This window comes from Indicator indicator, chromosome 34 (genome assembly GCF_027791375.1).
Source record: "Indicator indicator isolate 239-I01 chromosome 34, UM_Iind_1.1, whole genome shotgun sequence".
In the NCBI taxonomy this organism is placed as follows: domain Eukaryota; kingdom Metazoa; phylum Chordata; class Aves; order Piciformes; family Indicatoridae; genus Indicator; species Indicator indicator.
Window position 1 is genome coordinate 7,789,897 of NC_072043.1, and position 65,669 is coordinate 7,855,565.

At 56.1% G+C, this 65,669-nt stretch overlaps 6 protein-coding genes across 10 annotated transcripts in view; 5 read left to right on the forward strand and 1 right to left on the reverse strand.

Annotated features, from left to right (window-relative positions):
* Window positions 1-8,321: 8,321 nt before the first annotated feature.
* FAM118B (family with sequence similarity 118 member B) lies at window positions 8,322-15,805 on the forward strand. The gene is made up of 7 exons (XM_054395665.1): window positions 8,322-8,392; window positions 10,163-10,415; window positions 10,698-10,925; window positions 12,651-12,779; window positions 13,953-14,238; window positions 15,628-15,693; window positions 15,773-15,805. The coding sequence occupies exons 1-7, from the start codon at window positions 8,322-8,324 to the stop codon at window positions 15,784-15,786; spliced, it is 1,047 nt and encodes a 348-aa protein (XP_054251640.1). The 3' UTR covers window positions 15,787-15,805.
* Window positions 15,806-16,946: 1,141 nt separating this feature from the next.
* SRPRA (SRP receptor subunit alpha) lies at window positions 16,947-26,854 on the reverse strand. 3 transcript variants are annotated; one of them, XM_054395635.1, is made up of 14 exons: window positions 26,729-26,854; window positions 25,679-25,762; window positions 23,353-23,516; window positions 23,095-23,255; window positions 22,794-22,947; window positions 21,700-21,853; window positions 21,461-21,567; window positions 21,192-21,313; window positions 20,796-20,882; window positions 20,535-20,707; window positions 19,445-19,658; window positions 18,880-19,043; window positions 18,130-18,228; window positions 16,947-17,902 (listed from the first exon to the last, which is right to left on the reverse strand). In XM_054395635.1, exons 1-14 carry the CDS (start codon window positions 26,852-26,854, stop codon window positions 17,774-17,776), a joined length of 1,938 nt encoding a protein of 645 aa, XP_054251610.1. In that variant the 3' UTR covers window positions 16,947-17,773. The 3 variants fall into 3 exon arrangements, with proteins under 3 accessions (XP_054251610.1, XP_054251612.1, XP_054251613.1); XM_054395637.1 differs by having other exon boundaries at window positions 21,461-21,543; window positions 21,688-21,853; XM_054395638.1 differs by lacking the exon at window positions 25,679-25,762 and having other exon boundaries at window positions 21,461-21,543; window positions 21,688-21,853.
* On the forward strand, window positions 26,853-36,089 carry FOXRED1 (FAD dependent oxidoreductase domain containing 1). Its single transcript, XM_054395579.1, has 11 exons — window positions 26,853-26,998; window positions 28,073-28,197; window positions 29,545-29,786; window positions 29,889-29,999; window positions 30,081-30,199; window positions 30,294-30,388; window positions 30,980-31,081; window positions 31,158-31,231; window positions 31,321-31,469; window positions 33,966-34,095; window positions 35,730-36,089. The coding sequence occupies exons 1-11, from the start codon at window positions 26,853-26,855 to the stop codon at window positions 36,087-36,089; spliced, it is 1,653 nt and encodes a 550-aa protein (XP_054251554.1).
* A 3,811-nt stretch (window positions 36,090-39,900) lies between these two features.
* Window positions 39,901-47,064, forward strand: EI24 (EI24 autophagy associated transmembrane protein). Of its 2 annotated transcripts, none has more exons than XM_054395617.1 (10): window positions 39,901-40,003; window positions 41,257-41,402; window positions 41,979-42,039; window positions 42,745-42,811; window positions 43,020-43,144; window positions 44,474-44,593; window positions 44,720-44,831; window positions 44,908-45,019; window positions 46,639-46,713; window positions 46,852-47,064. In XM_054395617.1, the coding sequence occupies exons 1-10, from the start codon at window positions 39,962-39,964 to the stop codon at window positions 47,033-47,035; spliced, it is 1,044 nt and encodes a 347-aa protein (XP_054251592.1). In that variant the 5' UTR covers window positions 39,901-39,961; the 3' UTR covers window positions 47,036-47,064. The 2 variants fall into 2 exon arrangements, with proteins under 2 accessions (XP_054251592.1, XP_054251591.1); XM_054395616.1 differs by having other exon boundaries at window positions 39,924-40,003; window positions 41,299-41,402.
* A 2,296-nt stretch (window positions 47,065-49,360) lies between these two features.
* On the forward strand, window positions 49,361-60,568 carry STT3A (STT3 oligosaccharyltransferase complex catalytic subunit A). The gene is made up of 17 exons (XM_054395520.1): window positions 49,361-49,448; window positions 49,748-49,808; window positions 50,206-50,327; window positions 50,734-50,879; window positions 50,980-51,070; window positions 53,302-53,408; window positions 54,730-54,894; window positions 55,144-55,324; window positions 56,159-56,314; window positions 56,497-56,588; window positions 57,592-57,747; window positions 57,841-58,029; window positions 58,107-58,223; window positions 58,301-58,403; window positions 59,158-59,346; window positions 60,282-60,397; window positions 60,481-60,568. The coding sequence occupies exons 1-17, from the start codon at window positions 49,361-49,363 to the stop codon at window positions 60,517-60,519; spliced, it is 2,118 nt and encodes a 705-aa protein (XP_054251495.1). The 3' UTR covers window positions 60,520-60,568.
* A 1,482-nt stretch (window positions 60,569-62,050) lies between these two features.
* CHEK1 (checkpoint kinase 1) overlaps window positions 62,051-65,669 on the forward strand; it is a 10,707-nt gene continuing 7,088 nt past the window's right edge. For both annotated transcript variants that reach the window (XM_054395687.1, XM_054395688.1), the window contains exons 1-4: window positions 62,051-62,115; window positions 63,509-63,732; window positions 63,831-63,895; window positions 64,926-64,995. In XM_054395687.1, the coding sequence (XP_054251662.1) occupies window positions 62,051-62,115; window positions 63,509-63,732; window positions 63,831-63,895; window positions 64,926-64,995 (424 nt within the window). The remainder of the gene's footprint in view (window positions 62,116-63,508; window positions 63,733-63,830; window positions 63,896-64,925; window positions 64,996-65,669) is intronic.

Sequence of the window (65,669 nt, forward strand, 5' to 3'; positions counted from 1 at the left end):
CAGCAACCTGATAATATCACTAATCGCCAGCTTGTCTTTTAATGTGTGTTAAACTATTAACCACAATACAACAGGTTGTGGGACACACACAGAAAGAAGAGTGAGCCTATGGTTTTGGATAGGATTATCTGAGGCACATGCCCAGTAACTACGCGTAATCATCGTTATATTAAGATAGTGATGTGCCAGGAAAAAAAGTTGGTATAATATTGTTTCATATTGGTGTGCATGTAAAGTATAATTTCAATAGTGTTGACAAACTCATCGTGGGGGGGTGTGTGTGGTGAGAAAGTGATCCAACATGTAGTATATTTTTGGGAAAAGGGTCTTTTTTATATTGAATTATTCGGCCAACACAAATGCATTTCCAGTCTTGCCGGTTTTTTACTAATGAAGGGGGAAAATTGTTTGTTTCCTAACAACGAAAGAGCTTAGAGACAATTAGCTCTTGGTCCTTATGGTGGGCACTTGCAAGGAAGACAAAAGAATGCAAGATTGAACTATCACCCACGCTCTCGCGGACCAAAACAATCTCGCTTAACATCCTTGCCAAACAGACACCACACTTGCCCCCGTATCATACAGTACAACAATTCAACCACCTAAACCCCCTAGTGACACCGTCTAACCAAAAACAAACCCGTACTCAGTACATCTGCACTTTTTCCCTCATCAGCCTACAAAAGATTGGTTAAATTGAATAGATTTTTATAACCTCGACAACAAGAAAGTATAAGGCTAAGCCCCAATTTAAAACCAATCAATCCAAAGGCTATCTAGTCCCAAGGTATATCAAAACATTAATATGTTCTCAGCTCACGTCCCCTCCATCCACTCTAAGTCTGAGTCATTTTTTCTCCGCCAATTTTTTAGCTCAATAAATTGTCATTCAACATGAGAAAGGCAATATGCTGTAGGCTTATGGCTTGCCACTGTGGAGTGTGCACGCTTTTCATGTGGTTTTCCACAATCGAAACCACATTTGTTTTGGCCCACTTAAAGAGGATGTTGTATTAATGATAAGGGATGACACCGGGGACTTAATGGCCAGTGTTTATTTGATTTCCACTCAGTGTCAGGAGAGCTGAAATAGTATTTTTAAAAACAAAAGTAAAAGAAATAGCAAACTAAATCCAAATTATGAAAGCTTTCTTATATGTTAGGCGGTAAGTTTAGACTCTGGCTGAAAAAGATATCTGTATCCAAGAGCCTAAGTTTAGTTAAAAACCACTCAGTTGCTTTGGTGGGCATCAACTACTGGGATGCCTGTAATTTTGGGTAAAATATCAGTTTTTCCCTTTCCATATGCGTTATATTTACTTGGCTGGAACTCTTTGGTAATATAAAACCGTGGTCAATCGCTCAGTGACCCCAGGTAACACACCCAACAACTTGTGGAGTCCCTAGCTCTAGGTGTACCCCACCACATCCTATCCCATAACGGTCAATACGTAAACCACAACAAACCCGCCCCAAGCATACTTCGTCCACGGTACCTGTCACCCAAACCCGGCCTGTGTATGTAATTATAAACAATACCACATTACAAGGCACATAAAAATACATTGCCATATAGACCTTATACAAAAGAAGTCAGCAAAAAAGCAGGGTTATAACAGTTACAGGGATTGAATCTGTGTATTAAGAGCAATGAAAACGTATCAAATTTTTCTTATCTGTGGCATCTAAATTCTACAAGTGAAAACCGAAGTCGACTCCTCACAAACACTTATTATGTAAAACGGGACGCAGGCACGTGAAAACGTTGTTAATGGAATTTCTGTATAGGGTTAAGGTTACATTTACTTTAAATGTGTGGAATGCCAATCCAACTCAGATCCTCATACACCAAATACCCATATTCCTCCGCTGCCCACGCTTGTCCATTGATCGTTTCCTTCTCAGTCACCTTACCTTAAATCACACCTTCAAAGTGCCCTCGATTGTCATTACCCATATATTCACCTATCACCCCCCTGTACAACCACAACACTCCCCCGATTTCCCCCATCCCCATTACAAAAAAAAAAATTTCCTCTAAAACATCCTCACCACCCCAACCTTTCAACCCCCGCTCCCCACATCCGTACGTTACCACAACTGCCCCCATACCTCCGATGCTTCCCCAACCACCCATATACCAAATAATAGCTCCGGAGGTGGTCCATGCCACGGAATAAACACGCAACATACACACAAAAATGATGAGAAAACAACAGTCGACTTGCTAGAGTACCTGTTGACAGGCCAAAAAGTAGCGTCTTTATACTATTGCAAGAATTTTCCACAGCCCCATTATCACATGGATGGCAAAAACAAAATATAGAGATCACAGTACATCCATGTGGAACTTACAGTTAGACTATGACCTGTCATAAAAAAATCTAGGAGACTGCTTGTCTGCTTTTTTAAGTCTGTGTTGTAAAAAATGAATTGTACATCAAACTGGAGTTTCAGAACTGACGGCACACGGGGGGCCAAGCGGAAGATACCCCTGTACTATATTTGCTTGAGTGAATTCCACTGTTAAACTCGGATAGGGGGGGAGGGAAAATACGGAGAAGAGGGAAAAAAGGAAAAAAGGAGCATGCCACTCCAGGCGACGAAGGAACTAGACGGCAATAATATGAAAAGAGCAAAATACCTTACTTCTGGTGTTGGGTATGACATGACTAGAGGAATGGGAGTGATGACAACACAAACAGGGACCATACGGAAACGCAGGCTGGAGAAGTAGGCTCTTCAGAGAGTAGGGGACACATCATCTGAGGGGAGGTCGAATACATTGCAAAGTGAAAGGTGTTCTGGAATTGGCTGGCATAATGAAAAATGAGATAGCCTCCTATAAAGCACTCGAGGATCACAATGACAGGGTGGTACGCGATGGACAAGAGAAATCCAGCCTAGGCAGACCCCCACAAGAACGAAGGACATTGATGGTTAATCCCGAATCACTATTGCTATAATTACAAAAGTTCGTCTGACAAGGCAGGAGGGGCTAAAGAAAAACTGGGGACGTCGACAACCACCAAAGGCTAGGCCCCAAACCCAACAAAGCTGGGCACATGCAAGGACCCCACGAATAGCTCACTCAAACATAAATGCCCTAGACTTGCCTCCATCAAAAAGCTATTTAGGCCAAGCAGAATGACGCGGGGGGGTTGTAATTTCTTCCCCACAGTAAAATTTTGTATCTGCCTCTGGATGTAAAAGGACCCTCAACCTGGAGTTTCTGTGTCCATCCTATGAAGTCCTCCAACTACGGGAAAAGGGACATGGAACCAGCTTGGCGGCGTGTACCATGAGGCAAAATGGGCCCAACAAAGATGATTAGTAAGGGTATATTTGGGAAGCACCCCCACTTTTCTACGAAGATGGGCCCTGGAAGAATTTGGGGTAAAGTGTCAGCCTGGAGAAAAGGAGAAGGCATTCCCAGGATCCCCCAACACGCCTGCCCCTTATGATCATATATAATCCAAGAAAGGTGAGCAACAGGAGGCCAGCTTAGGTACATTGGATATTAACCATGGCCCCCAGTAGCCATACGACCACATTAACAACGGTTTTAAATCCAAACAAAAGAAGGAGCAGGGGGCAGATATTATAGGTAATGGACTAACGGAGGAAGAACTTATAAAATGCTGTCCGGTAGGAAATAACAGGAACAAGTCCACTAGTGAGATAGATGAAAAGGCCCCCCCCCCACCCCTGAAAGATGTTCACTGCCAAAACTTGAAGTTTATCCCTGAATCAACCTGGATCTAATTGAAAAGTTGGTCCCCTGCTCCAACTGAGGGAAAGGGGTGGACAAGAAAACCACATATGAATTCCCCATCCAACCGGGGCATTCCCTAAAAGATTCTATGGATGGGAATTCATAATGAAGTAGAGGTAGATATAGTTGCATTTTTTACTTGCAATATATTGAGAGGCAATGCCACACCAGAATCCCCTAACCAGAGAGTATCTGGCAACCTACAAACTTTCCATCCTTGCTACTTGCCATATGAACCCTGTTTTTCCAAACCTCCCCTAATAATTCAGGAAACTACAAAAATGGGCCAAAAACTGTATAAACAAAGACTTTTGTCCATATAATGAAAAAGGAAAATCCTTGAGAAGATTGAAACCTTGATTCACTTGAAGAAGCCTTGAAGAAGCAGCAACTCGAAGGGTTTGGTGATATTTTTTTCCATGGACTTCAGCTGGATTTTTGAACGAGGCCCCCCAGCTTTCCATTCTAACCACAACAAAATGTAGGGCTGCAAAAGTCCCTTTGAAAGGATTCAGAGAATAAAATCTCAAGATTGCAAACCAGCCTGTGAGCAGCCGGTGAGACAAAAACTAAAGCCTCACATTTATTTGGGTCCCACAGATTTTTGAAACAGTTTGTGAGTCCCACAGTTGCACTCTGCAGATGGTCGGGGAGTCGCAGCAAGTGCTGAGTGGGGAAACACTGATGCAGAACCCCCCCCTGCTTAAATCAAAGGGAATTGAACTGTGCTTTCCTCATTGTGTCCCATTAGTCTTTGCACAAAGAGGAGGAAAAAATTCTGGGTCCTGGAGAAGAAACAGCCACCACTACCACCCAAAACGAAAACGTTAAGACGATCCTCCTATGTTTTTGTTTTTATCTGTCTTGAATTTTTTGCATGGAAAGCTGCTTACCTCCCTTGGTTTTAGGTAAGCCTGTTTATGCAACAAAACCCAGAAAGGGTCCCACCCACCTCCATCACTTTCGAAAACCATCTCCCTGAGCAACCCAATTTCTTTTTTCCGCTTCCCATTTCACAGCAAACACAGCCATTTATTAAGCAACATTTAAATAATACCCATAGATCCCCTATAAATGGAGGGGGGTCAAGCGGCAGCATCTTCTGCTGTCATTCGAGCTTGTGCCCACTTTGAGATTATGATTAAGAGAGGCTTAAGATTACTGTGCGATGACCGTCGAAGTAGTGGAGACGTAGGGAGGGGATTTATCCCCTCGTCTGTCCTGGTCCAGGTTGTTATTATTGTGTAGTTGTGTGTCCCTACTGGTCTAATGCCTCCTTCTCTCATGCCTGGACAGAAGAATTCACTCCACAGTGAGCCAGCGACAAAAGACTAACGTAATATTGCCCAGTGCGAGATCCCTGCGCCGCATTGGGCCTCTGCCGCCATCCGACATTGTCGCTAACAGCTGCGCCAGTCTCTGGGCCTAGAGCCCTTATACACCTACGCCAGCCAACCACTCTGGTTGAAGAGGCCAAATGTGGTACATAGAATCCTCGCTTCTGTCCTTGCGAGCGCTCCAAAATAGCGGCTTTAAAGGCCCGATAATTAAAGGCATATATTCTTCGCAACGATTTCGCAGCCCAGAACACGTGCTGCCTCTGGCAAAAACTAAATAAAAAGCAGAGTTCGCGCCAGCTGGACAAACACCCAGAATGACCTGCCAAATACCTGTCGCAGGGCGCACAAGCAGACATGATTGCCCATAGTATTCCCTAGTTCACCAGATTCCTACAGCCTCGAGGCATTCGGACCGGCCGACACGCAGTTTCGCCATAGACACTCAAGCCCGATGGAATCAAATGCCTGACTTTCTAGCCATCTCCTGACCCGCGCTTCCCTCGCACAGCCTTTTCAGTCCATATAGCAGCGTCAACACTCTTTGAAGAGCAAGAGACAACAGCCCCTGACCCCAACGGCAGCCAGGGTCCCCAAACGCCAATTTTCCTGTTTCATAGGCTACCACGCTCTAACTGAGTCATCACGTAGAAGCCCCTTTTTTGTCCCCACGCCCTCCCCAATCCGCCCCTCCACCGACAACTAACTAGCCATGCCCAATAAGCTAGTGGCGCTTGCTACCACCCATTATCAGATTCCCACGATTGCCCTCTCACCCCTCCCACTGCACACGAACCATTTGCCGCTACGTTACCATGCAGATACTCACCTGCACACCACGAGTTTTCCAACTAAACAACTTCCTGCAGCCGACTTCCTCTTAGTCTGACCCGCCAACAAACACAGGTAGCCTCCCCCCTGACACTTCTCTCTATTGCATCCAGCAACTATGAGGTTCTCCAGACGCGATCTCACCCACGAGACCGCAACAGCTTGGCCCTTGTCTCTTTATTTGACCTAGAACATCCGCCTCCAAATGTTGTCTTTGCCGGCAGTTGTTTCGTCCCACGATTGCCAGTAAACAGCGCCACAGACAGTGTCCGCCACGGAAGCGACACGCGGCGCATTCCTTTATGCCGCTGTGTTTCCTCCCATATGCTTCAATATCCTCTTCATGGACAACATGACATCTTTTTACTGCCCCTGGATGGGATCCTGATGGCCCCTGCGTCCGCAATCACAATAGAACCACTTGAATACATTGTGCCTCCCATAAACAGATCATTAATGTATTCTAATACGCTGCGCAAATTGGGCCCCTGTCTCCAAAACCTCAGAATTACCGACTAGCACACCGTGACATGAATGCCCCAACACCAGCCACACCAATACCCTGCATTCCCCACCCCTTCTCTTTGGAGCTAATTTTCAAGGCCCTAACAGTTTTCCCTATGCGGCTGTAGCGTTTCTAAAGTCATCCACCAAGCGAACATTCAGCAATCATCGTCTTTGCTTTTTCCACCTGTATCAAATCCATAAAATTCCCCCGCATAGTTATTGCTCTCAGAGGGTTATTGCTTTGTAGCTTAAACAGCGCACAGACCACATCAGAAATAATTCACTTCCTTCAGCCCTGTTCCCAGAGCGTTGTGGCCACATCGTAGCTTAGCATTCATGAAAGATACAACCACATAAAAGGTTTGCAAATAGTCGTAGCTCGGCAAACAGCAAAAGAAACCCTGAACAATGCGCTCTTTCCTGGCTGGCAAATGGAACCAAACAAACCACATGTGCAAGAATATAATCAACACAATTTTTCAACCCTAGGGGGCCTTATCATTCACACCAGGAATTGAAAAAAATAATAAATTAAAAATAAATAAATAAAAAATGTCCCCCCAAACATTAGGTGATTCAAATTATTTTTTATCTGCAGGGCCCTCCCTGAAAGGGAAAGTTCTTGATGCCTTCCTTCCCCTGAAGTACGAACAAGCTCTGCTGGCCCCTGTACTTTAAACGAATGTATGCACCGGCCCAACGTAACAATGCTCCCAATTGCGAGACGGCCTCCAGATCTACCTCCCTGCATTTGGGGGAGCATGCTTTTTTGCTCTCCATGAACCCCCTTATGTTCCATATTCTTATTTTTTCCTCTTATTTCCTTTTAAGTCCTCATGCGACTTTTGCGTTCCTCAACTCCTGAGCTTTTCCCAGTTAGTATTTTCATGTGCCAAATGACCCCAGCCACACACACCAGCAGAGCCTATTTAATTCCCCCCTAAAGGAGTACAAACTTTTTTTACACCCTCTTTTTTCTTTTTTTTTGATTTCCTCTCCTGTCGCCGGCTAAAGCTCTCACCACACAATTTCCTCAGTGTGGCACGCAAAACAGCCTTAGTCTTGCTCGGTACAATTTCTTAGAATTTTAAACTTGGTGTTAACAAAATTTTCTAATACCCCCAAAGTCCTTCTTTTGCTCACGTTTTGCCAAGTTTATTCTTCTAAACATCCATTTACATTGAATTACCCCTATGAAACTCAAAAATTTACAATAAAGTGGTCACCTTCCTGTTTTTTCCTCCACTCTACACCCCCCCCCCCACGCGTCCCACACCCTCACTTCCTCACTTCCTCTTTTACTAGCGTCCCCTTCCCCTCCCTTCTCCCCTTCCGCCCTAACCCTCCCTTCCCCATTTCCCCCAAATTTTTTTCCTGCCCCCCCACCTTTCTTCTCCCACGCCACCCACCCTCGTTCCCTACCAATCCCTTCATTCCTCCTTCCCCGACCCCTCCACCACCACCACCCCCTCTTCCAAACCCCCCCCCCCCCTCCCCCCCCTTTTTCCCCCCCCACCCTCACTCTTCCCCAACCGCAACCCCTGCTGCCCAGCCTCCTGGTGCCACTCTTGGGCACCCCACTCCCACGCAAGTCTCCCTGGCCCCCCTGGACCCCCCACTCTGCACTGTTGCTTTCCATCCCAGAAAGATAGTTTTTGCCTGAGATTTTTTATTTTAGGCCCTGGGCCCACAAAGATAATCCCAATTACCCCAAACACTCTATTAGGCCCCTTGGTTTTTCCCCCAGCCCAAAACAACAGGTGATCTTCTAAAGATAAGGAGCCCCACGGATAGGGTTGTATCCTGCTCCCCATCCTGCTGCACCTGTGCAGTGACTTTGCTTGTGGTGATTTGTCCCCTAGAGACCCTGGATGGCTTCCACAGTGAGCCAGCCCAGAGACACCTTGCTGGAAGATGGGATGCCCTCTGCCAAGAAGCCCAGGTAACGCCCACCCCTCTCAGGGAACTGCTTCCTTCTCTTTCCAGCACCTTGCATTGTTCTTGGGAGAGCAGGAGGCAGAGCACCCTGCCCCAGCAGCCTCTGTGCTTGCTGATCCAAGCAGAGCTGCCTCTGGCCATGGCCAGAACCTCCTCTGCTGCTGGTTTTTGTTCACCCCTTGGGCAGGATGTGCAGAGCTGGCTTCTCCCTGTGCTGTCTCCGTGGGTTTGATCTGTGCTAACCCCAGCTCAAGTCCTGCCCACGTGCAGGTCACTCAGACATGGTGCTGTGCTCCTTCCCTGGGTGTGGGTTCCCATCCCTGCTGCTCAAATTAAGATGATTTTGGTGTGTTTCAAGGCTAAGGAACTCCACCCTGCAGGCTTCCCATACCCACCTTGGGGCATACCTAGGCTTCCTGCCTCCTGTGGCAGCACAGGCTCAGCATTCAGGGCTCTGAGGGCCTTGTCTCCACTGCTCTGCTTTAGGTCTGACTTCTGGAGGGCTGGAGAGGAGCTGCTGGGTGGCAGTCCAGGACTCAGGGTTGGGTTGTGTCTGTGGAAGGAGAAGTGAAGAGGCTGGGAGATAATTTTTCCCTTGCTGAGGATTTCTGGGCAGAAGCAAGTTCTGTGTCAGGGTGGGAAGAGACTGTCCCTCCCAGACGTGTCACCAGGGAGCTGGGTCTGGGCTCTTTGGGCTTACTGCAGGTTCCAACCCCAGCTCTTCATCTGTCCTCTTTCTGTGGCTTTAATAAGCTCATTAGGCTCAACCCTCATTTATTGGGGGTAGGTGAGGCTTGCAGGCCCAAATCAAACCCATTCATCACCTCCTTAGGAGCTTCCCTCCTCTCGGGTGCTGAGGGAAGGCAAAGCTCCCTGTGTGGGGCTTGCTTCCTTCCCCTCCTGTTGGCAGAGATAAACCCAGGCCCTGCAAAAGGAGCTGCCCCCGGGCTGCTGCTCCCATCCTCTGCTTCAGAGGAGCAGCTTGGCACCAGGCAGGACGTGGTGAGCAGCTTGGCACCAGGCAGGGCATGGTGAGCAGAAGCTCAGCACCCAGTTAAAGGCACTGTGGGGGTCTAAGGATAGGAAAATGAGGAGGAGGAAGGAGAAAGCCACACAGCCCTTTCATGAGGCTCTTGTATCAGCTGGGCTTCCCAAAGATTGGCCTCCAGCATCCAGCCTGCATTGGAGGTGTAACAGGGATGAGATCTCTGCAACAGAACTGTCCTGCTGAGGGCCTTCTCAGCTCAGAGGAGCCTGGAGCTGGGAAAGGGCTTCTCCAGGGCAGGAGGAACCTTCTCTTCCTTCTTTTTGTGCTGGGATAACTGGGCTGCTGTCTTTGACACCTTCTTTGAACCAGGAGCAGTCACAGTTGGGTTTGCTGCCCATGCTGGGTCTGCACAGCCACTGCTGGTGTTCCCTGCTGCTCACCACACCTTCCCCACCATCTCCAGCCTCTCTGCTGGCTTCCTGGTAAGGAAGGTGAACAAAGCCTCCCTTATTCCATCTGTAACTGGAGGAGTTTTGCTCAGGAGTGCCCTGGGGTGGAGCTGACCCTTCCCAGGAACCATCTCCATCACCAAAGAGGTTCTAATTCCATCTCTTCTAATCATGGGCAGTTGGAATGTGGATGTGTGGAGCTTGAGGAGCACAGGGGACACCTCAATTCAGCATCTAGACAGAGGGTGCCTCCCTTGTCCTCAGTTTGCATCTCCCATGCCCCAAGACATCTCCCCACCTATGGAGGTACCATCTGTGCCTCTTTCTCCTCTCACAGGAAGCTGTTGCCAAGCCTCAAAACCAAGAAGCCTCAGGAACTCGTCCTGGTGATTGGGACAGGAATCAGCTCAGCAGTTGCTCCACAGGTCCCAGCTCTCAAGTCCTGGAAGGGCCTCATCCAGGCCCTCCTGGATGCTGCCATTGACTTTGATCTGCTGGAAGATGAGGAGAGCAAACGCTTCCAGAAGTGTCTCCATGAAGACAAGAACTTGGTTCACCTTGCCCACGACCTCATCCAGAAGCTGTCTCCGGTGAGTGCTGTAGGTCAGTACCAGGAACCCAGCCTGAGCCTGGGGCTTGGCTTGGGCAGAGCCACACTGGGGGCTCTGCTGGGCCTCCAGCTCCAACAGGCACTCTGCCTGCAAGGAACCAGGGGAACCTGGGCTCCTGAGGCCTAGCTGTGCTGTGGACAGCAGCTGTGGGGTCCTGCACTGTGGTTTGGGTGGAGAGCAGCTGTGGGGTGCTGGAGGAAGGTGTGGGTGGTCAGGAAGCACTGCACAAGCCCAGGCCCTGAAGCTGTCTCCTCTCCGCAGCGCACAAGCAACGTCCGCTCCACCTTCTTCAAGGACTGTCTGTATGAGGTCTTTGATGGCCTGGAGTCCAAGATGGAAGATGCTGGCAAGCAGCTGCTGCAGTCTGTGCTTCACTTGATGGAGAATGGGGCCCTGGTCCTAACCACCAACTTTGACAACCTGCTGGAGCTCTACGCCGCTCACCAGGGGAAGCACCTCGAGTCGCTCGACCTGACTGATGAGAAGAAGGTAGAGATGGGGATTTTGTAGGGAGGGCTGAGCTGGGACAAGGCAGGACACTGGTGGCTGTGGGAGGTGTCCTGCATAGGGGGATTGAGCTGCTCATGTTGGTGAAGGCCAGTGGGAGGAGGTTCAACAACGCCAAGGGCTGGGTCCTGCCCTTGGGGCACAGCAACCCCAGGAAGGCTCCAGGCTGGGGCAGAGGGGCTGGAAAGTGCCCAGCAAGAAAGGCCCTGGGAGTGCTGGGGGACAGCAGCTGGAGATGAGGCAGGGGGTGGCCAGGTGGGCAAGAAGGGCACCAGCAGCCTGGGCTGGAGCAGCAATGGTGTGGGCAGCAGGAGCAGGGCAGGGATTGTGTCCCTGGACTGGGCACTGCTGAGGCCACCCCTTGAGTGCTGGCTTCAGTTTGGGGCTTCTGACTGCCAGAAGGACATTGAGAGGCTGGAGCAGGAGCAGAGAAGGGCAAGGAAGCTGGGGAAGGGTCTGGAGAAGAGGGCTGGGGAGGAGCAGCTGAGGGAGCTGGGGGTGTTGAGCCTGGAGAAGAGGAGGCTGAGGGAGACCTCATTGCTCTCTGCAGCTCCCTGCAAGGAGGCTGGAGCCAGGTGGGGGTTGGGCTCTGCTCCCAAGGAGCAAGGGACAGGACAAGAGGAAATGGCCTCAGGTTGCTCCAGGGGAGGTTTAGGTTGGCCATGAGGAACAATTTCTTCCCCTTGAGGGTTGTCCAGGCCTGGCCCAGGCTGCCCAGAGAGGTCTTTGAATCCCCACCACTGGAGGTGTTTCAGAGCCCTGGAGCAGTGGTGCCCTGGCAATGGTTAGTGGTTGGACTTGATGACCTTAGAGCTCTCTTCCACCCAAAGCCATTTTGTGGCTCTCAGTGATGTCAGGCTCCCAGCAGAGGCTCTGAGGTTGGTGGCAGCCAAAGAGGAGTGCAGATGAAGGTTTGCTCCTCAAGCTCTGCACTCGGTGGCTGCCAGCCATGGCTCAGGAGGAGCCCTGGATCCCTGTCCTTGGAGCTTCTGGCCTGGCTCTGCTGAAGCACCTCAAGCCTCACTCCTACACAAGATGTTTCCAACCCATGCAGGAGGCTCTGTGTCAGACCCAAGGCTGCCCCTTGCATTTACACATCAGGCTGGGGGTGATTTCCTTCCTGGGGTTTCCAGGCTGCAGCCTTCAAAGCTTCCCTCTTGCCCCATGTCCTCCTGAGACATGTGGTGGCGCCTGCTGGGTTACTTCCATGCTGCTTCAGCCGTGCTCTTGGACTGCTGCTGCTCCCTTCACACAACTGCCCTCCTCCTGCCCCACTCAGGCACAAACCTTTCACCACTGCCCTCTCCAGCTCAGCAGCTCTGGTGGGGAGCAGCTCATCCTGTTTGCCTCTCAGCCTCTGCCCTGTGGCTCTTGGTCTCCTTCCATCCTGAGTCCTGTCTGCACTTCGTGATTCCTGCCTGACCTCTTAATCTCCATGGCTGGAGGTGCTTACAGGGTTACAAAAAAGGTTCTAATTCCTGCAAGCTTAAATGAGCTCAGGTCTCCAAAGAGGAAACTGAGACCTTTAGAAGTGGCTTTCCAAAGCGCAGGTCAGATGCTGACGTCCCTCAGGACTCCCCAGAGCCTCGAGGGGCCAAGGAATACAACTCTGTAGTCTTGACAAACAGGCTGAGTGATGTGGTGGTGCCATTTGGAAGCTGGCACCACGCTCCTGGTGACATTTGTGGAGGGGTTTGTGCGGTGCAGGTGCTGGAGTGGGCGCAGGAGAAGAGGCAGCTGAGTGTGCTGCACATCCACGGTGTGTACACCAACCCCAGCGGCATCGTGCTGCACCCCGCCGGATACCAGAACGTGCTGCGGAACACCCAGGTGATGGTGAGAGCTGTGCCCTGCAGGGCTGCTGCCAACAGGGGCACAAGGGGCAGGCTCTGCTGCCACCAGACACAGCTGCCAGGCTGGAGAGCTGGGGGACAGGAACCTCATGGAGTTCCAGCAGAGCAAGGGGCAGGGTCCTGCCCCCGGGGAGGAACAGCAGGGGAGAGGGGGACCTGCAGCAGGACAGGGCAGCTCCAAGGAGAAGGAGCTGGGAGTGCTAAGGGATAACAAGTTGCCCAGGAGCAGCAATGTGGGCTGGGGGCCAAGAAGGCCAAGGGTGTCCTGGGGGCATGGAGAAGAGTGTGGGCAGCAGGGCAAGGGAGGTTCTGCTGCCCCTCTGCTCTGCTCTGCCCTGCTGAGGCCACAGCTGCAGTCCTGGGGGCAGTTCTGTGCTCCCCAGTTGCAGAGGGACAGAGAAGTGCTGGAGAGAGTCCAGGGGAGGCTGGGAAGCTGCTGAGGGGCCTGGAGCAGCTGTGTGAGGAGCAAAGGCTGAGAGCCCTGGGGCTGAGAGCCTGCAGAAGAGCAGCCCCAGAGGGCATCTGAGCAATGCTCAGCAAGAGCTAAAGGGCCCCTGGGGGGCAAGAGGCTGTGGCCAGACTCTGCTGAGTGGTGCCCAGGGCCAGGCCAAGGGGCACTGGGCACAGAGTGGAGCCCAGGAGGTTGGAGGTGAAGAGGAGGAGAAAGTTGTTTGTTGTGAGGGTGCTGGAGGGCTGGAGCAGGCTGCCCAGAGAGGTTGTGGAGTGTCCTTGTGTGGAGAGCTTCCAACCCCCCCTGGGCAAGCTGCTGTGCCCTGCTTTAGGAGTGGGCTTGGACTGGATGATCCCCAGAGGTCCTTTCCCATCCCACCACGCTGGGATTCTGGAATGTCCTACTGCCCAGCAGGGCTGTGAGGTACCCAGGCACAGACTGAGCTGAGTTTAAAGACCAAGCCTCACACAGGGGTGTGGCAGTGTCCCAAGGCTCTCAGCCTTTTTTTCCTGAGAGAGGAGAGAGATGCTGGGAGAGAGGCTCCAAGTCCCTCAGCATCTTTGCAGCCTGCAGTGCCCCCTCTGCAGTGGTTCCTCACCTCCCTGGAGCAGGGAGCTGGGCAGGAGCAGCGTGGTGCAGAGGCAGCTGTGTGCTGAGCAGAGCTGCCCCTGGCCCTCACTAAGCAGCTCTTTCCCTCTCTTCAAGCGGGAGATTCAGAAGCTCTATGAGAATAAATCATTCCTGTTCTTGGGCTGTGGTTGGACTGTTGATGACACCACGTTTCAGGCCCTGTTTCTAGAGGCTGTCAAGCACAGGTCAGACCTGGAGCACTTCATGCTGGTGCGGAGGGGAGACGTGGAGGAGTTCAGGAAGCTGCGTGAGAACATGCTGGACAAGGGCATCAAGGTCATCTCCTACGGCGAGGCCTACGCAGACCTGCCGGAGTACCTGCAGCGCCTGGCGGCAGAGATCGCGCTGCGGGGACAGGCAGGTAGGGCCGGGGGGCCCTGGGCTGCCACAGCTCCACACAGCTCAGGCTCCTGCACTGCCTTTGGCTGCAGCCTCGCAGATCATGGCACTGCCAGGGCACCACCAAACCATGGCCCTCAGCACCACATCTCAGGTTAGCCTGGAGGAGAGGAGGCTCAGGGCAGACCTCATTGCTCTCTACAACTGCCTGAGGGGAGGTTGGAGCCAGGGGGGTCTTGGGCTCTGCTCCCAGGCAAGCAGCAGCAGAACAAGAGGACACAGTCTCAAGCTGTGCAGGGGGAGGTTTAGGCTGGATGTTAGGAGGAAGTTCTTCACAGAGAGAGATACTGCCCATTGGGATGTGCTGCCCAGGGAGGTGGTGGAGTCACCATCCCTGGAAACATTCAAGACAAGCCTGGATGAGGCACTTAGTGCCATGGTCTGGTTGATTGCTTAGGGCTGGGTGCTAGGTTGGACTGGATGAGCTTGGAGGTCTCTTCCAACCTGGTTGATTCTATGATTCTGTCATCTCCAGGGCTCTGAAACCCCTCCAGGGATGGAGACTCCACCACTGCCCTGGGCAGCCTGGGCCAGGCCTGGACAGCCCTCAAGGGGAAGAAATTGTTCCTCATGTCCAACCTGAACCTCCCCTGAGGCAGCTTAAGGACATTTCCTCCTGGCCTGTTTCTTGTTCCTTGGGAGCAGAGCCCAACCCCCACCTGGCTCCAACCTTGAAGGGAGCTGCAGAGAGAGCAATGAGGTCTCCCTCAGCCTCCTCTTCTCCAGGCTCAACACCCCCAGCTCCCTCAGCTGCTCCTCCCCAGCCCTCTTCTCCAGACCCTTTCCCAGCTTCCTTGCCCTTCTCTGCTCCTGCTCCAGCCTCTCAATGTCCTGCTGGGAGTCAGGAGCCCCAAACTGAAGCCAGCGCTCAAGGGGTGGCCTCAGCAGTGCCCAGTCCAGGGGCACAATCCCTGCCCTGCTCCTGCTGCCCACACCATTGCTGCTCCAGCCCAGGCTGGGTCCTCACTGTCACTACAGCCTTTGGAGCATGAGCAGTGTTCATGGAATCATTTTGGTTGGAAAACACCTTGAGGCTCCTCAGTGTCTTCCTTTTAGTGAGGACCCCAGAACTGAACTCAGCACTCAAGGTGTGCCCTCAGCAGTGCCCAGGACTCCTCCTGAGCTGCAGCATACCCAAGATCTCACTTATAAGCCACACCAGTGGGGCAAAGAATCCACTTTGCTCACCAGAGCTGACTTGCTCCTGGCCTGAGGGTCAAACCCAGCCAGGATGGCACTGTGGGAGATGAGTCACTGCAGGCTCTTGCTCCTCACCTGTGGTGTCCCCATGTCTGTGCTGTCACCTGGGGATGGTCTTTCCACCACCCCACCAGGTCTCTCCTCTCCCTAGGTGTGCCCAGGGGGGGCCAGCAGCTGAATGGCTCTGCCAGTGCCCAGGCCGAGCTGCAGATGGCAGGTAAGAGCCTCCTGAGCTGCCAGAGGAGTCAGGGCCCCACGGCCCTGCAGTGCTCCCCACAGCCTTTGCTTCCCCACAGGAGGCACCACCTGAGCGTGGCCTCAGCCCAGGACCTGTGCCAGCACCGTGGGGGACTCCCTGGCACAGATCTAACCCGGAGCAGGTTCCAGCCCAGTGTGGAAGCCCAGAGCCACAGGGAGCCAGGGTGCCAGAGGCCAGAGCCAGGAGCTCCTGGGATGGACACCTGGTGTCATGTAGCAATCTTCTTCTTCAGGAGGTGGCAGGGGGGGTGTCCCTCCGGGAGCTGCAGCCTCCTCTGCTCTCGTTCCTAGTGCTTGGATAACTTGGGACCAAACCCCCAAGCCTCCTGTTTTGTACTGAAGCTCTCCAGTTTTCTAGCCCTGTCTTTATACAGCTTTTGTATGGGAACCTGGCATTAAAGCCCTCTCACCTCTGCCTGCTGACTGACTCACCCCCTGCCCACCACCAGGACAGGGCAACCCCAGGCACCAGCACAGGGTGGGGAGTGATGTGTTGGACAACAGCTGCAAGGAGAAGGAGCTGGGAGTGCTGGGGGCCAAGAAGGTGCCCAGGAGCAGCAATGTGGGCTGGGGGCCAAGAAGGCCAAGGGTGTCCTGGGGGCATGGAGAAGAGTGTGGGCAGCAGGGCAAGGGAGGTTCTGCTGCCCCTCTGCTCTGCTCTGCCCTGCTGAGGCCACAGCTGCAGTCCTGGGGGCAGTTCTGTGCTCCCCAGTTGCAGAGGGACAGAGAAGTGCTGGAGAGAGTCCAGGGGAGGCTGGGAAGCTGCTGAGGGGCCTGGAGCAGCTGTGTGAGGAGCAAAGGCCTCATGAGAGCCCTGGGGCTGAGAGCCTGCAGAAGAGCAGCCCCAGAGGGCATCTGAGCACTGCTCAGCAAGAGCTAAAGGGCCCCTGGGGGGCAAGAGGCTGTGGCCAGACTCTGCTGAGTGGTGCCCAGGGCCAGGCCAAGGGGCACTGGGCACAAAGTGGAGCCCAGGAGGTTGGAGGCGAAGAGGAGGAGAAAGTTGTTTGTTGTGAGGGTGCTGGAGGGCTGGAGCAGGCTGCCCAGAGAGGTTGTGGAGTGTCCTTGTGTGGAGAGCTTCCAACCCCCCCTGGGCATTGTGCCCCTGGGCAAGCTGCTGTGGGTGCCCTGCAGGAGCAGGGCTTGGACTGGATGAGCTCCAGCGGCCCCTCCCCACCCCCATTCCAAGGCCACCTGCAGCACACGCAGCACAAATTCCCAGGTTTATTTGGGTATAAATTAGGTCTGGAGCAGACAGCAGGGGGGGGTTGGGGTTATTGCACTGCAGCACACAGCTACAAGCCAGGGCACAGAGCTTGGTTTTGTCCCATGGAGCACTTCAGGCTGGGCTCAAGAGGCACTCAAGAAGGTTGGTGGAGGGGGGAGAAAGGTTGCAGGAAAGCGCAAGCAGCCACCAGTATCTTCCAGTCTGAACTGGGGGGTTTGTCTCCTTTTTTTGCCAGTAGATAGAGCTGAGGCCAGCAGGCAGGATGCTGCCTTGCTTCAGAGCAGGCAGAGCTCTGCAGCTCCTGCCCAAACGCTGCTCCAAGAGTCCCAGTGATGACCAGCAGGGACCTTAAGGCAACAGAGCAGCTCCCAGGTTTGGTTTCTCAGCTTGGGTGGAGCTGCCCCCAGCAGCAGTTTACGCAGGCAGAGCCAAGGCTGCCGCCAAGCAGCGCTCCCCCTGCTCCCTTCTGACAAAAATCCCCCCCCTGCCCTGATCTAAAACCTTCAAAGCAGCTCAAAAATGCCTTCAAGCCCCCCTAGAAGGCCAGCAGGTCCCCTGCTCTGCCCACCCCACCCTGTGCAGCATGAACAACACAAAGCTCTGGCCTCAGTCTCCCCCGAGGGAGCCGGCATCACCTCAGCCAGGATGGAGGAACCCAGGGCAAGAGCTTTTTCCTGGAGAAAGGAATCTTATCCCCAAAAAGCCTCCTTGCTGCTGCTGTTCCCTCATCCTGCTCTGCACTACCCGGGAAGGACAAGGTGGGGCTGGGGTAAAGCAGCTTCTGCTGGGACACAGCCACTGGGTGGGGCTGGCTCTAGGCCTTCATGAGTGCTGCCACCACGGCCTTGGCGTTGAGGCTGCGCAGGTCGCAGTAGGTCTGCCCAGTGCCCACGAAGACGATTGGCTTGCTCGTGATGTAGGTCATAGAGATGGCAGCACCCACCTGCAGAGCACAGCACAGCTCCTCAGTGCCCAGCCCCTCAGTGCCCAGCCCCCCAGGAGCCTCCCCACAAACCTCCTCTGACCTCCCACCTGCTCCTGCTCTCAGGAGCTGCTCTGCTTTAAATGGCTTCCATCAGGAGGAAAGCAGCTGGGGTGGCACAGAAGTGCCCCAGGGTGGGCACTGCCCAGCTCAGTCCCCAGCAGGCCTCCTCCTGGGGCCCTCCTCACCTTGTCATCGATGGTATCGAACTTGGTGAGGACGATGCCGTCGATGAGCCGTGGAGTCTGGGCCATGGAGTGATCAGCCAGGGCCTTGTTGAACTTCACCTGAGGGGGACAATGGATCCCAGAAACATTTGTGGTGCTGCCACTGGTCAGAAGATAGAATCATGGAATGGGTTGGAAGGGACCTTAAAGATCATCCAATTCCAGCCTCCTGCCATGGGCAGGGACACCTCCCACCAGCCCAGGTTGCTCAAGGCCTCATCCAGCCTGGCCTTCATCACCTGCAGGCTTGGAGCCTCCACACCTTCTCTGGGCAAGCTGTTCCAGTGTCTCACCACCCTCGGGAAGAATTTCTTCCTAATGTTCAATCTCAATCCAGCTTCTTCCAGTCAGAAGCCATCATCCCTGTCCTGTCACTCCATGCCTTTGTCAAAAGTCCCTCCCCAGCTCTCCTGGAGGCCCCTTCAAGGCCTGCAAGGTCACCAGAAGGTGTCCCTGGAGCCTTCTCCTCTGCAAGCTGCCCAAGCCCAACTCTCTCAGCCTGGCTCCCAGCAGAGGCTTCCAGCCCTGCCAGCATTGCTGTGGCCTCCTCTGGCCCTGCTCCCCCAGCTCCCTGTCTGTGCTGTGCCGAGGGCTCCAGAGCTGCCCCAGCACTGCAGGGGGGGGGTCTCAGCAGCTGGAACCTCCCCACAAACCCAACAGAACTGAGGTTCCTCCTCCCAACCCAACCCTCCAGGCCCCCTGGGTGCTCACCAGCTGATCCACAGCCTCATTCCCCACCAGCGCTTCCCCAACAAAGAGCACCAGGTCCGGAGCATTGACGGCGATGAGCTTGGCCAGCGCGGCCATCAGGGGAGCGTTGTCCTGCATGCGGCCGGCAGTGTCCACCAGCACCACGTCGAAGCCCTGATTGCGAGCTAGGCAGGCACAGAATCACAGAGTGTCAGGGGCTGGAAGGGACCTCGAGAGATCATCCAGTCCAACCCCCTGCCAGAGCAGGGCCACGCAGGGCACACAGGAACTCATCCAGGTAGGTCATGAATACCTCCAAAGAGGGAGACTCCACAACCCCCCAGGGCAGCCTGCTCCAGGGCTCTCTCACCCTCACAGGGAAATTTTTCTTCCTCCTGTTTCCATGGAACTTCCTATGCCTCAACTTCCACCACTGCCCCTTGTGCTGGCATTGGGCATCACCCAGCAGAGCCTGGCTCCAGCCTCTGGGCACTCAGCCTTTAGGTATTTACACAGAGCAGCGTCAGGTGAGCAGCTCCCTGGGGCCAGCACAGGCTCCCCGCCGCCTGCCCAGCCTCCCACCCACCGTAGGCGATGGCCTCCATGGCGATGCCGGCAGCGTCCTTGCCGTAGCCTTTCTCGTAGAGCTGCACCATGGTCCTGCCGCCGTGGCTCTCGGGGGGGTGCAGGGCCAGCAGGCGCCGCGTGTGTGTGCGCAGCTGCTCCACGGCGCCGGCGCGGAAGGTGTCACAGGCAGCGATCAGCACACTGAAGCCATTCTCGATCAGCCAGAAGGAGATCTGCAAGCGCCAGGCAGAGCACAGAACTGCCAGGGCTGGAAGGGACCTCAAGGCTCAGCCAGTCCCAACCCCCCTGCCATGGGCAGGGACACCTCACACCACAGCAGGTTGCTCACAGCCACATCCAGCCTGGCTGCAAAACCCTCCAGGGATGAGGCTTCCACCACCTCCCTGGGCAACCTCTGCCAGTCTCTCACTACCCTCATGGGGAAGAACTTCATCCTAACATCCAATCTCCATCTCCCCACTTCTAGTTTTGCTCCATCCTGCCATGGAACATGTTTGCTGCCTTTGGGTTCTCCTGCAGATCACAGAATCACCTGCTAGGAAGACACCTCAAGATCTCTGAGTCCAGCCATCACCTAACATCTCCCTGCACACAACTCTTCAACCATTTGGCTTTGAAACACCTCCAGGGATGGGGACTCCACCACCTCCCCGGGCAGCCTGTTCCAATGTCTCACTATCCTCATAGGATCACAGAATCAGCCAAGCTAGAAGAGACCTCCAAGATCACCAATCACCCAACCCTAACTGATCAACCAGACCATGGCACCTAGTGCCTCATCCAGGCTTTGCTTAAACATCTTCAGGGATGCTGACCTCACCCCCTCCCTGGGCAGCCCATCCCAAGGACAATCTCTCTGAGAAGAACTTCTTGTTCAGGTCAAGTCTAAACCTCCCCCTGCACAGCCTGAGACTATGTCCTCTTGTTCTGGCACTGGTGGGGGAAGAACTTCTTCCTAACATCCAATCTGAGTCTCCCCACTTGTAGTCCTGCTCCATTCCCTCCCAGTCCTATCACCCAAGCCCACGGCAGCCCCTGCCCAGCCTCGGCAGCCTCGTCCCCAGAGTGCCAGGAGGAGGGTGCCCGACCTTGGCCAGGTTGGTGGACTTGCCGACGCCGTTGACGCCGCAGAAGGTGACGACGTACGGCCGGCGGTGCCGCTGGGCCTCCATCACGTCGCGCAGGACGTCCACGCGGCGCTGCGGCTGCAGGATCTGCACCAGCGCCTCCTGCAGGGCCTGCTTCACTGTCGAGGTCACGGCTGGGAAGGAGGAGATGGAAGGACTTCAGGCCCCTGGGGAGCACCCTGGAAGGCCAAGCCATGAGCAGGGGGCTGGGTGGGCACTCACTGGTGAAGGTTCCCATGACCTTCCCTTCCAGCTTCTTGGCCACCGACTCACAGAGCTGCACCGCGATCTCGGCTGCCACGTTCTTGGCTTCGGGAGATAGGAGGTGGAGGAGTTAGGGCTGCTGAGGAGGTTACACAGCAGCAGCAAGGGAAGGAGGGAGACACCATGGCAGGATCCCCACCAGGCCAGACCATATCCCCATGTGGATGGACAATCCCAGAGGTGAGACAGGAACCAACCACAGTTCCTCTGGGCAAGAACCAGAGGCTGCCACCCCATGCCACGACTGCCACCCCGAACCACGGCTGCCACCCCATGCCAGGGCTGCTACCCTATGCCAGGCCCTGCTCAAGGAACCACCTCAAGCCAAGCTGCTCACAGCAGACCCAGACATACCAATCAAGTGATCCTTCATCTTCTCCAGCACGGGGTCCATGTCCTCCCTAGTCAAGCTCTTGGAGCCCACCAAGCCTTTCAGCATGCCAAACATGCCCCCCAGGCCACCACCCTTCTTTGCACTGTGGAAAAACAGAGGAGCTACCTTCAGGAAGGAGAAGCCAGATGCAATTAGAGCCCACCATGACCCCAGTTTGTCCCAGCTATGTTACTGGTTGGACTGGAAGATGAGATCCAAGAGACATCAAGGAGCTGCAGGAGCCTCTAACCTGGGTTTGGAAGTGTTCTGAGTGACCTTCTCCTCCTCAGCTTCATCCTCACTCTCATACTCCAGGTCGTAGAGGCGGCCGGGCTCCCGATTGCGATCCCCCAGAGCCTGCGAGTGGGCAAAAAGTCACAGCCTGGGAGTCAGCTGCAGAAAAGATCCTGCACAGGCCACTGCCTGGCACCTTCTGAGCCTGCCCTGGAACCCAGGCCATGCCCAGGCGGCTGTGGCCTCCCCACTCACTGTGTCGCGGTCAAACTCCTCGGCCGGCACGGCCTCGGCGCTGCCATTGGTGGCAGAGTTGCTGTAATCCAGAACTTTGGCATTGGAGTTGCCCAGGTCCCACACCCTGGGCTTCTTTCCTTTCTCCTTCTGGGCCTCAGGCTTGGGAGATTTGCTGAAACAGAAGAGCAGGAGCAGGCTCTGGTCAGTGTGGGGATGCCACAGCCATGGCCACAGAGCCCTTGGGAGCTGGCAGTGACCAGCACCAATGAGAGCAGAAGGCAGAAACTGAGGTAAACAGAGCTGAGTCTGTCTGCAGGGTTCAATGATCTGAACTTGAAGGCCGTCCCTCAAGCCAGGGGTTGGTGTCCCTTGGCAGGCTGGAGAGCTGGGGACAACCTCATGGAGTTCCAGCAGGGCAAGGGCAGGGTCCTGCCCCTGTGGAGGAAAAACCTCCTGCAGCAGCACAGGGCAGGGGGGAGCTGCTGGGAAGCAGCTGCAAGGAGAAGGAGCTGGGAGTGCTGGGGGCCAAGAAGGTGCCCAGGAGCAGCAATGTGGGCTGGGGGCCAAGAAGGCCAAGGGTGTCCTGGGGGCATGGAGAAGAGTGTGGGCAGCAGGGCAAGGGAGGTTCTGCTGCCCCTCTGCTCTGCTCTGCCCTGCTGAGGCCACAGCTGCAGTCCAACAGTTGTTGTGAGGGTGCTGGAGAGCTGGAGCAGGCTGCCCAGAGAGGTTGTGGAGTGTCCTTGTGTGGAGAGCTTCCAACCCCCCCTGGGCATTGTGCCCCTGGGCAAGCTGCTGTGGGTGCCCTGCTGGAGCAGGGCTTGGACTGGATGATTTTCCAGCCCCCACCATGCAGGGATTCTGTCAAAAGCAGATCTGGACCTCTCCAAGGCCCAACCTGGGTTTCTGGGTCTCCCAGGGAAGGGATCAAGCTCTAGTACCCTTCCAGGACCCTCTTCCCAGTCTTCCCAGCACACAAAGAAATAAAAGGAAAATACAGCCCAGGTCTGACTCTCTCCAGGGGTCACCATAAGGAGAAACTCAGCCATGGCTGAGGGACAGGAGGAGGAGCTGGTTTGAAGCACAGGAGGAATGACCATGGCCTCCTCACCCACCTGGATTTCTCTGCAGCTTTCTTGTGTCTCCTGAAGAATTCCTCCCGGTTCTTCTGCAGGATTTCATCCTTGGTCAGCTCCTCCTTGTCCCCAGCTCCTGGGGGCTGCTTGTCACCTGCAGATGCTTTCCCAGGTGCTGTGACAGCTTCAGCTCCTGACGGAAAGAGGCCCCAGGTGAGCTCAGAGCAGGGTCTGGGTGCTAGGAGAGAACTGGGGATGCGCAGGCTGGGCCATGGAGCTCTGGGCCACTGAGCTGTGGGCCACCTCCTGTCCGTCCTTAGGATCCTCCCCACCCACTCACCCTCCTTTTTGGAACCTTTGCTCTTCTTGTTCTTGACTTTCTCCTTTGGTTTCTCCCCTCGGGTTTCTATCATACACTTGACAGTCTTCTGGGACTTCAGAGACTGCTCAAACGTCTTCATGACCGTGGGGGCTCGGACTCTGCTGCTCTCCTCTGCATCCCTGAGGAGAGGGCACCCCTTAGCCTCCCTTCCAGCTCTGCCCCTCAGCCCCCTCCCGGGCTGGGTGGCAGTGGGAGAGGTGAGGCAGGGCCAGGTACCGGAGGAGGCGCAGGAAGTCCTCTTTGAAGTCAAAGGTGCCGTTGAGGAGCCCCAGGGCTCCCTTCTGCTGGAACTCATTGCGGTACTTGTCCCGGAACTCCTTGTGCACGTCGTCTATCAACTTGTCCACGTAGGTTAGGGTCAGGATCTTCTGAAAGCCAACCTGCAAAGCAGCACAGGCTGGGGGGGCGCTCTGGGGGCCCACTGCTTTGCAGGAGCTGGCAGGAGAGGAAGGGAAAAGCTTCCCCTGGGGGCAGAGGAAAAGCTTCCTGGGGTGGGGGGGGAACAGAGGAAAAGCTTCCCCCGGAGGGAGGGGGGCAGAGGAAAAGCTTCCCCCGGAGGGAGGGGGACAGAGGAAAAGCTTCCCCCGGAGGGAGGGGGGCAGAGGAAAAGCTTCCCCCGGAGGGAGGGGGACAGAGGAAAAGCTTCCCCCGGAGGGAGGGGGACAGAGGAAAAGCTTCCCCCGGAGGGAGGGGGGCAGAGGAAAAGCTTCCCCCGGAGGGAGGGGGGCAGAGGAAAAGCTTCCCCCGGAGGGAGGGGGGCAGAGGAAAAGCTTCCCCCGGAGGGAGGGGGACAGAGGAAAAGCTTCCCCCGGAGGGAGGGGGACAGAGGAAAAGCTTCCCCTGGGCTCAGGACCTCCTCTCTAACCTGCAGCTCTCTACCTTCAGCAGCCCTCAGGCTGTTTCCATCCCCACTCCCCTTTAAAATGCTCTTCAAAAGGAGAACCAAACTTGTCCCAGCTGCAGCTGTGGCAGGTGGCAGCCAAGCCAGGTAGGGCCAGGACAGCTCTGCCCTAATCTCTAGGGTTGTGTGGATTTAGAGATAAGAGATGGGGAGGAAAATGGTCCCTGAAGGAACAGGGATGGAGGCTTTGCTGGGAGATAAAAAAACCACCTGCTGGGCAGGCCCAGAGAGTGGTGGGCAAAGGAGTTAGCTCCACTGAGGCTGCTCACAGAGGTTGTCCCCAGGGCTCAGTGCTGGGCTCAGGTCTCTTTAATGTATTTAACAATAGACAAGGAGATCAAGGCTCCCTCAGGCAGTTTGCAGCTGGCACCAAGCTGGGTGGGAGGTTGACCTGCTGGAGGGTTGGAGGTTCTGCAGAGGACCTGGCCAGGCTGCAGGGATGAGCCAAGGCCAATGGGAGGAGGTTCAACAAGGCCAAGGACTGGGTCCTGCCCTTGGGGCACAACCACCCCAGGAAGGCTCCAGGCTGGGGCAGAGGGGCTGGAAAGTGCCCAGCAGGAAAGGCCCTGGGGGTGCTGGGTGGGCAACAAGGGCACCAGCAGCCTGGCCTCGGGGCCAGCAGGAGCAGGGCAGGGACTGTGCCCCTGGACTGGGCACTGCTGAGGCCACCCCTTGAGTGCTGGCTTCAGTTCTGGGCTCCTGACTGCCAGAAGGACATTGAGAGGCTGGAGCAGGAGCAGAGAAGGGCAAGGAAGCTGGGGAAGGGTCTGGAGGGAGCTGGGGATATTCAGCCTGGAGAAAAGGAGGCTGAGGGGAGACCTTCTGCCTCTCTCCAACTCCCTGAGAAGAGCTTGGAGCCAGGTGGGAGTTGGTCTCCTCTCCCAAGGAACAAGGGACAGGCCAAAAACTAATGGTCTTGGGTTGCCCCAGAGGAGGTTTAGGTTGGACATGAGAAGAATATTTTTCACTGAAAGGGTTCTCAGGTCCAGGCTGCCCAGGGAGGTGTTTGAATCCTTAGCCCTGGAGACATTTAAAAGCCGTAGAGCTGTGGTGCTGTGGGAGATGGATTTGGTAGTTAGAGAAGGGTTGGACTGGACAGGCTTCAAGAGCTTTTCCAATCAACTTCAGGATTCTAATGAGATTTAATCTTGCCACAGATGACTAAGTAAGTCACTAGCACCACTGAGAGACACCAAGAGACACCCACCCACTACATCCCACCGGCCTGGCTGCACCAGGGTCAGCACTCAGCTACTGAGACCCTCTCAGCCCACCTCTGCCCTACCCTACCACCCCCACCAGGCCATTCCACAGCCACCACCAGCTCCTTGGTGAGGGCAGAGCCAGCCCCACCTCACCCACGCTGAGCGCTGCTGGCACAGGGAGGAAGAAACCAAGGTGCCAAGAAAAAGCCTCTCGAGGTCACAGAGGCTCTGCTGCTCCTCTGCCCAGCTGGAGTCACCAAAGCCTCTGTGCCATGGTGCCCGCCACTCCCCGTGCCAAACAGGGAGGCTGCCAACAGCCTCAGCCCCTCAGGAGGGCACCGGGCAGGCTCCTTGCCCCCAAGCACAGGTGCAGAGCCCATTTTTGGGGGGCAGCCCCCCCAGTCTGTGCCTGTGGGGGCTGGGGGACGTCACTCACCACAAACACCAGCTCAAACTGGTTGTCCAGCTTGTACTTGAGTGTGAGGGCCTCATGGGTGAAGGAGTTGTTGCCACCTCGCTCCTGAGGGAGAGGAGCCATCAGCAGGGGGGTGTCAGCAGCAAGAACCATTCCCCCCCCTGCCATCCAGGCACTCCCCTCTCCCCAAAAATTGGCCCAGCACCCCTTATAGGAGCTCAAGCCCACCCCGCAGGGCAGGTGGTCCCATCCTGTCTCTCCAAAACGGGTCAGCTCTTCCCCCTGTGTCTCCCTGCCCACCCCCCAAGCAGATGGTCCCCTCCATCCTCTGCCCCCCAGGCAGGTGGTCCCCTCCATCCTCTGCCCTCCAGGCAGGTGGTCCCCTCCATCCTCTGGCAGATGGTGCTGACTGCTCCCTCCTCAGCTAGATGGCTCTAACTGTCCCTCCCCCCGACAGACTGTCCCAGCCACTTACCCCCGCCAGGCAGATGGTTCCACAGCCCCCACCCATCCCACAGGGATGATCCCAACTGCTCCCCCCTACCTCAGCTACGTGGCCCAGCCTGTCAGCCCCGGCAGGCAGGATGTTCCCAGCTGCCTCTCCTACCTCAGGCAGATGGTCCTGCCTGTTGCCTCATCCTCAGACAGATGTTCCCAACTACCCTCGTTCCCAGACAGATGTTCCCAACTAGCCCCCCTCTCCACATGTTCCCAGCTGCCTCCTTTTCCAGACAGATGTTCCCAACCACTCCCTCTTCCCAGACAGATGTTCCCAAATATCCCCGTTCCCAATGTTTCCAACTACCTCCGTTCCCAGGCAGATGTTCCCAGCTGCTCCCCCCCCCGCCTCAGGTAGATGGTCCTGCCTGGATCCCCCCACCAGATGGTCCTGCCCGCTTCTCCCTCCCCAGGCAGACAGTTCCGACCGCCCCCCCTCCCCAATCAGACGTTCCCGGGCATCCTCACTTCCCAGACAGATGATTCCAGCTGCCCCCACCACCACCCCAAGCAGCCGCTCTGCCTGTGTCACCCCCTCTCTCTGGCCGCCGCTCCCAGCCGCCCCGCCCGGACCTGGAGGAGGACGGAGCGGATGAGGGCGTTGACGGGCGCGGTGGCGGCGGCAGCAGGCCCGCGGACGCCCTGGAAGCACCAGAGGACGAGGCCGCCCTTGCTGAAAATAGTGAAGAAGTCGAGCATGGCGGCGGCGGCGCCGGGCCCGGCTCCGCGCACACGTCGCACTGCCCCCAGCGCTTCCGCCGGAAGTCGCCGCCCATTGGCCGAGGGGGCGGAAAAGGGGAGGGGCGACGGCGGGCCAATCGGGAAGGGGGAAGGGGGATGTGGGTCCGGTTATTGGGGGGGAAGGGGGAAAGGACAGGACCGGCTGGAGGCTTGGATCCAGTAGAGTCTCTCAGGGGTCGATACTGGGTCCAGAGCTGTTCAATATCTTCTTCAGCGACCTGGCTGAGGGCATAGAGGGCACTGCCAGGCAGTTTGCTGGTGACACCAAACTGGGAGCAGTGGTGACAGCCCTCAGGCTGTGCTGCCATCCAGCCAGACCTGGACAGGCTGCAGAGCTGGGTGGGGAGAAAGGGAATGGAATCCAACAAGGGCAGGGGAGAGTATGGTGAAGGACAACCACATGGAGCAGGAGAAGTTGGGGACTGAGCTGTTGGAGAGCAGTGCAGGGGAAAGGGTCCTGGGGCTCCTGGTGGCCAGGATGATGCCCCTGAGCCAGTGATGTGCACAAGAAGGCCAAGGGCAGCCTGGGGTGAATCAGAAGAGCTGTGATGAGTAGGTCAGAGAGATTTTCCTGCCCCTCTGCTCTGCCCAGTTCTGGTCAAGAAGGTCAAGAAGGACCTCAGGGATCTGCTTGAGAGAATCCAGGCCAGAGGCACAGAGCTGCTGCAGGCAGTGGAAGATCTCCTGTGAGGACAGCTGAGGGAGCTGGGGCTTGGAGCTGGGAGCAGAGGAGCCTGAGGGCTGCCCTCATGGCTGGGGATAAAGCTGTGCAGGGCTGGAGCCAGGCTCTGCTCAGGGATGGCCAAGGACAGCACAAGGGGCACTGGGGGCAAGCTGGAGCAGAGGAGGTGCCCTGGGAACAGGAGGGGAAACTTTGTCCCTGTGAAGGTGCCAGAGGCTGGAGCAGGCTGCCCAGAGAGGTTGTGGAGTCTCCTGCTCTGAAGCCTTTCCAGCCGCCTCCGGATGTACTCCGTGTGCCCTGCCCTGCTCTGGCAGGGGGTTGGGCTGGGTGAGCTCCAGAGGTTCCCTTCCAACCCCTTCCACGCAGCGGTTCAGTGAGTGGGCGTGGCTACGGCTGTGCGGGTGGGCATCCGTCCGGGGGCGTGTCCGCGCCGCTGGGGGCGTGTCCAGCCGCGGCATGCTGCGCCCGGGGTGCGTGCGGTGCTTTCTCTGTAGGGCCGGAACCAGGGTCCTCCCGGAGGGCTCCCTATGGGGGTCTCTGCGGGGGTCTCCGGTCCCTCGGAGGGCTCCTGGCCGCGCCCTCCGCACCTCTGCCCCGCTCCGAACTGACATCATCCGGGGTGAGAGGCGGAGGGGGGTTCCTTGCAGCACCCGGGCGGGATTTGGGGGTCACAGGGCGAAGCGGGGGTCATTGGAGGACGGGAAGGATTTTGGGAGTACTGGGGGGGGGTCTGAATCTGGGGGTTACGGGGGACGTTGGAGGGTACTGGAAAGAATTGGGGGGGTGTCTGTGGGAATTTTGGGGGTCACGGGGGGGCGAGGGGACTGTTAGAGGATTCCCGGGAAGAATGGGGGTTCCGGAGGGATCTGGGGGATCACTTGGAAAATTGGGGATGATAAGGGGAATTGGAGGGTGGTCTGTGGGGATTTTATGAGGTTCTGTGGGAATCGGGAGGGGTCTGTGGGGATCTGGGGTCATGGGGGTTGTTGGAGGGCACTGGGGGGAATTGGGGAGGGGGTCACTGTGGGAATCTGGGGGGTCACTGCGGGAATTGGGGGGTCTTGAAGGGAATTGGAGTCTTGAGGGGAATTGGAGAGGGGTATGAGGGGATTTGGGGGTCACTGTGGGAACTGGGGTGTCTTGAGGGGAATTAGAGGGGGGTCTGTGGGGATTCAGGGGTTCCCAGGGTGAACTGGGGGATTCTGGAAGGAATTAGGGGGGCCTTGAGGGGGGTCATTGGGTGTTCTTGGGGTCCAATGGGGGGGGTCACAGGGGGCATTGGGAGGGCCCAAGGGGTTGTGTGGGGGGAGTTGTCTATGGGGATTAGGGGGAGTCACTGGGGAGTATTGAGGGAAGTCCCAGAGGGGGAATGAGGTTTTCTGTGGGGATTTGGGGGATCAGAGGGAACATTGGGGGTCACCGTGGGAAATGGGAGGGATGGCTGGAAATGAGAAGGGGGTATATGGATGGGGGGGGTCATAGAGGGTTCTAGAAGGGCTGGACTTGGGTCCCTGGGAAGTGGGGGAGTTCTCAGAGGGGAATGGGGGGTGGGGCAGAGGGGTGTCCTGGGGAGCCTTGGTGGGGGGCTGGGGGTCCTTGAGAGTACTGGGGAGGGTCCAGGGGAAACTGGAGCGGGGGTCAGGGGTGTCCAAGAAGGGACTGGGCAGCCCCACGGATATGGGGGGTTCCTGTCCCAGGGGCCAGAGGCAGATCTTGGGGCGACCCATGAGAGACTGGTGGTGACCCCAGAGGAGTCCCAGAGAGTCCTGGGGGGATTCCAGAGGACTTGGGGAGATCCTAGCACAGGGTCCCAGAGAGGCATGGGGAAGGCACTCAGAGAACTGCGGTGAAACCAGGGGTTGCAGAGGATGCTGGGTGGGGGCTGCCAGCTCTGCTCCCCCCCAAGCCTGCCGGCTTGGGGGGGAGCAGAGCTGGCAGCCCCCACCTCCCCTCAATGCATTACCAGAGCTGGGGCGGAGTCTGGAGCGCCTGGGTCAGACCCTGAAGGATCAGATGCCGGCGCTGAGGCCAGGGGGCTGGGGTAGCTGGACCCCCCCGGGGGGCCCCGCAGGCCCCCGTCCCCCCGAGGAAGCCGACGTGGTGGTGGTAGGGGGCGGCGTGCTGGGCTGGTCCGTGGCTTACTGGCTGAAGGCGCTGGAGGGGCAGCGGCACGGCATGAAGGTGCTGGTGGTGGAGAGAGACCCCACGGTGAGCCTGCCCCGGGCCGGGCTGCAGCCCTGGGGGCGGGGGGTGCCCCTCCTGCTGGCTTTGCAGCCTGCTTGATGCTGGGCAAGGGCTCTCCTCCTGCAGTACTCCCAAGCCTCCACGGTGCTGTCTGCGGGGGGGATCCGGCAGCAGTTCTCTCTGCTCGAGAACATTCGCATGTCTCGCTTCTCCGCCGCCTTCCTGCGCTCCATCAACGTCAGTGAGGGGGGGCTGAGGGGGCTGGGGGGGTTTGCTGGGGGTCCAGCCCCCTCACCAGAGTGCCCCTTCCCCTCCCAGGAGTACCTTGGGGTGCCCAACGAGCCCCCCATAGACATCCAGTTCCAGCCCTCGGGGTACCTCTTCCTCGCCCCCGCAGAAGCTGCTGCCAGGCTGGAGGCCACTGTCCAGCTCCAGAGGTGGGGGACACACAGAGCCCCCCACTCGGTGTGGGGTTTTTTGAGAGGGGGGAGGTCTCAACCTGACCCTCCCTCTGCATGCTGCTGTCCCCAGGGAGGAAGGGGCACAAGTGGCTCTGCTGTCCCCAACCCAGCTGAAGGAGAAGTTCCCCTGGATGGACACAGAGGGGGTGGCTGTGGCCTCCTATGGTATGGGGGTGGTGTGGGGAACCCCCCTCAGCACCCTTCCCCATCCCCTTCTCCATCCTCATCCCAATCCTCATCCCCATCCTCACCCTCACCCCTATCCTCTTCCTCATCCACATCCTCATCCTCCTCCCCATCATTATTTCTACCCTCATCTTCATCCCCATCCTCCTCCTCCTCTTCATCCCCATCCTCCTCCTCCTCTTCATCCCCATCCTCCTCCTCTTCATCCCCATCCTCATCTTCACCCCCACTTTCATCCCCATGCTTCTCCTCATCTCTGTTCTCATCTTCATTCCCATCTCCACCCCCATCCTCGTCCCTGTCCTCCTCCTCCTCCTCCCCATGCTCATCCTTCACCTTCATCCCCATCCCTGTACCCTTTTTCATCTTCTTCATTCCCATCTACATCTCCACCTTCCTCATCCTCCTCCTCACCCCCCATCTGCATCCTCATTCCCATTTTCATCCTCATGCCATTCCCATCTGCAGCTCCATCCCCAGTGGATGACTCCTTGCTCCCAGCTGTCTGTCTGGGAGGGAGGGTGCAGCCCCCCAAGGTTATTCTGGGGGTGACTCTGTGCTTGCCCCCAGGTCTGGAGGATGAAGGTTGGTTTGATCCCTGGACCCTCCTCAACGCCTTCCGCCGCAAAGCCACATCCCTGGGGGTCCACAGCTGCTCCGGGGAGGTGCGAGGTGAGGAAGGGGCAGGTACCCCCATGTGGCCCCCACCCCAAAACCCCCAGGACCCCCCAGCTCACCCCCCCTGAAGGCTTTGTCACCTCAGCTAGGGACCTGACGCAGGGGGGACCGTCGCCAGCATCTGCACGCATCAAATACATCCATGTGAGTGCTAGCCTGGCCCCCACCCCACCCTGGGGGGTCCCCACGAGTGTCCCTGACCCCCCCAGTGTCCCCTGTGTGTGTCCCCCCAGATCCACATGCAGGACAGCCTGGAGTACCAGCCTGTGGCTTGTGCCATCGTGGTCAATGCTGCAGGCGCCTGGGCCGGGAAGCTGCTGGAGGAGGCAGGGGTGCCTGAGGGGCTGCTGCAGCCCCCCCTGCCCATCCAGCCCAGGAAGAGGTGAGCAGGGCATTGGGGGTGTCACAGGGTGGGGGGCACATCCCAGTACCCACCATATGTCTTCAAGGTTAGGGGTCAACCCCTTGGTGCTGGATTCTGGGTGTCACAGTTTGGGAGGGCACATCCTGTAGCCACCATCCCTGTATCAAGCTGGGTGAAACCCTCAGTGGTGGTTTTGGGGTGTCACAATTTGGGGAGGCACATCCTGTAGCCACCATCCCTCCATCACGGTGGGTGAACCCCTCAGTGATGGTTTTGGGGTGTCACAATTTGGGGGGGCACATCCTGTAGCCACCATCCCTCCATCAAGCTGGGTGAGCCCCTCGGTGCTGGGGTTTGGGGTGTCACAGTGTGGAGGGTCACATCCTGGCATCCTCCAACCCTCCTTCAAGATTTCTGGGGGGACCTGTCAGTCAGTGTTGATTTTTGGGGTGCCATAGTTGGGGGGTCACATCCTAGCACCCATCCCTCATCTTAAGGGCAGGAGGGGTGAACCCCTTGGTGCTTTGTTTTAGCTGGGGGGACCCCAAAGCTTCCACCCAGTGCTCAGGAAATGGCAGGGTTCTGAGTGGGGAGGGGTCAGCAGAGCCACCTGGGCAGGAGGGTAAGCCTGGGTCTGCCTGGCAGCATGGTGGCCAAAGTCCCTTGCAGGCAACCTTGGAGGACCATAGAGTGCAGGGAGGTTGGACCTTGCTTGAGGGAAGTCCAAAAGGCACAGGGAGAGGCCCCATGTGCCTGGAGCTGAGCTGGCAGGAAAGGGCCTGCTGAGCTCTGGCGGTGCTTGGGGGGGCAAAGGACAGTTTGTGAGAGCAGCCTTGCAGGGAAGGACTTAGGGGTGCTGAGGGGGAGAAGCTGGCCAGGAGCCAGCAATGGGCACTGGCAGCACAGAAGGCCAAGGGCAGCCTGGGCTGCAGCCAAAGCAGTGTGGCCAGAGCTGGAGAGAGAGGATCCTGCCCCTCTGCTCTGGGGAGACCTCACCTGCAGGGCTGGGGCCAGATAGAGAATCACAGAACTGCCAGGGCTGGAAGGGACCTCAAGGCTCAGCCAGTCCCAACTCCCCTGCCATGGGCAGGGACACCTCACACCACAGCAGGTTGCTCACAGCCACATCCAGCCTGGCTGCAAAACCCTCCAGGGATGAGGCTTCCACCACCTCCCTGGGCAACCTCTGCCAGGCTCTCACCACCCTCATGGGGAAGAATTTCTTCCTAACATCCTATCTCAGTCTCCCCACTTCTAGTTTTGCTCCATCCCCCCAGTCCTATCACTCCCTGACACCCTCAAAAGTCCCTCCCCAGCTTTCTTGGAGCCCCCTTCAGATGCTGGAAGGCCACAAGAAGGTCTCCCTGGAGCCTTCTCTTCTCCAGACTGAACAACCCCAACTCTCTCAGGCTGTCCTTGTAGGAGAGGTGCTCCAGCCCTCTGCTCATTTTGATATGGAGCCCTCAACACAAGAGGGACATGGACCTGCTGGAGAGGGTCCAGAGGAGGCCACAAAGATGATCAATCAGAGGCTGGAGAACCTCCAGGGAGACCTTAGAGCAGTCTTCCAGTATCTGAAGGGGCTCCAGGAGAGCTGGGGAGGGAATGTTCAGAAGGGACACAATGGTTTGAAACTGGAGCAGGGCAGTGTTAGGTTGGACATCAGGAGGAAGTTCTGCACAGTGAGGGTGGGGAGACACTGGAACAGGCTGCCCAGGGATGTGGTTGAGGCTCCATCCCTGGAGATCTTGAAGGTCAGGCTCAACAAGGCTCTGAGCAGCCTGCTCCAGTTGGAGATGTCCCTGCTGCCTGCAGGGGTCTGGACAGGATGACCTTGGAGTTGACCTTGTCTGACAATGGCTGAAGATGAGCCAAGGGGTGCCCAGGTGGGCAAGAAGGGCACCAGCAGCCTGGCCTGGAGCAGCAATGGTGTGGGCAGCAGGAGCAGGGCAGGGATTGTGCCCCTGGACTGGGCACTGCTGAGGCCACCCCTTGAGTGCTGGCTTCAGTTCTGGGCTCCTGACTCCCAGAAGGACATTGAGAGGCTGGAGCAGGAGCAGAGAAGGGCAAGGAAGCTGGGGAAGGGTCTGGAGAAGAGGGCTGGGGAGGAGCAGCTGAGGGAGCTGGGGGTGTTGAGCCTGGAGAAGAGGAGGCTGAGGGAGACCTCATTGCTCTCTGCAGCTCCCTGCAAGGAGGCTGGAGCCAGGTGGGGGTTGGGCTCTGCTCCCTAGTCTCAGGTGGTAGGAGAGGAAATGTCCTGAGCTTGTGCCAGGGGAGGCCTAGGTAGGTAGGGGTGAACCCCCTGGTGCTTTATTTTGAGGGGGGTCATGGCTGGGGAGGTCACATCCCAGCACCCACCTCCCACCTTCAAGGCAATGCCCAACCCTTCAGTGCCATTTTTCAGTGGGCACAAACCCCCCCATCCCTATTCCCCTCCATTTAGCAGAGTCAGGGGAGGTGCACCCTGACCCTTCCCCTTATACATTTTGGGGGTGTCCCCCTGGAACCTCCCAGGTATTTGTTCTCCTGGCACTGCCCCGACGGCCCTGGCCTCTCCTGCCCCTTTGTCATTGACACCTCCGGAGCCTATTTCCGCCGGGATGGCATCGCTGGCAACTACATTGGTGGCATGAGCCCCCCTGAGGTGAGCCCCCAGGGGGGGTCCCCTAAATTACTTACCCCCCCCAATTGATTACTTAACCCCCCTCAATTTATTATCTCCCTCCTAATTCATTACTTAACGCTTCCAATTTGTCATTTACCCCCTCCTGGAGTTATTACTTAACCCCCAATTTATCACTTAACCCTTTCAGCTTATCACTTAACCCCTTAATTTATTAAGCCCCTTAATTATTTACCCCTGCAGTTATTATTTGACCCTTCCAGTTTATTATTTAACCTCTTTTTGCTTACCCCCCCAAAATCATCGACTCTTTCAGTTTAACCTCTTATTTAATCCCCTTAATTATTTAACCCTTTATTACTTAACCCCTTACTTACTCAACCCCCTCAATTACTATTTGACCCTTTCAGTTTATTTAACCCCTTAATTCATTTCTTAATTCCCCAATTATCTGATCCTTTCAGTTTATTATGAACCCCCCCATTAACCCTTGCAATTTATTATTTAACCCCTTATTAACTTTTATTAACCTCCCCACATCATTGTTTGACCTTTTCAGTTTATTTAACCCCTTAATTTATTATTTAACCCCCCACCAATTGCTATTCAACCCTTTCAGTTTATCACTTAACCCCTTAATTTATTACTTCACCCCTAAATTTATTACTTGACCCCTTATTATTTAACCCCTTATTATCACTTAATTTATTATTTACCACCCCAGAATCACTATTTGACCCTTTCAGTTTATTACTTGACCCCTTAATTTAGTACTTAATCCCTTTAGTACTTAACCCCTTGATTTAGTACTTAACCCCTTATTCATTTAACCCCTTATTATTTACCCCCCAAAATCATTATTTGACCCTTTCAGTTCATTACTTAACCCCTTAATTTATTACTTAATCCCTTGATTATTTTACTCATTATTTTACCCCGCAATTTATTATTTATCCCCCAAAATCATCATTTGACCACTTCAGTTTATTACTTAACCCCTTAATTTATTACCTTGATTTATTAACTCCTTGATTTGTTATTTAACTGCTTATTATTTAACCCCTTATCATTTTGCCCCTTAATTTATTCTTTATCCCCCCAAATCATTATTTGACCCTTTCAGTTTATTACTTGACCCCTTAATTTATTACTTGACCCTTTCAGTTTACTACTTGCCCCCTAATTTACTATTTAACCCCTTAATTATTATTTACCCCCCTGAAAAATCATTATCTGACCCTTTCAGTTTGTTACTTAACCCGCTGATTTATTACTTGACCCATTGATTTATTATTTAACATCATAACATTATTTAACCCCTTATTATTTACACCCCCAAAATCACTTTTTGACTCAGTTTATTACTTACTCCCTTCATTTATTACTTAATCTCTTGATTTATTATTTAACATCTTAAATTATTTAACCCCTTATTATTTTACCCCTTATCATTTACCCCTCCAAACCCACTATTTGACTGTTTATTCCTTAACCCCTTAATTTATTTCTTAACCCATTACTTAACCCCTTAATTTATTTCTTAACCCCTTATTACTTAACCCCTTGATTTATGACTTAACCCTTTAGTTTATCATTCAACACACATGCACACACCCAAATTCATCATCTGACTCCCCCCCAACGCTGTATCCCAGGATGAGGAACCAGACCCGAGCGACCTCTCCGTGGACCACGAGTTCTTTCCGGAGCGGCTGTGGCCGCTGCTGGCTCGCCGGGTCCCAGCCTTCGCCGCCCTGCGGCCCCGCGGCTCCTGGGCAGGCTACTACGACTACAACTGCTTCGACCAGAACGGGGTGCTGGGCCCTCACCCCCGGCTGGAGAACTTCTTCGTGGCGGCAGGGTTCAGCGGGCACGGCCTGCAGCACGCCCCCGCCGCCGGCCGGGCGCTGGCAGAGCTGCTGCTCAGGGGCCGCTACGAGAGCCTGGACCTGGCGCGGCTGGGCTGGCAGCGCCTGCTGGACGGCACCCGGCTGGAGGAGGACGGCGTGGTGTGAACGGGGGCCACCGCCGGCAGGAAGGGCTGGGACACGGTGCCGGGGGGCTGGGACAGGCTGATGAGGGGCTGGGACACTGCTGGGGAAGGGGGGACACAGTGCTGGGGGACTGGGACACACTACTGGGGGGGATTTCGATACGCTGCTGGGGAAGGTGGGACACAGTGCTGGGGGACTGGGACACGCTGCTGGGGAAGGTGAGACACAATGCTGGGGGACTGGGATATGCTGGGGGGCAGTGGGACAAGCTGCTGGGGGAACTGGGACACACTGCAGGGGACACCGCCGGGATGCAGGGGACTGGGACTGCTCGGGGGAGTGGGACACGCTGCTGGGGGCACTGCTGTGGGGCTGGGACACACTGCTGGGGGCACTGCTAAGCTGCTGTGGGGCTGGGACACGCTGCTGGGGACACCGCCGGGCGGATGAGGGGCTGGGGGGGCTGGAGCATGATGGTAGAAGAAATGGGGCATGGCCGTGGAGGAAATGGACATGGGAGCAGGACCTGTTCTGACTCCTCAACTACCTCCAGACCCCTTGCCGACTCCATCTCAACTGCTTCCCAACCCCTTCCTGGACTGGTGCTGTTGCCCTGCAGGAATAAATGGGACAGCTGCTGTGTTCTGGGGGTTATATGGGAGAGGTGGGGACCCTCCCAGTTCCCCCCCTACTCACCCAGCTCCAGTTAACTATGTCACAGTTATCCACCCACTGTCCCCTTTTCACCCCCAATATCTTTGTTATGCACACCCTCAGTGTACCCATTATTTCCTCATGGTCTCCTATTGCCCCCACACCCCCAGCCCCACTGTCCCCACTTCCAGTATCCCCACTGTCCCCTGCCCCAGTGCCCCCATTATCCCTGTCCATTGCACCCAGGCCCAATGTCCCCATTATCACCCCAGTGTTCCCCTTAATCCCCAGGGTCCCCACACTGCCCCCCAGACCCACTATCTCCAGTGTGCCCATTAGCCCTTATTCCCCCCACTGCCCCCATTATGTTTTGGTACCTCCAGTCCCATTGCCGCCATTATGTTCCAGTACCCCCAGTCCCACTGCCCCCATTATGTTCCAGTATCCCCAGTCCCACTGGCCCCATTATGTCTCCATTGCGTCCAGCCCCAGTGTCTTCATTATCCCCTGCTGACACTCCAGTGTCCCCATTACCCCCATTGCCTCCAGACCCAGTATCCCTATTGCCCCCAGTCCTAGTATTCCCATTATCCTCCAGTACCCACCAGTGTCTCCAGTCCCAGCAGCTCTATTACCCCCCATTACCCCCAGTATTCCCATTATCCTCCAGTACCCACCAGTGTCTCCAGTCCCAGCAGCTCTATTACCCCCTATTACCCTCAGTATCCCCATTACCCTCTCAGTATCCCCAGTATGCCATTTTCCACCCATTTCCCCAGTATCCCCACCATCCCCTATTACCCCACAGTGTCCCCCATTATCCCCATCACCCCACAGTGTCCCCACTGCCTCCCATTTATTCCCAGTATCTCCCATTAGCTCTCAATATTCCCATTACCCCTAGTATCCCCACTATGCCCCAGCATCCCCACTAGCCTCCTTTACCCCCCAGTATCCCCCGTTACCCTCTATCCCAGTATCCCCACTATCCTCCATTACCCCCCAGTATCCCCCATCACCTCCAGTCCAAGTCCCCAGGTATCCCCACTATCCTCCATTACCCCCCAGTATCCCCCATCACCTCCAGTCTCAGTCCCCAGGTATCCCCACTATCCTCCATTACCCTCCATTACCCCCTAGCCCAGTATCCCCACTCCCCGCACTCCCATTCCCACTATCCCCTATTACCCCCCAGTATCCCGTCTCATGCCGGTTACCCCTCAGAGCAGTTTGGCGACCCCTAGCGGTGCGGTGGTTCTCTATCAGCCAGTAGCAGCGTTTGCGCATGCGCATTGGAAGCCCGGTAGCAGCATTTGCGCATGCGCAGTGGTGTGCCGAGGTGGGCGCGCCTCAGCGCATGTGCAGTTGCCGGAAGTGGGGGGGCGGGTCGCTCACCGACAATGGCGGGAAGGGGGCAGGGTCGTGCCTGCGCGGTTGCGGCGCCCCGGCGCATGCGCGGTGCTGTGGCGGCCGGGCCGGCGGGAGCTGGGCCAGCCTGCCGCCCCCTGCGCCCCGGCCCGCAGCCGCCGGTGAGTGAGCGGGGGTGGAAGGGAAGGAGAGGCGTGGGGCCGGGGTGGGATCAGCCCAGAGGGAACGGTGCCGCCTTCCCCGAGGGAGATCGCTGGAGTCACTCCCAGGAGCCGTGAGGGTAGTCCTGAGGAAGCTGTGGGCCGTGGGGCACCTCTGAGGTAAATTTGGGTCAGAAGGTGTCCGCGTCGCAACGCTGAGGTAAATTTAGGTCCGGAATGATCTGGGTGACAGTTTTGGGTAGGAGGGGAAAGCCTGAGCTAATTTTGGGTTCGGAGCGATCCGTGGGGGCAACGCTGAGGCAAATTTGATTCGGAGGATATCCGTTGGGGGGTATCTGAGATAAATTTGGGTCTGGGGATATCCGTATGGTAACCCTGAGGTGATTTTGGGTCTGGAGAAGTCCATGGGGTAACGTTGAGGCGATTGTAAGCCACAGGGGAATCTGTGTGGCAAACCTGAGTTAAATTTGGGTCTGGAGGGGTCCATGAGGACAATCTGGAAGTAGTTCTTGTTATTGTAAGTGATTGTAAGCCACAGGAGATCTGTGTGGCAACCCTGAGGTAAATCTGGATCTAGGAGTATCTATGGAGCAACACTGTGGTAGTTTTACATCTAGAAGGATCTGTGAGGCAACCCTGAGGTAATTTTGGTTCTGGTGGGATCTGTGGGTAAACCTTGATTAAAAATTTGTGGAGTCTGGGGTTGTATGTGGGGCAACCATGTGGTAATTTTGGGTCCAGAGGGATCTGTGAGGCAATCTCGAGGTAAATTTGGATACGAGGGGCAGCCCTGAGGTACATTTGGGTGCAGAGGGATCCTCACCTTGCACAGTGACCCCTAGCCCTGGGTGGGGGATACCTCTGGGTGACAGTAAACCCAGCAGGGCTCAGCAGAAGCCAGCACCATATGGCAGCTGGGTGTAGCTGTGTTTAACAGGGATGTTTCCCAGCCTGAAGGATAGTGAGAAGCAGCTGCCTGGAACAAAGCTAAGACTCCTTTCTGCCTTTTGTTTCTGCTGGGGCTCTGCTTCCCAAGGCTTGGTTTTAGGGTTATTAAAGTCGGTGTTAACAAAGCTGGCTGAGCTTCTGCTTCCCTGCCTTTCCTCCAGCTTGGCATTCACTGCTCTGCAGGAGCCCAGTTCACACCCCAACAGGTTTTCTCTTAAAATAACCAAGCTAAAACCCCCTTTTTTCTTTATTTTTTTTTAACCATTCTTTTTAATTGTCTGTGCCCTGTGCAGTGGGTACAGAGCAGCAGCAACGCTGACATGTCAGGGCTTGTGGCAGCAGCCAGCTCCAGTCTCAGAGCAGTTGGAATCCTGCTGGAAAAGCCTCCAGGAGCTTTATTAGCTGCTGATTTATATTATTATATAAATATTTTTTAAATTATTATTATTTTTTATATTTCTGTGGCACTTTGCAAGTATCATTGTGGCAAAGGAGTTAGCAGGATGGCTCCCTTCTCTGACTGCTGGTTGCCTAATGGGAAGCAAAGGATGGTCAGGAAGCCACCTGAGAATCTCCAGGGTGTTGACTGAGGTTGTGCTCACAACAGACTGATGCTGTAATGGCTGCTGTGCTCCTGGTGTTTTCTCTCTCCACAGGCTCCATCCGTTTCCCATCTCTCCAGGATGAGAGAGGTTTGGGGTCGGCTTTTCCCCTCTCCCTGTAGTTGATAGTTTGGGAAGCAGAGGTGATGCTGGAGTTGAGATGGCAGACAGCGTGAAAACCTTCCTTCATGACCTTGTCAGGGTGAGTCTGCATGGCCCAGCTCCTCCTTTGCTTCCTGCTTGGGCCTTCCTGCTTCCTGGACAAAAATCAAAGCAGGAAAAGGGGCTCTGAGGATATTTTGTGAAGTAAAGGTAGCTGTAGACAAGCTTCTCGGTCACATTTGGTGTAGCTGTGTGGGGTGTGTTGCTCCCCAAGTATTCTGTGGGACAGTTTCACTCCCCTGAGCTGGCTGTTGTGTTTGTCACAAAGGGCTCAGCCTTCCTCTGGCATTTCAGATACTCTGGTGGCGTCAAAATTCCTCTATGGGAACAGGCTGAGAGAGTTGGGACTGCTCAGCCTGGAGAAGAGAAGGCTCCAGGCAGACCTCAGAGCAGCCTTCCAGTACCTGAAAAGGGGTACAGGAGAGCTGGGGAGGGACTTTTGAGAAGGGATTGTAGTGACAGAATGAAGAGCAATGGCTTTGAGCTGGAAGAGGGGAGATTGAGAATGGAGATTATGAAGAAATTCCTGACAGTGAGGGTGGTGAGACACTGAAACAGGCTGTACAAGGAGGTTGTGGAGGCTCTAAACCTGGAGGTGTTAAAGGTCAGGTTAGATGAGGCCTTGAGCAACCTGAGTTAGTGGGAGGTGTCCCTGCCCGTGGCAGGGAGTTGGATGATCTTTAGGGTCCCTCCCAATCCAAACCATTCTATGAATCTATGAAAATTGCTTCTGTTTGGTGAGGTAGAACTCCATATATTGGACCATCATGCAGGTCACCAAGGTGGTGACAATGTCCTGGCTTACACTTGGTGTCCTGTGATCAGCTGCAGACATCTGTTTGTGGAGTACTTTTATTTGAGGCTTTTAAACTGAGGAGTAAGGAAGAGGCTTCCAGGCACTTCCCTACTAAGAGGTTTGCAGGGGTGTGGTTTCTGGGCCACATCTGAGATACTTTGTAGAATTCCATGTTATTGGCCATAAAACTGCTGGCAGGGGATGGAGGGCATCCTGCCAGACAGGAAAAAGTTTGAGAGACTGTCTGGCGCTTGCCAGGGATATAATTAATGGAGATTGGCTGAGAAATCACAGTTCTACACTCAGAACATCCTGATGCGCCTCAAGGTGCTGGAAGGCCTGGTCCTATAGGTCAGTGGGCCATGGAAAATAGGTGGTGGTGCTGCTCCAGGCTTGGCTCTGGCATCCCTGTCTGGGGAGGGGAAGGTTTTGGTGGCCTGGGTTGACCACCTCCTCCTCTTCCTGCAGAGCATGATGGCTTCTCCTGGTTTCCACAGGGAATCAAGGACTCCATCTGGGGCATCTGCACCATCTCCAAGCTGGATGCCCGGATCCAGCAGAAGAGGGAAGAGCAGAGGCGAAGGAGAGCGAACAGCGCGCTGGCCCAGCGGAGGTTTCACATGGAAGAGAAGAAGCAAGAGAAGTGAGTGTCTTCCCCCTCCCCAGAGGTGCCTGCAGCTTTGCAGCTTCCCTTGAGGAAGAATTTATCTTCGGAGGGTCCACAGGGTTGTATTTTGATGGTTTTCCTTGGAGCCAAGTCCCTTTGGGAGCAGAAAACTGGGAAAATCCTACAGAGCTGCATGTCTGAAGATAGGCGGCAAAAAGAGAGAAGCCAAAGACCCCCTGAGCTGAAACAGCCTCTTCCAAGATCAAAAGGCAGCTAAAACCTCCTAAATTTATTGTGGAGGGAGTTTGAGGAGGACACAGCCCGAGATCTCCAATAAATCCTTAGAAGTTGGGATGAAAATTTGCTTTTCCTCCATTTCCATGCAAATAAGAGGAGTTAATAAAAGTTCAGAGTCTCCCTGGTGTAGAATCAGCTGGAGGCTTGCACTGACTGGCACCTGGTGCCAGTCTGGGAGGAGCTGCTTCCAGCATTCCTGTGCTTGGTTGCTGGTGAACTGCAACATTCCTAAAGTGTGGAACAGAGGCAGCTGGCACCCGTTAGGGGCCATTTGTCCAGGACCTTAATGTGTGTCTCTCCCACCTCCTATGGCAGCGAACCACGGATCGTGAGCAGGATCTTTCAGTGCTGTGCCTGGAACGGAGGTGTCTTCTGGGTGAGTGCCTGCTCTGCTTCTGTCCTCATTCCTGGGAAAGCTTCTGCCAGCAGCACTGGGGGCAGGCACTGAATTCCCAGTCCTGGGGCTGTACTGGGACCCAGTATGGGTGCAGACTTCCTGCTGTTGTGATGGCTTCTTGTGAAGGAACCTCATGGAGTTCAAGCAGGGCAAGGGCAGGGTCCTGCCCCTGGGGAGGAACAACCTCCTGCAGCAGGACAGGGCAGGGGGGAGCTGCTGGGAAGCAGCTGCAAGGAGAAGGAGCTGGGAGTGCTGGGGCCCAAGAAGGTGCCCAGGAGCAGCAATGTGGGCTGGGGGCCAAGAAGGCCAAGGGTGTCCTGGGGGCATGGAGAAGAGTGTGGGCAGCAGGGCAAGGGAGGTTCTGCTGCCCCTCTGCTCTGCTCTGCCCTGCTGACGCCACAGCTGCAGTCCAACAGTTGTTGTGAGGGTGCTGGAGGGCTGGAGCAGGCTGGCCAGAGAGGTTGTGGAGTCTCCTTGTGTGAAGAGCTTCCAACCCCCCCTGCATATTGCGACATAGCAGGAAGTGCTTGAGTGTAGATTTGTGCTTTAGAGATTCCTGGTCCTCTGTGGTTGTGAAGGAACCTGATGAAATTTAACCAGGGAGCTGCCTTCTGATGGGTGGTTCCAGGAGCAGCAAAACCAAGAACCCAACACCTCACCATCTCCTCACTGTCTTCCCCTCAGCTTAGTCTCTTCCTGTTTTACCGAGTGTTCATCCCAGTGCTCCAGTCGGTCACAGCACAGATTATTGGTGAGTACCTTCTGTTGGCATCTCTCAGAGCACTGCAGACTTCTTGGGGTGGGAATGTTCTTTGGAAGACCAAAGGTTGCCAGTGGGGGTTTCTCCTCAGCAGAAGCTCCATGTGGTGTGGAGAAGCCATGCTGGGAAGTGTTCGTGATGTGGAATGAGGACGTTCCTCCACCACTCCCTGACACTTCTCCCTGTTCATCATCCCCAGGTGACCCCTCCCTGCACGGCGACGTCTGGTCCTGGCTGGAGTTCATCCTCACCTCCATCTTCAGTGCCCTCTGGGTCCTTCCCCTCTTTGTGCTCAGCAAGGTTGTCAATGCCATCTGGTTTCAGGTAGGGATAGGATTTTTCTCTTCCCTTTCCTCTTTGGAATTGCCTTTCCCTCAAATCCCTGTTTCTCTTCAGGATTTCATTTCCTTCAGGCCCCATTTTCTCTTCAAGACTTCACCCCCATTTCTCCTTATTTCCTCTTTGGGATTTTCTTTACCTCTTTGGAAACTCCTTCCCCTCAGGCCCTTTTTTCTCTTTGGATTTTCAGCCCACACAAGCCCCATTTCTCTTGAATTTCATTTTCCTCTTCGGGATTTTCTTTTTCTCAAGTTCCTTTTCCTCCTTGGATGTTCAGCTCTCTGAAGCCCCCATTTTTCCTTGTTTCCTTTCCCTCAAGCCTCTCTTTGGAATTTTCCTTAAGCCCCCATTTTTCTGGAGTTCCCTTTCCCTCAACCCCTTTTCCTGCCTGGAATTCCCTTTCCCTTGAGCACGTTTTCATAGAATCATAGAATTGTTAAGGTTGGAGGGATCATCCAGTTCCAACCTTCCTGCCATGGGCAGGGACACTTCCCACTAGATCAGGTTGCTCAGAGCCCCATCCAGCCTGGCCTCCTCTCTGGAGTTCCTTTTCCATCAAGCCTCTTTCCCTCTCTGGAGTTCCCTTTTCCTCGAGCCCCTTTCCCTCTCTGGAGTCCCTTTTCCTCGAGCCCCTTTCCCTCTCTGGAGTTCCTTTTCCCTCAAGCCCCTTTCCCTCTCTGGAGTTCCTTTTCCCTCAAGCCCCTTTCCCTCTCTGGAGTTCCCTTTCCCTCAAGCCCCTTTCCCTCTCTGCAGTTCCCTTTCCCTCAAGCCCCTTTCCCTCTCTGCAGTTCCTTTTCCCTCAAGCCCCTTTCCCTCTCTGCAGTTCCTTTTCCCTCAAGCCCCTTTCCCTCTCTGCAGTTCCTTTTCCCTCAAGCCCCTTTCCCTCTCTGCAGTTCCTTTTCCCTCAAGCCCCTTTCCCTCTCTGCAGTTCCTTTTCCCTCAAGCCCCTTTCCCTCTCTGCAGTTCCTTTTCCCTCAAGCCCCTTTCCCTCTCTGCAGTTCCTTTTCCCTCAAGCCCCTTTCCCTCTCTGCAGTTCCTTTTCCCTCAAGCCCCTTTCCCTCTCTGCAGTTCCTTTTCCCTCAAGCCCCTTTCCCTCTCTGCAGTTCCTTTTCCCTCAAGCCCCTTTCCCTCTCTGCAGTTCCTTTTCCCTCAAGCCCCTTTCCCTCTCTGCAGTTCCTTTTCCCTCAAGCCCCTTTCCCTCTCTGCAGTTCCTTTTCCCTCAAGCCCCTTTCCCTCTCTGCAGTTCCTTTTCCCTCAAGCCCCTTTCCCTCCCTGCAGTTGCCTTACCCTCGAGCCCTTCCCATCTCTTCCCAGGACATTGCAGACCTGGCGTTCGAGGTGTCAGGCAGGAAGCCACATCCCTTCCCCAGCGTCAGCAAGATCATCGCCGACATGCTCTTCAACCTGCTGCTGCAGGCTCTCTTCCTCATCCAGGTGAGCTCCCAGCCTGCTCCTGCAGGCTCTCTTCTTCATTCTGGTGAGCTCTCACCCGTGCCAACCCAGGGGCCACAGGGCACCGCCTCCCCGGTCCCAGCACCTCTCCCTGCTTGGTATCTGCAGGGAATGATCGTCAGCCTCTTCCCCATCGACCTGGTGGGGCAGCTGGTGAGCCTGCTGCACATGTCGCTGCTCTACTCGCTCTACTGCTTCGAGTACCGCTGGTTCAACAAAGGTGAGCTGGGAGCGCCCCGGGCACAGGCTCCCGCGCTCCCTGGGCTCCTTCCCAATGGATTTTCCCTCCCCGCCAGGAATTGAGATGCACCAGCGGCTCTCCAACATCGAGAGGAACTGGCCCTACTACTTCGGCTTCGGCCTGCCACTGGCCTTCCTCACCGCCATGCAGTCCTCCTACATCATCAGGTGAGGCCACGGTCACCGTGGGCCTGAGCCCAGCCTGACCCCACCAGCGCCCAGGGTGGGCTCAGGGCTCTTCCCTTGGCTGCACGTGGGCTCAGTTGGGTTCATTCTCTTTGGCTTTGGGTTAGTTTGGGTTGCTTCATTTATTAATGGTATTTTGTGCCCTTCCTTGGCTCTTTCTGTTTGGGTTAGTTAGGGCTGGTTTATTATATTCATCATTGGTTCGATGGTATTTTGTGCCCCTCCTTGGCTCTCTCCATGCCCCTCCTTGGCTCTCTCCATGCCCCTCCTTGGCTCTCTCCATGCCCCTCCTTGGCTCTTTCTGTTTGGGTTAGTTAGGGTTGGTTCATCGTACCCATCATTGGTTCAATGGTATTTTGTGCCCCTCCTTGGTTCTCTCCGTGCCCCTCCTTGGCTCTCTCTGTTTGGGTTAGTTAGGGTTGGTTCATTGTACCCATCATTGGTTCAATGGTATTTTGTGTCCCTGCTTGGCTTTTTCTGTTTGGCTTAGTTAGGGTTGGTTCATTTATTAATGGCTTTTTTGTGCCCTTCCTTGGCTTCTTCAGTGCCCCTCCTTGGGTCTTTCTGTTTGGGTTAGTTTGGGTTGATTTATTTATTTACGGTATTTTGTGCCCCTCGTTGGCTCTCTTCATGCCCTTCTTTTGCTCTTTTAATCGTTTTGCTATTTTCTGTCATTACCTTGTTATTTTCATGAAGGGTTTCCTTTGTGTGTGTGTTACTTTGGTGAGATTTTTACGGTGTCACTTGGTTACTTTCATTTCTTTCATGCTCCTTAGGTTATTTTATTTTGTATTTTAATTGATGTCAGTCTGGTGGGATTTTATTTTGGGTTTTTTTAGTTTATTTTAAAAGTAGGCATTTTTTGGTTATAATTTGGTTATTTGAAATTAATTACTTCAATTATTTTAATTTTAAATAGGTCATTTAGGTTAATCTTTGTTTAGGTTGTTTTATGGGGGTTTTATTTTGTTATTATTTATGAGGTTTATTTTGTTTTATGGGGAAATTATGATAAACATAATCCATTTTTTCAATGTATTTTATGAGGGTTTATGTCACTTTATGGCATTTTATGTTGTTATTTGGTTAATTTCTGCTTGGCTTTGGTTAATTTCGTTATTTTTCTTAATTTATGTTAATTTGTGTTGCTACCTTCTTAATTTCATGTTTTGTTATTTTGTTTTGTCATCCATTTTACAGTGTTTTTCTTAATTTCTTAATTTATGTTGACTCTGGTATTTCAATTCATCTGAATTTTACATTGGGGTTTAAGTTACTTTCTGTTACTGACTTTTAATTTTATGTTAACTTTGTTTCATGGATTTTCATTTTTGTTAATTTAATTCACTTTATTTTATGGGACTTAATTTTCTTTTACAATTTCTTTTTTCTTTTATGGGGCTTTATGTTGCTTTATCTTACATTTGAATTTATCATATGGGGATTTACTGCTCTTTTGTGTTAGCTTGTTCTTTCCTTTTATGTTGTTATCTTACTTCCTGATGTTTCTTCTGTACTTTCACATTCCTTAGTGCTTTTGTGATACATTTTATGATATTTTATGGCATTTTCAGCTACTCTCTGTTACTTTCCCCCTCCAGCGGTTGTCTCTTTTCCATCCTTTTCCCTCTCTTCATCATCAGCGCCAACGAAGCAAGGACCCCTGGCAAGACCTAGTGAGTATCCACCCCTTCCCCCCATTAACCCAAAATCCCCCCGTTTTTTCCCAAAACTCCATCACCCTCACCCCATCACCCCACACGGTGATTCCCTGATTCCCGGCAGCAGGAGCTGACTGCTCTCTTCCCTTCCAGCCATTTCCAGCTCCGGCTCTTCTCCCTGGTGGTTTTCCTCAGCAACCGGCTCTTCCACAAGACCGTTTATCTGCAATCCGCCCTCGGCGGCTCTTCCTCCTCCTCCCCGCCTCCGGCCGAGCGCCTCCTCTCCCCGCAGCCCTCCCCTGCCAAACACACGGCAGCAGCTACTCCGGGCCATTGAGCCCCTGCCCAGCCCCGGGGAGAGGCGACACCCGCCCGGGCGTCGACGTCACTTCTGCCTCTCCCCACCCTCTCGCGGTGGAGATTTTGGGGGGAAACCTGGTGTTTTTGTCACCCGTCTGCCCGTCCCCAAGAGCCGGCTGCCCCTTTTCTAGCGGACTCTTTTCTACGATGCCCGCCCCGTGCCATCTCCCCCCTACCCCTCCCTCCGTGCATGTACCGTAGGGCCGATGACGTAACCGGTAACGCCCCCGGTGACGTCCCCACACGACCCTCCTTTGGATTTTTGGGCCGGTTTGTCAACTTTTCTCTAATATTTTCACACGGAAGCATTAAACGGAGAAGTCACGGTTCGCAGCTGTCCTGCGTCTGCCCTTGTCTTTGAGCATGGCCGGTGGGCACTCTGGTGCCTTTATGACGCCAAAACACCGCCGGTGTCTCGTCGGGGAGCGCCAACTCCTGCCCCACTCCTCGCGGCTGCTGCCTGCCCGGGGCGGTGCCCACGTGGCGCCACCCACGTGGCGGGGCCGGCCCCGCTTCCGCATCCGCTCACGTGACGCGGGTGTCCCCCAAGCCCGGACGGACACGTCACGGCTCGCTTGCGGCCGGTCTCGCCTTCCTGGCGCTCCGCCAATGGAAAGGCGCCGTGTGCAGTGCATCCCGCCCAGCTATCGGCTGAGCGTCGGGCGCCACGGCCAATGAGCACCGTCGCATCCGGAGTGGCGTTCATCTGAGCCAATGGCGAATGGGTGGGATGGGGCCACGGCGGCGGGCAAGGGCGGCTGCGCGGGGCGGATGGCCGGGGTGGCGGGGCCCAGAGCGGCGCCCGGGTGAGGGCCGCGTACCGGGGGGTGGTACCGGGCTGGGGGGCGGCTCTCTGGTGCTGAGGGGTCCCGGGCCTGAAAGGTGGGTCCTGTGGGCTCCTCAGGCCTATGGGGGGAGGGCGTTATGGAGTGCCCAGGCCTGTGAGGGAAGGGAGTTATGGGGTGCCAGGCCTCTGCATGGGGGCCTGTGGGGTGAGGGAACTGTGGGGCCCTGAGCCCTGTGGGGTTATAGACTGCCCGGGCCTGTAGGGTGAGGGGAGTGTTTGACTATGGAGTTCTTGGGCCTTGTGGAGTTGGGGAGCTGTGGTGGTGTGGGTTGTCTAGGTGTGTAGGATGATGGAGTTTGGGGTGACTGATGCAGTGGGGTGCCTGGGCTCGTGGGTGAGGCGCTGTTGCTTGCCAGGGGCTGGAGGAGCCTGGGGGGTGTGGACCTGTGGGGTGCCATGGCCTTGGGAGTGCTCGGGGTGTGGGGGGTGGTGAGGGGTTATGGAGTGGTGGGGTGCAGCACAGGGAGGGCACAGAGAAGCTCAGAGAGGCTGGTGGTGAGAGCGAGACCATGGACCACAGCCCTGGACAGCTCTTCCTCTCACCCCCAGTATTTGGGAACTGGGGATGTTGCTGTGGCATTGCTGGGTGGCCCCAGCTCCCCAGGAGGTGCCTGCCAGAGCTGTCTAAATGGGGATGCTGGTGGCACTTCTATCCCCAGGGGAACCAGGAGATAATTGCAGCCTGGGGTTGTTTCTGCACTGCTTGGCGCTGGACACGTGCAAGTCGGAATCAGTTTTAGGTCACAGAAAGGCTCTTCCCAGGCCTGTTTGGATTTGATCTCTAAATCTCAGCCTGGCCAGCTCTGCCCTCCCTGGGTGCTGGAGATCAGAGATGTGAGCTGTGGGTTCAGCCACTGCCTCTGGGGCTGAACCTGTGGGCTGTGGTGGAGAAATTAGGGTGTTGTCAGGAGTAGAAAGGTTTCATCTCATTCCTTGGTGTCCAACACCAGGATTTGGCTGTTTCTTGGTGTAGGGAGGTTTAGTTGAAGAGCCAAGGTGCAAGCAAAGCTGATTTACTACTGGTCCACATGAGCAAGCCATCTTTTAACATAATAACTCCCAAGTGGGAACAGCCATGAGCCATCCAACTCTTCTCTGTCTAAGAGAACAGCACTAATTCCTTCTGAGTTCTATGGGATCTTTTTTCCTGTATCACTTGGAGGTTTTGCTGGAAGCTGATGTTTGAGTTTTGGTTTGCAGTGGAACAGAGGCACCCACGGCCCTGCAGAAGTTGTGGTCCCTGTGAAGGAAAAACCTCAGCTGAGACCTGAGGCAGCTGTTCAGGTGAGGGTGGCCAAAGCAGCTGGCTGGGCGTGGAGGAAGGGAGTGTTCAAGGTCTGATGTCATGAAACACTTGGAGATGTGGTGGTGCTGGGAGCTGGCTCTCTCCCTGAGCATCCTCCCTGTTGGTTTCCAGGGGTTCCAGCATCCTCAGCCTCCCCCTTTGATGTGAAAATGACCAAGCTAGGCTTTCTGCGCCTCTCCTATGAGAAGCAGGACACCCTGCTCAAGCTGCTCATCCTCTCCATGGCAGCTGTGCTCTGTAAGTCCACATCCTGCTGTGTCAGCCTAGGGGACAGCTGCTGGCACCCTCAAAGGGGGACCTTAGGAGGGAGCCACTCTGCTCTTTCTCATTTTCTCTTCTAGCTTGTGAAGCTCTTGGCTGCTTTAGGTGACTGCTCCCATCCCTTCCCCTTGAAAACTTCCATTGTTAACCTTCCCAGTGACCAGTAGAAACCAGAAACAGTTTCAGTCCTCCCTCAGAGCATATGGCAAAGCTCATTTAAGGTGCAGCTGAGCGAGTGCTGTGGCTTCACTCTGCCCTTTTCTCCCTGCTCCCAGCTTTCTCCACGAGGCTTTTTTCCGTCTTGAGGTTCGAAAGCGTCATCCACGAGTTCGATCCGTAAGTGCCAGCTCTTCGTGCCCCTGGGGTGCTGGGGGCTGGGTTCAGGTCAGTCCCCACGGAGGGTGAGGGTGGCTTTCACTCAGTTTTTCTTCTTCCAAACCCCAAATCCACTTTTTACTCCCAGGACTGTTCTTGCAGCCTGGATCTAAGGAATCACCCAGCAGTTGCCTTCTGCTGGGACGTGTGGCACGGAGGGGAGAGGGCTCCTGGTCCCACTTGTTGCCCACATTGCAGGCTCAAGGGAGAACTCCACCTTTACAGTCCCACTTTTAAGCTCCCCAGGAGGAGGGAGGAGCTTGTGCAGCACCCCAAGGAAGCTGCTTGATTTGCCCAAGGCTTGTTGAGGACCCTGGTTGTGGCCTGAGGAGATGTTTAAAGCTGGTTGCTGTCACAGGTACTTCAACTATCGCACCACTCGCTTCCTGGCAGAGGAAGGCTTCTACAAGTTCCACAACTGGTTTGATGACCGAGCATGGTACCCCTTGGGCAGGATCATTGGTGGCACCATCTATCCAGGTAAGATGGAGGGCTTTTGCTGAGCCAAAACATGCCTCATGGAAGGGACAGCCAGGAGAGGGGTGGGTCTGGGAGCAGAGCTCTGAGTGCCAGCTGGGGGAGCAGATGTCCTTGAGGCATCCTGGGCTGCAGCTCTTCTCTAGAAAGACTTTCGGCTGGTAACTGGTGGAGAGATACTGGGACAGGTTTCCCAGGGAGGTTGTGGCTGCCCCCTCCCTGGAGGTGTTCAAGGCCTTGAGCAACCTGGGCTGGTGGGAAGTGTCCCTGCCCATGGCTGGGGGTTGGAACTGGATGATCTTCCAGGTTCCTTCCAACCTAAACCATTCTGTGAATCTATGAATCCCAGGCTGAAGAGCAGGAGCAGGCCAGGAGCACCCCAGTAACAGCTCTTGTTTGTGTCCTTCAGGCCTGATGATCACCTCAGCAGCCATCTACCACGTGCTGCACTTCTTCCACATCACCATCGACATCCGCAATGTCTGCGTCTTCCTGGCCCCCCTCTTCTCCTCCTTCACCACCATCGTCACTTACCACCTCACCAAGGAGCTCAAGGCAAGGCCCCCGTGGCACAGCAGCGCAGGCTGGGCCGGGCTCCATCCCCCTGCAGGGAGGCAGAAGGCTCCAGGCTGATGTCTTTCCCCATGTGCTGCAGGACGCGGGCGCAGGGCTGCTGGCGGCTGCCATGATCGCCGTGGTCCCAGGCTACATCTCGCGCTCCGTCGCCGGCTCCTACGACAACGAAGGTGAGCTGGGGGCAGGGCAGCCTCTTCTCACCAGGGGGAGGTCCAGGCTGCAGAGCAGGAGGAAGTTCTTCACACTGAGGGTGGCTCGGCTTGCCCAGAGAGGTGGCAGATGCCACCTTCCAGGTCAGGTTGTGCAACCTGCTCACATTGCAGATGTCTCTGCTGACTTCATGGCCTCCAAAGGTTCCTTCCCACCCAGCACAGCCAGGAGAGGAGAAGGCTCCAGGGGCACCTCAGAGCTGCCTGCCAAGGACCTGAAGGGGTCCTACTGGAAGGCTGCAGAGGGACTTTTCATGAGGGTATCTGGAGCCAGGCCAAGGGGGAATGGTTTAAAGCTGAAGCAGAGCAGGATTAGATTGGAGCTGAGGAAGAAGTTCTTCACTACAAGGGAGGTGAGACTCTGGCACAGGCTGTCCTGGGAGGCTGTGGCTGCCTCCTGCCTGGGGGTGTTCCAGGCCAGGCTGGATGAGGCCTTGAGCAGCTGAGTCTAGCTGACAGATGTCCCTGCCCAAGAAGGTGGAGTTGGAAGAGATGATCTCTGAAGTGCCTTCCAACCTGAGCCATTCCATGGTTCTATGATTTTAAGGCTGTTGGATGCTGGGAAATGCTGGCAGGGACTTGGCAGGGCATGGAGAAGGACCTGCTGCTTGCAAACCCAACTGCTTGGAGGCTGCTGTCACCTCCATGGTCAAGAGGAAGGAGTTTCCCAGCTCCAGCCCTCAGTGTCCTTGTTTCCAAATCAGAAAGGGCTTTGCCACCTCCACAGACTCTGCTTTGTATCAGAGCTGCTGTACCTCTCCCCTACACTTTTATCTACAGCCTGGGACTGGCAAGGGCAGGTCACTGCCCCCCAGCATTCTCCTTTAGAAGCTCCTGGCACAGGGCTTGGCTCAGTGCGCTCTGCACTGGGTAAAAAAGTGGCTGATGGCTGGGCCCAGGGAGTGGTGGGGTGTGGAGCTGAACCTGGCTGGCACCCAGTCACCAGTGGTGTCCCCAAGGGCTCAGCACTGGGCTCTGTCCTCTTTAATGTCCTTATCCATGATCTGGGTGAGGGCATTGAGGCTGCAGATGGCACCAAGCTGGGTGGCTGTGTCCATCTGCTAGAGGCTAGGGAAGCTTTACAGCAGGACCTGGGCAGCTGAGAGCCATGGACCAAGGCTCTTTGGGTGAAGTTCAACAAGGCCAAGGGCCAGGGCCTGCACCTGGGTCACAGCAACCCCATGGGGAGCCCCAGGGGACCTGGGGATGTGTGGTTGCAACCTGGAGAGGGACCTGGGGGTGTTGGTTGGCAGTCACTACCCATCACCCAGCAGTGCCCAGGTGCCAAGCAGGGCAATGGCCTCCTGGCTTGGGTCAGAAGCAGGGTGGGCAGCAGGGACAGGAGGTGACCATTCCCCTGTGCTCAGCACTGGGGAGACCACAGCTCGAGTGCTGTGCTCAGCTCTGGGCCCTCCCTGCAGGAAGGACATTGAGGGGCTGGAGCCTGTCCAGAGAAGGGAATGAGACTGGAGAAGGGCCTGGAGCCCCTGGGCTAGAGGAGGGGCTGAGGGAGCTGGGGGGGTTGAGGCTGGAGAAGAGGAGGCTGAGGGAGACCTCCTTGCTCTCTGCAGCTCCCTGCAGGGAGGTTGGAGTGAGGAGGGGACAGCCTCTGCTGCTTGGTGGCAAGGGACAGGAGCAGAGGCAATGGTTCCAAGCTGCAGGCTCAGGATGGATCTCAGGAAATAGTCCTGCCCTGGAAGAGTTCCCAAAGCTTGGAATGGTCTGGCCAGGGCAGTGCTGGAGTCACCCTCCCTGGGGGTGTTGCAGCCCCGTGTGGAGCTGGTGCTTAGGGACATGGTTTGGTGCTGAGCCTTCAGTGCTGGCTTGAGGCTTGGGCTGGGGGAGCTTGCAGGGCTCTGCCCACTCCATGGATTCTGGGAATCATCTTCTTGGTGCCCAGAAGATGATTCAGGTTCCTCTCCCACAGCTGGGCTTTTGGGGGCTGTGCAGACAGATGAGGAGCTCTGGCTAGAGGAAGCCACATGAGGTTCTACCTGCAGCAAGACACCAAGACAGTGCTGGTTACATCTAGGAGCCCTTGTCCCAGGCTTGATTCTTTGTTCCATCTTCTGATGGAGCCACAAAAGCTCCTCTGTAGCCATTTTGGATACAGCTGAGTGCTCTGGTGCACCCCAGAGGTGATCTTACTGAGGTTTGGGGCCTTGCTTTGACCTCTCTCTCCTTCCACCCAGGCATTGCCATATTCTGCATGCTGCTGACCTACTACATGTGGATCAAAGCTGTCAAAACTGGCTCCATCTACTGGGCTGCCATGTGTGCCCTTGCCTACTTCTACATGGTGAGTGCTGCTCCTGCCACTCAGGGCTTTAGGGACCAGAGCTCTGCATATGGTGACTAGAAATTTGTGGTGTGACCTTCCCATGTCCTGCAGTTCTGGGAGGTAGAACCTCAGCAAAGTGCTTGGTGTGGAAAGGGAGCAGGTGTGGGATTTGTTTTAGTGGTGGTTTGTATTCAGCTGCCATCGAGGGAGCCCTGGGCAGGCTGCAGAGCTGGAGAAGAGGAAGCTCCTGAAGGTCAAGCAGGGCAAGGGCAGGGTCCTGCCCCTGGGGAGCAACAACCTCCTGCAGCAGCACAGGGCAGGGGGGAGCTGCTGGGAAGCAGCTGCAAGGAGAAGGAGCTGGGAGTGCCCCTGGGGTACAGGAAGGTGCCCAGGAGCAGCAATGTGGGCTGGGGGCCAAGAAGGCCAAGGGTGTCCTGGGGGCATGGAGAAGAGTGTGGGCAGCAGGGCAAGGGAGGTTCTGCTGCCCCTCTGCTCTGCCCTGCCCTGCTGAGGCCACAGCTGCAGTCCTGGGGGCAGTTCTGTGCTCCCCAGTTGCAGAGGGACAGAGAAGTGCTGGAGAGAGTCCAGGGGAGGCTGGGAAGCTGCTGAGGGGCCTGGAGCAGCTGTGTGAGGAGCAAAGGCTGAGAGCCCTGGGGCTGAGAGCCTGCAGAAGAGCAGCCCCAGAGGGCATCTGAGCAATGCTCAGCAAGAGCTAAAGGGCCCCTGGGGGGCAAGAGGCTGTGGCCAGACTCTGCTGAGTGGTGCCCAGGCCCAGGCCAAGGGGCACTGGGCACAGACAGAACCCTAGGAGGTGCCACCTGACCATGAGCAGAAAGTTGTTTGTTGTGAGGGTGCTGGAGGGCTGGAGCAGGCTGCCCAGAGAGGTTGTGGAGTGTCCTTGTGTGGAGAGCTTCCAACCCCCCCTGGCCATTGTGCCAGGTCTCCTCTCAGCTTCCTTTTCTGTAGGCTGAACACACCCAAGCTGCTGTGGGTGGACTGCTGGAGCAGGGCTTGGACTGGATGAGCTCCAGAGGTCTCTTCCCACCCACACCATGCTGGGTTCTGGGATCCAGCTTCACCCTTCCCCAGCTCTCTGCCTTTGCAAACTCAGACCTCCACAGACATTGTGAAGGGTGCAGCCTTCATCCCTGTGTCCTCTCCTCTCAGGGCAGGCAGGGACAGCTTCCAACCCCTCCTGGGCGTTGTGCCCCTGCGCAAGCTGCTGTGGGTTGGACTGGATGAGCTCCAGAGATCTCCTCCAACCTGCTTGTGGTCCCAGGAAAAATCCAACCTGCCCCCTGTGCAGCCCTGGCACTGGTGGTCTCCTCTCTCCTGGCAGGTCTCCTCCTGGGGGGGCTATGTCTTCCTGATCAACCTCATCCCCCTGCACGTCCTCGTCCTGATGCTCACCGGCCGCTTCTCCCACCGCATCTACGTCGCCTACTGCACTGTCTACTGCCTGGGCACCATCCTCTCCATGCAGATCTCCTTTGTGGGCTTCCAGGTGGGGACCAGAAGGATTTGCAGCCTCAGGGGTGGGCATTTCATGGGTGACAGCCACTTGGCTCCTGGTTTCTTTTCTTGCCTTCACCACTGCTGTGATAAGTGGTGACTTCAAGGTCTAGCTCTGGTTTGTTGCCACCTCTGGCTTTTGGAGGTGCTGCAGGAGTTTGAAAGCTGCTGATAACCTTCACCACTGTCAGGCCTAATGCAGTTCTTGATCTCCTCCATCTCTGCTCTCCCCTGCCTGCAGCCTGTCCTCTCCTCAGAGCACATGGCCGCCCTGGGAGTCTTTGGCCTGTGTCAGATCCATGCCTTTGTTGACTACCTCCGGAGCAAGCTGAACCCCCAGCAGTTCGAGGTCCTCTTCAGGAGTGTCATCTCCCTGGTTGGCTTCCTCCTCCTCACCATTGGGGCTGTGCTGATGCTCACAGGTAGGCCAAGGTGGTGGTGAGGAGGAGTATGTTTCACTTTGCCTGGTTCCATTGCTTTGAGGAGCTCCTTACTTGTCCAGCCCTGTTCTTGCCTGTGCTGTGAGCAAGAAAGTATTGAAGCAGCAGTAAGAGTTGGGTTTGGGGTGAGGGGACTGCAATCTGTTACCTCCTAGGGTATTCAAGGGTTTCAGGCTGCACCTCAAATCCTGGGTTCAGTTTTGTCCCCTGACTCCCAGCAGGACATTGAGAGGCTGGAGCAGGTCCAGAGAAGGGCAAGGAAGCTGAGGAAGGGTCTGAAGAAGAGGACTGGGGAGGAGCAGCTGAGGGAGCTGGGGGTGTTCAGCCTACAGAAAAAGAAGCTGAGAGAAGACCTCATGGCTCTCTACAGCTCCCTGCAAGGAGGCTGGAGCCAGGTGGGGGTTGGGCTCTGCTCCCAAGGAACAAGGGATAGGATAAGAGGAAATGGCCTCAAGTTGTCCCAGGGGAAGTTCAGGTTGGACATGAGGAAGAATTTCTTCCCTGAAAGGGTTGTCCAGACCTGGCCCAGGCTGCCCAGGGCAATGGTGGAGTCCTCATTCCTGTAGATGTGGTCCTGAGGGCCATGGATTGGTGGTGCCTTGGCAGTGCTGGGTTCATGGTTGGCCTCTGAGATCTTCAAGGTCTCCCAACGAAAACCATTCCATGACAGAAGGTGCTGGAAGAAAGCCACCTGCTGGGGCTGCTGAGCTGAGGCTGCAGAAGCTGCGGCAAGGAGATGTGAGAACCTCTGACCCCCCTGGCTGCTCTCTGGTGGACCCTAACCTGCTGTTTGGTTTTTTTTCTCCTCTTCCCTAGGGAAGATCTCCCCATGGACAGGACGTTTCTACTCCCTGCTGGATCCTTCCTATGCCAAGAACAACATCCCCATCATTGCCTCCGTCTCCGAGCACCAACCCACCACCTGGTCCTCCTACTACTTTGACCTGCAGCTCCTGGTTTTCATGTTCCCAGGTGAGCCCAGTGCCCACAGCACTCTCTTGCCCCCATTTATTAACCTCCCAGTCTCACACCAGCAGGGGTTTATTCAACCACCACCTCCCATCTCCTCATGGTTCTGAGCTCCACCAGCTGGTTTTAGCTGGAGGAGAAGGTTGCTGAGGTGCCCCTGACCCATTTCTCTCTGCTCCCCACAGTTGGTCTCTACTACTGCTTCAGCAACCTCTCGGACGCTCGCATCTTCATCATCATGTATGGTGTCACCAGCATGTACTTCTCTGCTGTCATGGTGAGGGCCACCAGAAGCATCTCCTCCTGAACCCAGGCTCCCCAGAGAGTTTGTGGAGTCTCCTTCTCTGGAGACTTTCCAACCCTGTCTTGGTGTGTTCCTGTGCTACCTGTGCTGGATTCTATGGTCTTGGTCTGGCAGGGGGTTGGACTCGATGATCTCCAGAGATGCCTTCCAACCCCTAACGTCCTGTGGTCCTGTGAACCCCTGAATGATTTTCTTCAGCCTTGAGTTGTTTGAAACATCCACAAGGCTTCTCTCCCTGCCCTCAAGCTGGCCCTTCATGAGGCTGGGGGAGTGTGGCAGTGCAGAGCTCCTTGGCTGTGGTATCACTTGCTACTTGCTTCCTTCTGGCCACCACTGGGGCCCTTCCAAGTCTCCTGTAGCTCCCAAACAAACTCTCCATGACCCATCCTCAATCAGCTGCTGCTGAGCCCCTTTCCACTCTTGCTCCACCACCCCAAGCCCAAAATGTGTGCTGATTTCTGGTGTGGAGGCACTGACTGACTCTTGGCTTTGCCCAGGGCTGTTAAATCATAAGGACACTTCTGCCCCTTGGGCCAGCCTTGAGGTCTTCAAGAGCTTCCCTCAGAGGAAATTCCAATGGGGGTCCAGAAGAAAACTTTTCCCTGTGAGAATAGTGAGGATGTTGGAATCATCTCCCAAGGGAAGCAGTGGATTGGTCAGTTTGAAGACTCAGCTTGACATGGTGCTGGGCCAGCTCACTGCAGCTCCATCACTGCCTAGAAAGGTTGGACCAGGTGACCCTTGGGGTCCCTTCCAGCCTGGCATTCTGTGGGTAGTGGCACCCACCAGAACCCCCTCAGCCATGGGTTTGTCTGGAGGCTGGCTTTGAGGGCCTGAGTTAGGGATAGGATTCCATTGCCCTTTCCTTGGGTTTCTGTGCAGGTTTCTCCCGCGGGGGCTCTGAGCTGCCTCCCTCCCGCGGGGGCTCTGAGCTGCCTCCCTCCCGCGGGGGCTCTGAGCTGCCTCCCTCCTGCAGGTGCGGCTGATGCTGGTGCTGGCACCGGTGATGTGCATCCTGTCTGGCATCGGCGTCTCCCAGGTGCTCTCCACCTACATGAGGAACCTGGACATCAGCCGCCCAGACAAGAAGAGCAAGAAGCAGCAGGACTCTACCTACCCCATCAAGAACGAAGTGAGTGCTGGGCTGGCCTGGCAAGGAGCAAAGGCCTCCTCGTCCTGCTGGCCGTGAGGGCTGCAGTTTGATGTCCTCTGTTTGTTCCCCCAGGTTGCCAGTGGCATGATCCTGGTCATGGCTTTTTTCCTGATCACCTACACCTTCCACTCCACCTGGGTGACCAGCGAGGCCTACTCCTCCCCTTCCATTGTGCTGTCTGCCCGAGGGGGTGACGGCAGCAGGATCATCTTCGATGACTTCAGGGAAGCTTACTACTGGCTGCGCCACAACACGCCAGAGGTGAGCGATCGGCAGGGTGCTGGGCACAAGGCAGTGCCCACTGAGGAGCTGATGGCACATCTGATGTTTGGGTGCAGGATGCCAAGGTGATGTCCTGGTGGGACTATGGGTACCAGATAACCGCCATGGCCAACAGAACCATCCTGGTGGACAACAACACTTGGAACAACACACACATCTCCCGCGTTGGGCAGGTAGGGCCTGCCCTCCCCCACCCCTTGCCCAGCCCTGCTGGGGCACCACCTGGTGTGCCTGACACTGTCTTCTCCAGGCAATGGCGTCAACAGAGGAGAAAGCCTATGAGATCATGAGGGAGCTGGATGTCAGCTACGTGCTGGTGATCTTTGGAGGCCTCACCGGGTACTCATCTGATGGTAAGAGCTCACTCTGAGCTGGGCAGAGCCACCCGTCAGGGGTTGGTGCAGGCACCTCCAGGACAGCTCTTAGAGGAGCAAAATCCACCTTCAGCTAAGGTGGTAGTGAAGGAATGGTACCAAAATTCTCCTCTCTGGAAGCTGCACAGACTTTTTGTGGTCTCCCCCAGCTCAGCTCCTTCCTTGTGGGCCCCCAACTCAATTCCTCCTTGTTGAGATCCCAATTCAATTCCTCCTTGTTGAGCCCCCACCTCAACTCAGTCTCTTTCTATTGGTGCCTCAAGTCAAATCCTTGCTCTTGGCTCTCAGCTTACCCTCTTGCTCTTTGTCTACCCTCTTGTTCTTTGTCCTCCGACTCAACTCAGCCTTTTGCTCTTGACCCCTCAGTTCAATCCTTGCTCTTATCACTCAACTCAGCTCCTTGTTCTTGGGCCCCCAATTCAACCCAAGCCCTCACTCTTGGCCCCTCAATTCAACCCCTGCTCTTGGACTCTGAACTCAACACCAGGCTCTGTGCCCCCAGGTCAACTTCTTGCTCCTTGGCTCCCAGCCCAACCTAACCCCTTGCTCTTGGCCCCGAAATCAACCGCTCACTCTTTGCTCTTCATCTCCTTGTTCCTGGCCCCCCCAACTAAACTCAGTCTGGTTTGGTGCCTCAACTCCTTGCTCTTTGGTCCCCACTTGCACTCCGTGCTCTTTGGCCCCCACCTCAGACCCTGGCTGTTGTCCCAGCTCTTTGCTCTCCCCCTTCCAGACATCAACAAGTTCCTGTGGATGGTTCGGATCGGGGGCAGCACGGACACTGGGCGCCACATCAAGGAGCACGACTACTACACCCCCACGGGCGAGTTCCGCGTCGACCGCGAGGGCTCACCGGTGCTGCTCAACTGCCTCATGTACAAGATGTGCTACTACCGCTTCGGCCAGGTCTACACCGAGGCCAGTACGTCCCCAGAACTCTGCTCTGGGCTGCAGTCACACCCATGCTGAGGTCACCTTGTGTGGCTGGGAGGCTTGGCTGAGACACCTGAAGGCTGTGAGGCCATTCAGTGAGACCTGGACAGACTGAGAGCTGGGCAGGGAGGAACCTACCGAGGGTCAGCAAGGATGAGAGCAGACTCCTGCAGCTGGGCAGGAAGAATAAACTGCAGCAGGACAGGTTGGGAGGGGATCTGCTGGAGAGCAGCCCCAAAGGAGAAGGACCTGGGTATGCTGGTGGGCAGCAAGTTCTTGCCCTGGGGGCCAAGAAGGCCAATGGGGTCCTGGGGGGCATTCAGAGGAGTGTGGCCAGCAGAGCCAGGGAGGTTCTCCTCCTCCTCTACTGTGCCCTCCTGGGGCTCCACCTGGAATATTTCATCCAGCTCTGGGCTCCCCAGGTCAGCAGGGACAGGGATCTGCTGGAGAGAGGCCAAGGGAGGGCTCCAAGGATGCTGAAGGGACTGCAGCACTGCCTGGGGAGGAGAGGCTGAGAGCCCTGGGGGTGTTCAGTGTGGAGAGGAGAAGGCTGAGAGGGATCTGATCAATGTCTATCAAGAGCTGAGGGCTGGGGTTCAGGAGGGAAGGGACAGGGACAGGCTCTGCTCACTTGCACCCTGGGACAGGCCAAGGGGCAGTGGATGGAAACTGCGGCACAGGAGGTTCCAACTCAACAGGAGGAGGAACTTCTGCACTGGGAGGGTGCCAGAGCCCTGGAGCAGGCTGCCCAGAGAGGTTGTGGAGTCTCCTGCTCTGGAGTTGTTCCAGCCCTGTCTGGATTCTATGGTCCTGCTCTGGCAGGGGCTTGGACTGGAAGATCTCCAGAGGTCCCTTCCAACCCCTAAGACCCTGTGAGCTGTGATCCTGTGTCTCCACCATCTTCTGTCCTTTGTCCCCTCCTAGAGCGACCACCGGGTTACGACCGGGTGCGGAACGCCGAGATCGGCAACAAGGACTTTGAGCTGGACGTGCTGGAGGAGGCCTACACCACAGAGCACTGGCTGGTCCGAATATACAAGGTAGGGCCCCGCAAAACCCTCCCAGTTTTGGGGGAAGAAAAACCTTCCCCCTTCCCTAACCTGCCTGGTGTTTGCCCCCCCAGGTGAAGGACCTGGACAACCGTGGCCTGTCCAGGACGTAGAGGAGGCTCCGGCCGCGCCCGCACTGACGCCTTAGCCTGTGAAGCAGAAATCTGGGGGGGGCTGGGGGGTTTTGGGGGGGTGAAGAATGTTGGGGGTTGGTTTGTTTTGTACTGTTTCTAAGTGCAGGCAGCAAGGGCCTGTCCCTGCCCGTCCCTGCCCGCCAGGAAGTGATTTTTATACTCGCGCAGCGTCGCCAAATCGCAATCAATGAGGGGTGGGGGTCCAGGGGGTGACAATGAATGACAATTACAGAGAAAGAGCCCTCGGGGGGGCTTTGCCTGACTCTGGCACTTTGCTGCTTTGGGGGTGGAAAAAGGGACCCCAAGTGTGGCAGGCCTGTGCTGGGAGGGGTGGAGGGGAACCGGGAGGTTGGAGAGTACCCAGAAGAGGGGGGAGGGGACACCTCTGCGGACACCTAGGGGTCTGGGAAGGCACCAGGGGCCTGCTCAGGGGGGTGGGGAGGGGGACACCCATGGGGACACCTCAAGGTCTGGGGAGGCACCCATGGCGCCATTGGGGTTTTGGGGAGGAGGGATCCAGGAGTTGAGAGAGGGGAACACTCAAAGGACACCCAGGGGTTGGGAGAGGAGAGGCAGGAGTTGAAGGAGGGGAACATTCATGGGGGGGACATGCAGGAGTTTGGGGGACACACCCCCAAGAGTCTGGGGGTACACCTAGGAATGTGGGGGCAGCCTGGAGTTTTGGGGGAGGACCCCAGCACCCTGGGAAGGGACACACAGAAGGTCTGGGGGGAGGAGGGACAGATGACACCCAGGAATTTGAGGTGGGGAGGACCCCAACCACGAAGGGGACACCCAGGGAGAACAGCAGGAGTTTAGGGGGACACCAAGAAGTCTGGGGGGGGTGGCTCAGGAGTGCAGGGTTTGTGGGGTTCACCATGGAATGGGGGGACACAGAGGTGTCTTGGGAGGTGGGGCGAGGGGCAGAAGTTTGGGTTAGGAGGACCTGGGAGGGGGGGGGGGGTCCTACGAGTTTGAGGGGACACAGGAGTTGGGGGGAGGGCCCCAGGAGATCAGGGATGGGGACTCGAGTCTGGGGGAATCCAGATATTCAGGGGGGGCACCGAGGAGTTTGGGAGAGGATCCAGGATTCCAGGAGGGGGCATCCATTGGTGGGGTACACCAAAGAGTTCGGGAAGGACCCCAGGACTTTTTAAGGGGGGGAGGGGGTACCCAAGGTTTTGGGGAGGGGGCAGGAGGGTTTGGCCAAGAACTCAAAGTCGGGGGACACCCATGGGTGCACCCAGGCCTTCGATGCGGGACCTCAGGAGATCAGGGGAGGGCACCTGGGCGTTCGGGGTTGGAGGGGGAGGCCCCAGGCTTGCGGGAGGGGACACCATGGGCACGCCCAGGAGCGCAGCGCGGGGAGGGGCAAAGGCGGGACCGGGTGCGTTGCGCGCGCAAGGCGGGAGCGTGTCTGGGGCGGGTCCCGGTGGCGCGGGCGGGAAGAAGCAGCGTGGCGGGAGCGGAGCGGCTGCCACCGGTGCCGCCTGTGCCAGCAGTGCCGGGCATGGCTGTGCCCTTCGTGGAGGACTGGGACCTGGTGCAGACCCTGGGCGAAGGAGCGTACGGGGAGTGAGTGCGGGGCGGGGGGCGGGATGGGAGGGTCCCTGCGCGGCTTTGCCACCCTCCCCCCCCGTCTGCTCCCTGCCCCTCCTGTGCCCTTTGTGTGCCTGCTGCCTGCCCCTTTTGTGCCCACTGCACGCCCCGTGTGTATCTCTTGTGTGCCAGCTGCTTGCCCCTTGTACCCCCACTGATAGGCTGCTGTTTGCCTGGTGCATGCTCTTGTGTGCCCCTCTGCTTGTCCACCACATGCCCAGTCCTTGCCTGCTGTGTGGCCACTGCATGCCCACTGTATGCCCTGCATGTACCCACTGCTTGTCTGCTCCTTGTCCATTGTGTGTCCTGTGTATGCCCATTGTATGCCCGTTGTTTGCCCACTGCCTGGCAGCTGCATGCCTCTTGTGTGCCCACTGCACAGCTGCTGTTTGCCCTGTGTGTGCCCACTTCATGCCCACTGCATGCCCATTGTGCGCTCACTGCTGGACCATTGCATGGCCCTTTTGTGGCTCACTGCTTGCTTGATAGTGCCCCCTGCGTGCCTACTGTGTGTCCTGTGTATGCCCACTGGGTGCCTACTGAGTGCTCACTGCTTGGCCATTGCATGCCCATTGGGTGCCCACTGCATGCCTGCTGCGTGGTTACAATCAGTAGTTACTGCCTGCCCACTGCCTGGTAGTTGTATGGCCTGTGTGTGCTTGCTGTTTGCCTACTGCATGCCCCATTTATGCCTGCTTCTTGTCTGCTGCTTAGCCCTTGTGTGCCCATTGTTTCTGTGCACTTGGCTGTCATATATACCCTGGCTGTCTTGTGTGTGCCCCCTGCTTGTGCCATGCCTCCTGTACCCACTGCATGCCCACTGTTTTCCTGCTACTTGGTCATGGCAGGCCTTGCTTATGCCCACTGCTTGGCTCTTGTGTGCCCCTTGTGTGCCCACTGCTTGTCTGTTGTGTGTGACTATCTCATGCTTGCTGCTTGCCCACTGCTTGGCTGCTGTGTGCCCTCTGCTTGCCAACTGCTTGTCTGTGCCATGCCCCTTGTGTGTGACTATCCCATGCTTGCTGCTTGCCCACTGCTTGTCTGTCATGTGCCCCTTGTGTGCCCACTGCTTGCCCACTTCCTGGCTCTTGTGTGCCTTCTGCTTGCCTTGTTTGCCCACTACTGGTCCATGCCATGCCCCTTGTGTTCCTATTGCTTGACTATTATATGCCTGCTGTTTGCCCGCTGCTTGGCTGCTGTGTGCCCTCTGCTTGCCCCTTGTTTGCCCACTGCTTCCCCCTGCCCTGCCCCTTGTGTGCCCACTGCTCGCCCTTTACACACCCACTGCACACCTCCTGCTCGCTGCCCCTGTCCCCTGGCAGCCTTTGAGGCCCGCTGCCTGCCCACTGATGCCCTGTGCCCGCCGCAGGGTGCAGCTGGCGGTCAACCGCCGCACGGAGGAGGCAGTGGCGGTGAAGATCGTGGACATGAAGCGGGCAGCGGACTGCCCAGAGAACATCCGCAAGGAGATCTGCATCAACAAGATGCTGAACCACGAGAACGTGGTCAAGTTCTACGGGCACCGGCGGGAGGGTGCCACCCAGTACCTGTTCCTGGAGTACTGCAGCGGGGGAGAGCTCTTCGACCGCATCGGTGCGACCCTGATGCCCGCCTCGCCCGGGGCAATGCCAACCAGCCCTAACCACACACGACTCAGAGTTGCTCTTCCCCTTTTTGTTCCCTGGGCACAGAGCCGGACGTGGGCATGCCGGAGCCGGAGGCGCAGAGATTCTTCCAGCAGCTGATCGCCGGCGTGGTGAGCAGGGGGGTGCCAGGGGAGCTGCTCACAGGAGGGGTGCCCAGGGCTCAGCACTGGGCCCAGGTCTCTTTAATGTCATCATCAACTATGTGGGTGAGGGCATGGAGGCTCCCTCAGGCAGTCTGCAGCTGGCACCAAGCTGGGTGGCTGTGTTGATCTGCTGGAGGGTTGGAGGCTCTGCAGAGGCACCTGGCCAGGCTGCAGGGATGAGCCAAGGCCAATGGGAGGAGGCTCAACAAGGCCAAGGGCTGGGTCCTGCCCTTGGGGCACAGCAACCCCAGGAAGGCTCCAGGCTGGGGCAGAGGGGCTGGAAAGTGCCCAGCAGGAAAGGCCCTGGGGGTGCTGTGTGCCAGCAGCTGGAGGTGAGGCAGGGGGTGGCCAGGTGGGCAAGAAGGGCACCAGCAGCCTGGGCTGGAGCAGCAATGGTGTGGGCAGCAGGAGCAGGGCAGGGATTGTGCCCCTGGACTGGGCACTGCTGAGGCCACCCCTTGAGTGCTGGCTTCAGTTCGGGGCTCCTGACTGCCAGAAGGACATTGAGAGGCTGGAGCAGGAGCAGAGAAGGGCAAGGAAGCTGGGGAAGGGTCTGGAGAAGAGGGCTGGGGAGGAAGCAGCTGAGGGAGCTGGGGGTGTTGAGCCTGGAGAAGAGGAGGCTGAGGGAGACCTCATTGCTCTCTGCAGCTCCCTGCAAGGAGGCTGGAGCCAGGTGGGGGTTGGGCTCTGCTCCCAAGGAACAGGACAAGAGGAAGTGGCCTCAGGTTGCCCCAGGGGAGGTTCAGGTTGGACATGAGGAGCAATTTCTTTCCCAAAAGGGCTGTCCAGGCCTGGCCCTGCTGTTTGAATCCCAACCCCTGGAGGTGTTTCCCAGAGGCAGAGCTGTGGTGCTGAGGGCCATGGCTCAGCCTTGGCAGAGGTAGGGAAGGGTTGGACTGGAGGATCTCTAAAGTCTGTTCCGACCAAAGCACCTCTGTGACTCCATGACCCCTGCTGGTGCCCTCAGCACAGCTCTGAGCCTGCTCTCCATCCCCAGGTCTACCTGCACAGCATTGGCATCACCCACCGGGACCTGAAGCCGGAGAACCTGCTGCTGGATGGGCGAGGTGAGGGCTGCGGCATTGCCAACCGGCACTGCCCACCGTGGGCTGCTGGGGCTGGGGGGCGGTGGGGGCGTGTCTGACTAATTGGGGGTGCAATTGGGGTGTTGTCTGATTGGGGTGTCTGACTAGGGGGTGTAGCTGGGGTGCTGTCTAATTGGAGTGCCATCTAATTGGGGTGTCTGGGGTGTGTAATTGGAATGTCTAATTGGGTGTTTGGGGTGTCTGATTGGGGTATCTAACTGGGGTGTTTCATTGGGGTGCTCTCTTATTGGGGTGCTTAATTGGGGTGTCTGGAGTGTCTGACTAGGGGGTGTAACTGGGGTATCTAATTGGGGTGCTGTCTAACTGGGTACCTAGTTGGGGTGTTGTTTAATTGGGATGCTAATTGAGGTGTTTAATTGGGGTGTATAATTTGGATGCCTGATTGGGGTGCTAAGTGGGGTGTCTAATTGGGGCATTAATTGGGACATTGTCTCATTGGGGTGTTGTCTCGTTGGGGTGTCTGATTGGGGTGTTGTCTAATTGGGGTGGTATCTGATTGGGGTGTTTAATTTGGGTGTTGTTTAATTGGGTGTCTAATTGGGGTTTGTAATTGGGGTGTTGGTTGGGTGTCTGATCAAGGTGGTGTCTAATTGGGGTGTTGTCTGGTTGGGGTGCTGTGCCCAGGGGGTGCTGTG

Bases quoted from the DNA above. Each gene is read 5' to 3' on its own strand.
- FAM118B (XM_054395665.1), top strand. From the start codon at position 8,322: ATGGCTTCCACAGTGAGCCAGCCCAGAGACACCTTGCTGGAAGATGGG. The intron at 8,393-10,162 runs GTAACGCCCACC...CTCCTCTCACAG, and splicing joins CCCTCTGCCAAGAAGCCCAG to GAAGCTGTTGCCAAGCCTCA. The intron at 14,239-15,627 runs GTAGGGCCGGGG...TCCTCTCCCTAG, and splicing joins CGCGCTGCGGGGACAGGCAG to GTGTGCCCAGGGGGGGCCAG.
- FOXRED1 (XM_054395579.1), top strand. From the start codon at position 26,853: ATGGCGGCGGCGGCGCCGGGCCCGGCTCCGCGCACACGTCGCACTGCC. The intron at 26,999-28,072 runs GTCCGGTTATTG...CTTTCTCTGTAG, and splicing joins AAGGGGGAAGGGGGATGTGG to GGCCGGAACCAGGGTCCTCC. The intron at 30,389-30,979 runs GTATGGGGGTGG...GCTTGCCCCCAG, and splicing joins GGTGGCTGTGGCCTCCTATG to GTCTGGAGGATGAAGGTTGG.
- SRPRA (XM_054395635.1), bottom strand. From the start codon at position 26,854: ATGCTCGACTTCTTCACTATTTTCAGCAAGGGCGGCCTCGTCCTCTGG. The intron at 23,517-25,678 runs GTGAGTGACGTC...GCTGCTTTGCAG, and splicing joins AGTTTGAGCTGGTGTTTGTG to GTTGGCTTTCAGAAGATCCT. The intron at 21,568-21,699 runs GTGAGTGGGGAG...GCCCACTCGCAG, and splicing joins AGGAGTTTGACCGCGACACA to GCTCTGGGGGATCGCAATCG.
- EI24 (XM_054395617.1), top strand. From the start codon at position 39,962: ATGGCAGACAGCGTGAAAACCTTCCTTCATGACCTTGTCAGG. The intron at 41,403-41,978 runs GTGAGTGTCTTC...CTCCTATGGCAG, and splicing joins GAAGAGAAGAAGCAAGAGAA to CGAACCACGGATCGTGAGCA. The intron at 44,594-44,719 runs GTGAGCTCCCAG...TGGTATCTGCAG, and splicing joins AGGCTCTCTTCCTCATCCAG to GGAATGATCGTCAGCCTCTT.
- STT3A (XM_054395520.1), top strand. From the start codon at position 49,361: ATGACCAAGCTAGGCTTTCTGCGCCTCTCCTATGAGAAGCAGGACACC. The intron at 49,809-50,205 runs GTAAGTGCCAGC...TTGCTGTCACAG, and splicing joins GTCATCCACGAGTTCGATCC to GTACTTCAACTATCGCACCA. The intron at 50,328-50,733 runs GTAAGATGGAGG...TGTGTCCTTCAG, and splicing joins TGGTGGCACCATCTATCCAG to GCCTGATGATCACCTCAGCA.